Source organism: Emys orbicularis, chromosome 15 (genome assembly GCF_028017835.1).
Source record: "Emys orbicularis isolate rEmyOrb1 chromosome 15, rEmyOrb1.hap1, whole genome shotgun sequence".
In the NCBI taxonomy this organism is placed as follows: domain Eukaryota; kingdom Metazoa; phylum Chordata; order Testudines; family Emydidae; genus Emys; species Emys orbicularis.
In genome coordinates, this window is record NC_088697.1 from 9,862,385 (window position 1) to 9,934,473 (window position 72,089).

A 72,089-nucleotide genomic window follows, 5' to 3' on the forward strand; every position below is an offset into this window, starting at 1 on the left:
ATCACTGATAAAGTTTGCAGTTGCCACAAAGATTGGGGGTGGTGGAAACTAATGAAGTGTCAGTAGATTCAGGCTCCAGCACTGAGAGTCTGGGAAGTTTTCCCAATCCTGGCTGGGGGGTTATTTCCTGTTCCACAAAGAGGGGAAGTTCCATTCCCAGCTCTTGTGTCTTGAAATTAGGCCCTATCTGACACTACACCCCATATTCAGCATAGTGGTATGATTATAATAGGATTAGGTCATAATTATGATGGATTTTGTGCAAGATGCATCCTGTGTGGTGTCATTGGAAAAGTTATGATTTGCTGAACAGGATTATCCTATTTGTGTGCATGGATCATGTTTGTACCTGAAGTTATGGATATTGACTATGTATCTGTATTTCAAATGTGCTTACTCTGGGTAACACTGACAACTAGCCTTTCAGGTACAACAAAGAAGAAGCCAGACAGTGCTGATGGCTCATCAACAAAGACAATGGACCGTGGAAGAGCTTAGCCTTCCTGTGAATGTTTCAGACAGCCTATGAGTCATGGCTACTATGACACAGCAGGGCATGCTAGGGCATGTGACCAGAGCATATGACACTGAACTCCATTTTGGTACCTGTATTTTTCCACAAATTGAACTGGGAACTGAGTTTGGAACAAAGGGTTCCCACCATATGGAAAAGCTACATAAGGTGGGGTGTGATGTCATCTCTTGGCCTCATTCCCCACAGAACAGAACTCCTGGAAACACCTGAGGAACAAAGACTGAACTGGGGGGAGTGCTGATCCCAGGGTAAAGGAATTTCTAGCTTGTGTATGGAAACTTGGCGGACTGCTTGTACAGTAACTCCTCAATTAACATTGTAGTTATGTTCCTGAAAAATGCGACTTTAAGCAAAACAATGTTAAGCGAATCCATTTTCCCCGTAAGGATTAATGTAAATAGGGGGGGTTAGGTTCCAGGGAAATTTTTTTCACCAGTGTAGTGAGGCGGCCTGGTTCCCAGCTGCCCCAGAGAGGGACGAGCCCCTCCAGATGCCAAAGTGGGTGGAGCCACTGGAGCCTGCGCCCGCCCCCCAAAGGTCAAAGCGCAGGACAGGAAGTACAAAAGCCCCACCCCAGAGCTCAGAAGCTGCCTGGCCACCGGAGAAGCCAGATGCTGGGGGCCTCGCTCCCACTGGGGAGACTCCTGCAGCCTGTGATCGACCCGAGGACTGGCCGTACCAGTCAAGGCCTGATGATGACCAGACCCCAGAGAAGCTGTTAAGCTTACCGGAGAGAAGTGACCCAGAGGAGCTGCCAAGCCTACCACTCGCTGAGTACCCTGAGGAGCCCATGGTGCTTGATTCCATGGAGGACACCGACCAGACACAGGTACTGCTAGAGGGGGAGGTAGGAAGTAGTCCGGGGGCAGCCGACCCTAGTCTGGCTGTGGCACACCCAGAGCCAATGTCAGTGTGTTGTGGCCAGGATCCCCGCTGACACAGCAGCAGGCTGCCTGCCGCTGTCAGGGCCCCAGGCTGGGACGCAGTGGAGTGGCTGGGCGGGCCTGCGTCCCCCCTGCCGCCCCATTTAGGGGTGGCAGTCTCCCCCTTGCCCCAGATGCTCAGAACCAGGAATCTGGGTTTTTGTTCCTGAACTATTTGCTCAGCCCCTGCCTGAGGGTCTGAGCTCCTGTTTGTTTGCCTTCAATAAGAGTTAAAGTTTTAAACTGCAGTGTGTCCTTGTCCTTGTCCTTCCCTCCTCCCCCACCCCAGCCGGTGCTTCCCTCCTCCCCCACCCCTCCTGGGCTACCTTGGCAGTTATCCCCCAGTTGTGTGATGAATTAATAAAAAATGCATGTATGTGAAGTAACAATGACTTTATTGCCTCTGCAAGCAGTGCTCGAAGGGGGGACGGAAGGGTGGTTAGCTTACAGAGAAGTAGAGTGAACCGGGGGGCGGGGGACGGTTTATCAAGGAGAAACAAACAGAAGTTTCACACCGTAGCCTGGCCAGTCACAAAAGCTTTCGTTTTCAAAGCTTCTCTGATGCGCACCGCGCCCTGCTGTACTCTTCTAACCGCCCTGGTGTCTGGCTGCGCGTAATCAGCGGCCAGGCAATTTGCCTCAACCTCCCACCCCGCCATAAATGTCTCACCCTTACTCTCACAGATATTGTACAGTGCACAGCAAGCAGCAATAACAATTGGAATATTGGCTTCGCTGAGGTCTATCTGAGTCAGTAAACTGCACCAGCGCGCTTTTAAACGTCCAAATGCACATTCCACCACCATTCGGCACTTGCTCAGCCTATAGTTGAACAGGTCCTGACTACTGTCCAGGCTGCCTGTGTACGGCTTCATGAGCCATGGCATTAAGGGGTAGGCTGGGTCCCTAAGGATAACGATAGGCATTTCAACATCCCCAACGGTTATTTTCTGGTCCGGGAAGAAAGTCCCTTCCTCCAGCTTTCGAAACAGAACAGAGTTCCTGAAGACACGAGCATCATGTACCTTTCCCGGCCATCCCACGTTGATGTCAGTGAAACGTCCCTTGTGATCCACCAGGGCTTGCAGCAGCATTGAAAAGTACCCCTTGCCGTTTATTTACTCGGTGGCTTGGTGCTCCGGTGACAAGATAGGGATATGGCTTCCGTCTATCGCCCCACCAGAGTTTGGGAATCCCATTGCAGCAAAGCCATCCACTATGACCTGCACGTTTCCCAGAGTCACTACCCTTGATATCACCAGGTCTTTGATTGCCCTGGCAACTTGGATCACAGCAGCCCCCACAGTAGATTTGCCCACTCCAAATTGATTCCCGACTGACCGGTAGCTGTCTGGCGTTGCAAGCTTCCCAGGGCTATCGCCACTCGCTTCTCAACTGTGAGGGCTGCTCTCATCCTGGTATTCTGGTGCTTCAGGGCAGGGGAAAGCAAGTCACAAAGTTCCATGAAAGTGCCCTTACGCATGCGAAAGTTTCGCAGCCACTGGGAATCATCCCACACCTGCAATATGATGTGGTCCCACCAGTCTGTGCTTGTTTCCCGGGCCCAGAATCGGCGTTCCATGCCATGAACCTTCCCCAGTAACACCATGATTTGCACATTGCTGGGGCCTGTACTTTGTGAGAGGTCTATGTCCATGTCAATTTCCTCATCACTCTCGTCGCCGTGATGCAATCGCTTCAATTGCCTCCTCACCTGGTTTTGCTTTGGCATGTTCTGGCTCTGCATATACTCCAGAACAAAGTGCGTGGTGTTCATAGTGCTCATAATTGCCGCGGTGATCTGAGCGGGCTCCATGATCCCAGTGCTATGGCATCTGGGCTGAAAAAAGGCGCGAAACTATTGTCTGACGGAGGGAGGGAGGGGCGAGTGACGACATGGCTTACAGGTACAGGGAATTAAAATCAACAGAGGTGGCTGTGCATCAGGGAGAAACACAAACAACTGTCACACAGAATGGCCCCCCCAAAGATTGAACTCAAAACCCTGGGTCTACTGCCAAAAGGCAATTAGCTGCTGCTGTGTAGCAATGCAGTACCACGTTTGCCGGCACCCAGATGACATATGGTGACGGTGAGCTGAGCTGAGCGGGCTCCATGCTTGCTGTGGTATGTTGTCTGCACAGGTAACCCTGGTAACCCAGGTAAAAAGGTGTGAATCGATTATCTGCCGTTGCTCTGACGGAGGGGGAGGGGCCTGCTGACATGTACCCAGAACCCCCCACGACACTGTTTTTGCATCATCAGGCATTGGGAGCTCAACCCAGAATTCCAATGGGCGGCGGATAGCTACCCACAGTGCAATGCTCTGGAAGACAACGCTAGCCTCGGCACTGTGGACGCGGGCCGCCGACTTAATGCACTTAGAGCATTTTATGTGGGGACACACACAATCGACTGTATAAAACCGATTTCTGTAAAACCGACTTCTATAAATTCGACCTAATTTCGTAGTATAGATGTATCCTGAGAAGGGCCAGGCAAGCTTGAGGGTTAGAGGGCACAGTGGTTCCCAGAAGCCCCCCAGACTGCACCCCGGGGGTGACAACCCATCACACCCTACATTACACAAGTCTCAGCAGGTTGTCACATCCTGTCCCCTCCCTTTCTCCACCCTAGATGTTTCCTGCCTCCCACCACCTCGAGCAGCTACCGCCTTCCTATGCCTTTACTGCTCCTCTTCCTCCAAGCAGAATCCACCACCAGCTCCCTGATAATCCCTTACCTGAGCCAGCTCCATTGCAGCCATTTCCTTCCCCCTGGGAGAATGGGATGATCTGGAGCAAAACGTGGACATTATTCTGTAGCCTGATAGGACAAGACGGATAATGTGAGAGAATTCAGATGGGGCTTTCATCCATTCCATATGCCGATTTCCCCCCTTGATTTTTCCCTGCTAATGGACTTTCTAGGTTCTGCCACACTGTGAAGCACAGAGTGACCTTATTCCAGTACAGGCCTAGCCCCCTCCCATCAGGGTGTAACCCTCTGAGACATGGTGAAACCCTCCCAATAACAGAGTCTCTCTGTTACACTTATCAAGTGTGTGGACAATACCAAGCTAGGAAGGGTTGCAAGTGCTTTGGAGGATAGTATTAAAATTCAAAATGATCTGGAAAAACTGGAGAAATGGTCTGAAGTAAATAGGATGAAATTCAATAAGGACAAATGCAAAGTACTCCACTTAGGAAGGAACAATCAGTTGCACACATACAAAATGGGAAATGAATGCCTAGGAAGCAGTACTGCGGAAAGTTATCTGGGGGGGTCATAGTGGATCACAAGCAAAGTATGAGTCAACAGTGCAAAAAAAAAGCAAACATCCTTCTGGGATGTATTTGCAGGAGTATTGTAAGCAAGACACGAGAAGTAATTCTTCCACTCTATTCTGCGCTGATTAGGCCACAACTGGAGTACTGTGTCCAGTTGTGGGTGACACATTTCAGGAAAGATGTGGACAAATTGGAGAAAGTCCAGAGAAGAGCAACAAAAATGATTAAAGGTCTAGAAAACATTACCTATGAGGGAACATTGAAATAATTGGGTTTGTTTAGTGTGGAGAAGAGAAGACTGAGAGGGGACATGGTAATAGTTTTCAAGTACATAAGAGGTTGTTACAAGGATGAGGGAGAAAAATTGTTCTTCTTAACCTCTGAGGATAGGACAAGAAACAATGGGCTTAAATTGCAGCAAGGGTGGTTTAGGCTGGAGATTAGGAAAAAGAACTTCCTAACTATCAGAGTGGTTAAGCACTGGAATAAATTGCCTAGTGAGGTTGTGGAATCTCCATCATTGGGGATTTTTAAGAGCAGGCTGAACAAACACCTGTCAGGGATGGTCTATATAATACTGAGTCCTGCCTAGAGTGCCGGGGACTGGACTAGATGACCTCTCGACGTCCCTTCCAGTTCTATGATTCTATGAGCCAAAGGCCAGAGAAGAGCAGAATCAAAGGAGTCACTTTGGGGGATTCTCCCTGTCATTGTCCCCAAGGCAACTGTCTCAGGTTTACTAAGTTGTTTGATGCTTCAGCCTTGATACAATCTCTCCTGGGAGTGCCCCCTTTCAAGGGCTGGGCCTAGTTTTAGCTTTTGACAAGCGTGAACCCGGGGGCTCTGAGTCTGGGCCTTCTTGCCTCAGCACACCTGGTTTCTTTCTGTGGTTCCCCAGTGAGTCCAAATGAGTAGATACGCCTCATAGAGACTGTGCACATAAGAAGGGCCCACTGCGTCAGACCAATGGTCCATCTAGCTCAGTGTCCAATGCCAGGTGCTTCAGAGGGAACGAACAGAACAGGGAATCATCAAGTGATCCATCCCCTGTCACCCATTCCCAGCTTCTGGCACACAGAGGCTAGAGACACCATCTCTGCCCATCCTGCCTCTGACATTGGCAGATGAGGTGTTAGCTCTTGCAGAAGCCCCCATGTCTTAATTGAACATGGACAAATGCATAGTTGGAATCAGTCTGACTCACCTGTGTTAGTATTGTTAAAACAGTTATTAGGATTATAAGAATGTGTTTAGAATTCATTGAATGCTCGTGAGTTGCTGCCTAGGTTAATATCTGACTAGTTGCATTGTGAGCCTCTGTGGCTATGTAAATCACCAGACAGGAGAGAGACTTTACCTATGTGAAGTGCTGATTGGCAACAGAATGCATTACATCCTGCCTGGCAGGAAAGGTCCATCAACACCAGATAGACTATTATGGGATGTTAAAGAAGACAAAAGATGGTGGTGCTCTTGACTTCCCATTAGCTGAGTTTTCAGTTCACAGCACATGGCAGGAAGGTGATAAAAAAACCCATACAGAAGGAACTGATTATCTGTATGCTGCTTGGACTCTGGGGGGCAAAGTTTCTAGGCATAAGGAAGAGATCCCCAGCTGATTAGCCTGGGTTAGTCCTAAGGAAGATATAGAGCTTGCTTATTATAGAAGCTTCTATTACCTTTTAAAATTTAAGACGGTAACTTGTCTGCCTCTATATGATTACCTGCTTTAAGTTTGTAAACAACTCTCATTTCCTATTAAATAAGTCTTAAAACAGGTTATTACAGGACTGGCTACAAGCATTGTCTTTGTTGTGAGATCTAAGATTCAATTGACCTAAGTAAGTGACTGGTCTTTTGGGACAAGGTCAGGCTTGACAAAGCCCTGGCTGGGGTGACTTAATTGAGGATTGATCCTGCTTTGAGCAGGGGGTTGGACTAGATGACCTCTTGAGGTCCCTTCCAACCCTATTCTATTCTATTGATATTCTATGATTCTATGACTGGTAGTAACCTGAACATTGCTGTGATTTGTGTTGTGAAGTATTGGCTCTCAACCAGGGGTCTGGGGCCCACTGGAGGGCCACTATTAGGTTTCAGGGGGGCCGCCAAGCAAGGCCAGCATTAGACTCGCTGAGGCCCAGGGCAGAAAGCTGAAGTCCCAGCGCATGGGGCTGAATTCCAGGGCCCTGAGCCCCACCATCCGCGCTGAAGCCAAAGCCTAAGCAATGTAGAATTGTGGGGCTCCTGTGGCATGGTACCCCCAGAGAGGAAGAAAGTTCCCCAAGGCCTCAGCCAGAGGGTTGAGCCCTGACACACTACTGGCTTAGAGGTTCTCTGCCAGTCAGGAAGGGGTAGCAGTGAGGGAAGACTGGCAACTGATGGTTGGAGGGGTGAAGAGGTTTGGGGTATGGTGGGGGAAGAAGCGTCTGGGACTGAATAACCTGTGGCTGGGCAGTCTCCATAGGGGACACTTGCTCCTCCTGTGCCCTTTCCACACCCTCTTACGAGTACACAATGACCACCCTCTCCCCACCCCCAGAGGCAGCCTTGTCTGAGGACTCTTCCAAGTTGCACCCACTAACTCTCTTCCTATTTGGGGTATAGTTCGGGGCAACAATTTCCCACCAAGATCAACCCAGCTGGCTGTTGGCTGTTCTGGTGCCACAGGGTGGGTGAAAGACAGAACTGCAGCACTTCTCGGGCAGAATTTATTTTCTTCATGCAAAAAAAAAGAAATTCTGCACTGGACGTGAATTCTGTGCGTACGCAGTGGCACAGAATTCCCACATGAGTAACTCACACCTGGCACAAACATAACCTGCTCATTTCCATCTCTTGTCCCTATGTCTCAGAGTCCCAGAGCTGCTGCTGTCATTAATGCACACAGGCTTTAACTCCCATCAGTGCTGGCAAGACCCAATCCAGTGACAGGACTGAACCCTTATTTTCCCATCACATGGGACAGTCTCAGCTGAGGGAGTGTGAGAGTGGGAGGGGATGCAAAGGGAAAAGAGTTGTTGTAGCCATGTTGGTCCCAGGATATCAAAGAGGTATTTTTAATTGTTTCTAAAAGAAATCAACTCACCTACCTTGTCTCTCCAAGAGATCTGAAAGTGGCAGAAGGAGACAAACAGGAAGACAGAGCTCAGGACTCTAAATCAAACATTTTCAATCCCCTGGAAGAAACTACATTTCCCTTCTGCCCCTGTGTATGTTTGTGTCCTATATGAGGGACCACTCCATTTCCTCTCACAGCAGCAGAGGGAGACTGCAGCCAGCCCCAGATCGTCTTTCCCGATCCTGGGATGTGCGTTTGTGTGTGGTGAGTGCACGGGCTGGGTACAGCTAGACGGGTCTGCAGAGTGCAAAGTCAGGGCAACTCCAGCACAGCATGGGGGCTGTGGGCACGGGTAGTAGTTCTGGAGCTGGGCCTTTGTCCCCTCCAGGTCCCATGGCAGATGGCTCTGGAAGCATCAAGTGGGTCCATCACTGCAGGGGAAAGTTGGGATAGTGTCTGAGATCAGGGTGAGAATTGGAGGGGGGTTCATGCTCAAGAATGGGGGATGGAATTCACCTCCCCACCCCTCTGCAGAGCCCAGCAACTAGGGATTTATCCAGTGAAGTGAATTTCACTCTGGGTGACTTTGAGCCAGCCACTGAAAGATCCTTGTGCCTTAGGTTCCACACTGGCCACAGGAGTTTACTGGTACTCCCTCCCCAGACTCCCCAGGGCAGCCACGGATAATTAGTGGGTTATGGGAATTAGAAGATGAAAATTTCCTAAGAAAAATGATATTTGTGTGTTTATTATTAAATCCCCAGACACCCACCAATCCCCGTCCTTCTTCCAATGAGCTATAAATATCTAACGGACTCAGCTATTGATCCTGCAGTCAGTTCCTGCCCTTCCCCACTTTCTAAAGCAGCACTTTTAGGAACAGGCCAGGGAAACATGTAAATACTTTGAACCAAATTCCAGAAGCTGCTAAGCATGGAGAAGTTAAAATGAAACCAAGGTTCCATCTCTCCAAGGACCTGGCCCCAGTGCAAAATTATAGACACTCTCCAGAAATATGAAACGGCCACTTTATAACTGATAGAATGTTATTTATCTATTGACTTCTGGGAATTACCAATAAAAAAAACCCAACCTAGTGAAGGTGATATCCTGAGGAAAATATCTCATGTGTCCTTACAAATCGGTATGATCTAATCTGGACCTTCATACACTAAAATGGGTGGCTTAGCTGTGAATTTCCATCCCCTAGCATATTGTGATTGCTGTTAAGTGGGTTTGGCAAAATTCATTTTGTCTATACCTTTCTTTTAATTTCAATAGATATCGATATTTTAAACCCTTTTTTCAATGTTTATAATTTCAATGTTCAGAGCTGTGGGAAGTTATGGGGGTCATCAGACAGAAATTATTTAATAACAGTAAATATTGAGATTCCAAAAGCTAAGTCATATAACTGTTCAAAGAGAAATTGTCAATGTCACACGCAAAATATACAGTGTAAATATCCTTAAATCAAACTCGACTTTCTCCAGAAGCATTTCTGTATATTACCTATATAAATATTTTTTCATCTGTGTGTGTGTGTGTATGCGTAGTGAAATCAACATTTACTGCAATTTAGTCATAAAAATCCAATCCTTTCAAGCGTAATGTTAAGTAATGAAGTACTTGAATTATTTCACTTCCTGGACTGTAATGCTTCATTTCAGGATAATTACACCCTCCCTGTGATGTATTTTACTCTCAGTACCGTAACCCCATTGTGAAGTAGCTCCTGTCTGGGAGCTCTGCTGAGGCCAGTGGCATTATGATCAGAAGGTGACACACTGACACATGATCAGAGACACATGGGGGAGGGTGGAGGATGAGGTAACATGGAGACTACCAAAGTTGAACATGTCCCTACAGAATGTGGGGAGAAAACTCCCTCTCAGCTTCTCTCTCCCACCTCCCAGAGTCAGTAATTCTGAAAATCGTTCCCTGAAATGTAAATAGCCCCAGTATGAGAGACAGTGATTAATGCAGGTACCTTAGGGGCTGCAGCGTCAGCCCCCTGCCTTGACGAGGGGGGTTAAGAATTGCAGTAGAAATGGGTTAGGCTGGGAGAGGGCAAAGCTGATGTGGGACTGGGAGCCGAGTTGACCAACCAGCCAGAACTCATGAGGGGTTTGGGGGAAGAAGTCAACAGGACTGGGTACAGGCACTTCAGTGTATTTTCCCCATTAACCATTCTGCCATGTATTTAATTTAGAAACTTTTCATTCACATCTAAACACCTTGGAGCTAAGCTGGGTTGATGCATTTCCACTTACAGTGGTACAGTTTTAATTAGGTGCTTAATCAGATGCTTATGCAACACAAAGCAGTCAATAATTGGTGTGTTTCATTAATTAACTTGACTGTGCTGTGCATCGCTTTGAAAAAAAAAAGATGGTGTGAGCACGAGTAAAAATGTTAGGCATTAAGAAATGGTAATTAGGTGTCAGTTCATTTCTCATGCATTTACCTTGTAATTTTAATTTCAGTATTGAATCAGTATTAATACCATGTTGTTTTAATAGCATTAGGGTCTATTTGAATAATTGTTTGCAAGATTTCATTAGATATTGTGAACCAGCAGTCTTAACCTTTTATTTTGAGATTCCTAAATACAATGCAGCGCACCACTCCTGAAAGACTGCAAGCCCTGGCCGGTGACATGTTCCTTAGAGAGCAAACACCTGACGAGCCCTTTGGCCCTAAAAAGTGCATTTGGCTCTTTGACATTGCTTTATCCGCCCCACCAGAAAATGCTACAGGCAATCAGGTAATTACAGCATAACTTCACTAGGTAAACTCCACCAGAGAGGTCCTTTGGGGGCCATCTGCCTGTCCCAAGTCAGGATAAAGGAGGAGGGTTGGGCGTGGGGCTAGCAACTCCACCCCGTAAAAAATCAACTTGCTACAGAAACGCCAAAAATAGAGATAACAGAGACTTTTAGCCTGGAAAAAGAAGGGTCTTCAACTCGAAGACACATGACGCTGGGTGGTGAAAGTCGTGAGGAAGCCACTAAGCCGATTACCCTTCTTGCAACCAGGAGGATTACCATCGGTACATGGAATGTGAGGACCATGTATGAGTCAAGAAAGACGTCGCAGGTCACAGCAGAGATGAGGAGCAACAACCTGACCAAGAAACACCTGGCGACACGACCTTCAGGCTGATAGCATAAAAATGGGCTATACCTGGAACCAGCTAGAGCAAATGGCCCAGGATAAAGGACTCTGGAGATCTGTGGTTGGCGGCCCATACCCCGATTGGGGTGACGGGCATGAGTGAGTGAGAGAGTTCACTAGGTATAGATCTACCAGCTATGTGCCAAAACTCAAATGGTTCTGTTTGTTTTATCTTTCATTCAGCTTTGCAATTATTAGATCCTATTTAAAAACTGGAACTGAAATAACCAAAGCAAGTTAAGAAGACAGTGGCATCGGGCACAGGTGGGGATAAAACAATAAAGAGAAAGGACTATGCAAAAAGGAACATCCCAACTATCAGAGCCCCAGACCCCCCCCAACTGAACCCAAGCCAGCCAGGCATATCAAGCTGGGTCCCTGAAAAATCACCCAGCCCGTCCGGCTAGCAGTGTGGCTAGCATCGAATTTCTATTGGACACCACGGATCTATACAGTCCCAGTTCATGTTAATAACGTCACATTCTAACAATAACTTTGAAACAGGAGGAATGGTATTAATATGATGCTCCGTGGTTCCCGATAGGAAGGGGACACTCGAATTAGAGACCTATTTGTCCACCTCAAAACAGGGAGAACTGCAAAAGGCAAAAATGGGCCAATCAACTGGACAAACTGAGGGATAACGGTGCTGCAAACTGTCAAACAGCTTTAAAAGTTACTATGTGGGAATCAGGAAAAGTATTAAAGAAAAAAAATAATGGTAATCCTAGAGGTTTTTATGATGTTGATCTCCCTTGCAGATTCTCTGATCCCTAACGTGGTCTGAGTGCCAAGAGAAGGTATTCCCACACTCAGTGCATTCTCTGATGTTGAAAAAGACCTGATCTTTGAGTGAAGCTTTTTCCACACTCACTGTATTCATAGGCCCTCTACCCTCTGTGGATTCTCTGATGCCTAATAATGGATGATCTGTGAGTGACGTTTTCCCCCCACACACTGCATTCATAGGGTCTCACACCAGTGTGGATATTCTGATGTTCAGAAAGGACTGATTTGTGAGTGAAGTTTTTCCCACACTCACTGCATTAATAGGGCCTCTCCCCTGTGTGGATTCTCTGATGCCTAATAAGGTGTGAGCTGTGATTGAACTTTTTCCCACACTCACTGCATTCATAGGGCCTCTCCCCTGTGTGGATTCTCTGATGTTGAAAAAGACCTGATCTTTGAGTGAAGCTTTTTCCACACTCACTGCATTCATAGAGCCTCTCTCCTGTGTGAATTCTCTGATGCCTAATAAGGTGTGAGCGGTGATTGAAGTTTTTCCCACACTCACTGCATTCATAGGGCCTCTCCCCTGTGTGGATTCTCTGATGTTGAAAAAGACCTGATCTTTGAGTGAAGCTTTTTCCACACTCACTGCATTCATAGAGCCTCTCCCCTGTGTGAATTCTCTGATGCCTAATAAGGTGTGAGCTGTGATTGAAGTTTTCCCCACACTCACTGCATTCATAGGGCCAATCCCCTGTGTGGATTCTCTGATGCCTAATAAGGTGTGAGCTGTGATTGAACTTTTTCCCACACTCACTGCATTCATAGGGCCTCTCCCCTGTGTGGATTCTCTGATGTTGAAAAAGACCTGATCTTTGAGTGAAGCTTTTTCCACACACACTGCATTCATAGAGCCTCTCCCCTGTGTGAATTCTCTGATGCCTAATAAGGTGTGAGCGGTGATTAAAGTTTTTCCCACACTCACTGCATTCATAGGGCCTCTCCCCTGTGTGGATTCTCTGATGCCTAATAAGGTGTGAGCTGTGATTGAACTTTTCCCCACACTCACTGCATTCATAGGGCCTCTCCCCTGTGTGGATTCTCTGATGCCTAATAAAGTGTGAGCTGTGATTGAACTTTTCCCCACACTCACTGCATTCATAGGGCCTCTCCGCTGTGTGGATTCTCTGATGTTGAAAAAGACCTGATCTTTGAGTGAAGCTTTTTCCACACTCACTGCATTCATAGGGCCTCTCCCCTGTGTGGATTCTCTGATGCCTAATAAGGTGTGAGCTGTGATTGAACTTTTTCCCACACTCACTGCATTCATAGGGCCTCTCCCCTGTGTGGATTCTCTGATGTTGAAAAAGACCTGATCTTTGAGTGAAGCTTTTTCCACACTCACTGCATTCATAGAGCCTCTCCCCTGTGTGGATTCTCTGATGCCTAATAAGGTGTGAGATGTGATTGAACTTTTTCCCACACTCACTGCATTCATAGGGCCTCTCCCCTGTGTGGATTCTCTGATGTTGAAAAAGACCTGATCTTTGAGTGAAGCTTTTTCCACACTCACTGCATTCATAGAGCCTCTCCCCTGTGTGGATTCTCTGATGCCTAATAAGGTGTGAGATGTGATTGAACTTTTTCCCACACTCACTGCATTCATAGGGCCTCTCCCCTGTGTGGATTCTCTGATGCCTAATAAAGTGTGAGCTGTGATTGAACTTTTTCCCACACTCACTGCATTCATAGGGCCTCTCCCCTGTGTGGATTCTCTGATGTTGAAAAAGACCTGATCTTTGAGTGAACCTTTTTCCACACTCACTGCATTCATAGGGCCTCTCCCCTGTGTGGATTCTCTGATGCCTAATAAGGTGTGAGCTGTGATTGAAGTTTTCCCCACACTCACTGCATTCATAGGGCCTCTCCCCTGTGTGGATTCTCTGATGACTAATAAGGGCTGAATCGTCACGTAAGTTTTTCCCACACTCAGTGAATGTATTTTTTCTCTTTCCCCTGAGGATTTCTTGCTGTGTTGTGGTTTCCTTAAGGTCCTTCTGAGTTCCTGGACAGGAAATACATTTACCCACTTTCTCCCCTGGCTGGCTTCCTTGTTCTCGTTCTGGTCTGTGCTGAATCTCACAGGATTTTCCCAGCTCATGACTCCTGGACACATTCCTTTCCGATCTTTGCGATAATTCTCTGTGTTTATCCACTTGCTCAACATTTTCCTGATGAGAATTTTGCTCCTCAGTCTCACATATCATTGCATCACCTGCTGTGATAGAGATAGAAACTTCAACCAGGTATGAAAGGGGAAGAGCAAAATAAAACAAGTGCTGGAGAGAGGTCAAATAAAGATCAGAAACTGAACTCCCCCAAACCCTTCCCCCAAATAGGAGAGAGGAGGGGATCAACTCGGCCTTCACATCCCATCCAAATTCACAGGGGGAGAAGGGGAAGCTACTGCCTGGTGTCTGCTAGGATCTACAGGAAGTCATAAGCTATATTTACCCTGAGGATCCGACCCCTGCTAGGGACAATAATGAACTGAGAGATCTTCCAAGGGCTTTGTAGGGCATCCCAGATGTTTCCTTCAGGCACTTACAGATTCTGAGTTGGTTTAATGTTTCCTCACCTGTGCAGGGAACGCTCAGGATCTCTCTTTCCTCTGAACGCTGGAGGTCTGGGACCCATGACTCTTCCCTTTGTTCCAGCTGGGAGATCATATCAGGTTTTAAAACTGGAAATGCTGCTCAGATGAAAGAAAATAAAGGAGTTCAGTTGATTTAATAAGACTTTATCAAAAACATTCTATTAATTTAACTTCAGTGCTTAGTGTGACCTGGTGTGCCTGGGCCAGTCCATACTGAAAATGCCAAGGTCAGGTTAGGCTGAAAAAAGAGAGAGCTGATGATCTCAAAACTGGTGGTTAACACTAAAGTTAAACTCACCTACCAGTCACAAACTGTACTTCTGATCCCCCACACTACTATTGAGAAGCTGAAAAAAGAAATCACACAGCCCCCTTTATTGCATTCCACTTCTGAATCCCAATCAGCACCTAGGTACAATACAGTGAGAGGTTATTTAAAAACTCTTCTCACAAACAGTGTTCTTCTGACCCTAAAGGGTCAGCCACATTACTGGGTCACTATAGGTTTGGACCTTACCCAAAATACCTTGCTGCCAGCTAATCCTTTTGTGATGTTCTTGACAGAATCTGTAACCGTGTAAATCACTGTTGCAACCACTGTTATAGATTTGCAACAAAAATTGTACAAAGGCTGGCATTTGAGGTGTGTAGGACAAGGTTATGGTTTGCTGGTTATGATTATGCTATCTGTATGTGTGTATCGTTTTTGTAGTTAAAGTTATGAATATTGGCTCTATACTGTCTGTATTGCAAAATTATGCTGTGCTTCTGGGTGACATCCCACACGAGTTGGTATCAGCTCTGCCTAGCCTGCTTGATGAACCAAGAACTTTGCCATTACTGTATGGAATTTATTCAATTTAAACAATTCTAGCTCTTTTTCCTTTAATGAATAAACCTTTAGGTTTCACATTCTAAAGGATTGGCAACAGCGTGATTTGTGGGTAAGATCTGATTTGTATATTGACCTTTGTCTGGGGCTTGGTCCTTTGGGATCGGAAGAACCTTTTTCTTTTACTGGGGTATTGGTTTTCATAACCATTTGTCCCCATAGCGAGTGGCACTGGTGGTGATACTGGGAAACTGGAGTGTCTAAGGGAATTGCTTACATGACTTGTAGTTAGCCAGTGTGGTAAAATCGAAGTCCTCTGTGTTTGGCTGGTTTGGTTTGCCTTAGAGGTGGAAAACCCCCAGCCTTGGGCTGTAACCGCCCCGCTTGAAGCAATTTGTCCTGAATTGGCACTCTCAGTTGGGTCCCACCAGAATCAGCATTGTTACACCTTTAGCATCAAAACTAAAGGTTTATTATAAAGGAAAGATAGAAAGAAAAAGGGAGTTGTTAAATTGGAAAGCAGTCATATACATTCCAAAATCTATATATCGGGTTCCTAGCGGTATTGGTGAGTTGCTGGCTTGAAAGTCCATCTGGAACCCATCCAGAGTTTGGATGGGTCATCCAGTCCTTTGTTCAAGGCTTCAGTTGGTAGAGAAGTTGCTCCAGAGGTAGGAAGAGGGATTGAAGACAAAATGGAGATGATGCAGCTGCCCTGTATATTCCTTTTGCCATGTGGCTTGTACTTCCTGTGTCCCAAACACAAGCTTCACAGCACAGGGCATGGAAAAGCCTTGGAGTTCTCAGTACACAGGCATACCCCTGCATGTCTTCCTGACTCAATAGGCGTATCCCCTTGATCACGGGAGGGCAAACTACAGCCGCAGGCCACATCCGGCCCACAGGACGGTCCTGCCCGGCCCCTGAGCTCCCGGTCGGGGAGGCTAGCTCCCCCTCTTGCTGTTCTCCCTTCCCTGCAGCCATGCCACTGTGCAGGTAGTGCTCTGGGGGGCGCTGCGCGCTCCTGTGGGGCAGCATGTCTGGCTCCACGCAGGCCACACGGCTGCCAGACATGCTGCTCTGAGCAGCATGGTAAGAGGCCGGGGGGTTAGATAAGGGGCAGGGAGTCCCAGGGGGCAGTCAGGGTACAGGGCGGTTGGCTAGGCGTGGGAGTCCCGAGGGGTCTGTCAGGGGCTGGGTGGGTGGATAGGGGTCTGGGCATTCAGGGGACAGGGAGCATGGGGGGCTGGGTAGGGGGTGGGGTCCTGGGAGGGCAGTTAGGGTGGTTGGTCTCGGGAGGGGGCGGTCAGGGGACCAGGAGAAGGGGGGGTGGGAATTCGGAGGGGGCGGGGCAAAGCTGTTTTGGAAGCCTTCCCTACCTGGCCCTCCATACAATTTTGTAACCCCAATGTGGCCCTTGCGCTAAAAAGTTAGCCCACCCCTGCCCTTGATCCTTTCCATGGGCTCATTGTACAGCTGATGACCCTGAATGGGCCACTAAACAGCCTAGGCAGTGCTGACGCCAATATATCTGGGGGTGTCACCCAGAAACACTGCACAAGTCTAGAAATATAGATATACTCTAAATATCTATAACTCACAATAGAAAGGTGATACAAACATAGAAACAAAATTATCATACTTGGAAAATCATAACATTTTACATGGCATATCTAGCACGATTCATTGTAATTTTATCTCATCGGTATTAATAATAAAATAATAATAATATAAAGTGCCTCAATTCCATACGGTGTCACACTTCGTAAACCAGTGAATTCCCAGGACCAGCTCCCCAGGTCCTTGAAGATGCAAAACGCTCTGCTTATGAGGGACTGAAATACCCCCATATCTGCTGGGAACACACACAGTGTGTCAGTCTGTACCCCATGTTGACCCTTCAAGAAAATTATGACACATTTTGTACATAGTCTAGCTTGTGAGGTATCATTTGAAAACACAATCTACTGAATATTATCCTCCTGCTAAAATATGTGTAGCAACACTGTATGTAAAGTGATGAGATTTTACTGTATGATATTACTGTAAAAGTTACAATTCTGGGGAACACCCACAGACCAGTTCCTCAGAGACAGCAAGGCAAACAGCTGGTCAAATAGCCATTCTCTGGAGGGGGAAGGTGTGAAGAAGACATTTACATTCCTTCATAGGGACCACTGGAAGCTCCTATCTACAACAGACAGCCTGTCACCATGACTCAGCTGAGAACTGAAGTTGTTTCTAGTACAAAGGACTGAGTTATAAAAAGAGGTGAGGAAAATGCTTGAGACTCTCTCTCCCCCCCTTCCCTCTGCTCATGACAACTCCTGAAGAACTGAACTTGGGTAGCAGGGGCGGGTTAGGAGGAGTCCTGGCTGAAAGGAAAGCCAGCCTGTCTCCGCACATGGTGAGAGAAACATTAGCTTGTTAAGTTAAACATTAGTTTGTGTTTTATCTTGCATTACTTTTGTAAACAATTCTGACTTGAATGCCTCATTACTTAACTACCAAAAAAAAAGATTTTAACAATCTTGTTTTATTGTTCTATCTAACCAGTGTGTTTGGATGAAAGTGTGTTGGAAACTCCATTTGGGATAACAAGGCTGGTGCATGGCATTTTCCACTCATTAAATGACAGACTTCATATGAGCTTGCGTTGTTCAGTAGTGTGCTGGATGGTGCAAGATGAACATTTCTGGGGGAAGTCTGGGACCAGAGAATTTTCTGGGGTTCTCCTGTGGTGTACTGTAATTCGTGAGTGGCTGACTAACAGCACACAGGACTGTGTAGCTGGGAGCGAGTTACATGCTGGAGACTGTGTGTTAACTGCCCTGGAGTGGCTGTTCTCACAGTAAAGCTGTGTAAAAGGCACTCCAGCCTGGGGAACTGAAGGGACACAGCTGTTCAACAGTCCAGATTGTACTGTGGTTAATGTCACAGACACTCAGTTTCAAAGAGGTTCCTAAAACACCGAGAAACTAAATCCGTGTCCCGGAAATCGAAGTCTCCAGACAGAGGGCAAGTCTCCCTGGCACTGCTTCTTTCTCATTGTCTCTGGACCTCTGTAAGCGAGTCTTGGAGAAGCTGGGAACAGTAAGCATGGGCTGGTGGGGTTCAGTGGAGAAAGGGAACAGGAAGGGCAGGGATATTACTGAATGCGGGATCTCAGCAGTACTAGATGTCAGGATAATACATAGTGCAGCCCATTGGAAAACATAATCCCAACTATACATATAAAATGACGGGGTCTAAATTAGCTGGTTCCACTCAAGAGAGGGATCTTGGACTCACTGTGGATAGTTCTCTGAAAACATCCACTCAATGTGTAGCGGCAGTCAAAAAGCGAACAGAATGTTGGGAATCATTAAGAAAGGGATAGATAAGAAGACAGAAAATACCATATTGCCTTTATATAAATCCATGGTATGCCCATATCTCAAATACTGAATGCAGATGTGGTCGCCCCATCTCAAAGAAGATATCATGGAATTGAAAAAGGTTTAGAAAAGGGCAAAAAAATGATTAGGTGTATGGAACAGCTTCTGTATGAGGAGAGATTAAAAAGACTGGGACTTTTCAGCTTCGAAAAGAGACAAAGTGGGGAGAGGAGAGAGGTCTATAAAATCATGACTGGCATGGAGAAAGTAAATAAGGAATTTATTTACTCCTTCTCATAACACAAGGACTAGGAATCACCAAAAAAAAAAAAAAAAGTATAGGCAGCACGTATAAAACAAACAAAAGGAAGTGTTTCTTCACACAACGCACAGTCAACCTATGGAACTCTTTGCCAGAGGAGGTTGTGAAGGCCAAGACTATGACAGGGTTCTAAAAACGAACATGATGAATTCATGGAGGATAGGTCTATCAATGGCCATTAGCCAGGATGGGCAGGGAAGATATCTGTAGCCTCTTCTTGGTAGAAGCTGGCAAAGCATGACAGGTGATGGATCATCTGATGATTACCTGTTGTGTTCATTTCCTCTGGAGCACCTGGCATTGGCCACGGTCTGAAGACAGTATAAAGGGCTGGATGGACCTTTGGACAGACCCAGTGTGCCTGTTTTTATGTACTAGGGAATCGAGTGAGTCCAGTGTAATGGGAGGGAGTAGGAAAATCCCTGGGTGTGGAGAACACTGGGAAATTAGAAGCTATAATTCAGGAGCAACAGATTCTAATTAGCCTGGAAAAGCAGAATGTGAAAAATAAGAATCGGGGTCTTGTGACTTCAGGAATGAGGGACTCAAAAATCCAAGGAGCCTGCAGTGAAGAGAGATTGTGGCTATTTCACATGGTGATGGGGGAGCAAGACTCTCCATGTCTCAAGAAGTTTCATTACCAACCTAAGCCATTTTCACATGCTGGGGTGCAATCCAGATCAGTGAGGAGTTGTATCGTCTGTAATCCTGGGTGAGATTCAATGTTCTGCTGCTGGAGCTCCCTTGTCTGGATACTCCCAGCCAGCATTCAAGGACACACTGAGTGTCTGTGTAATAAGTAACCCTGGACCAGCAGCTCTAACTCTAGCAACCTGTTTGCTACCCCCCAAGCACATTCTGGTCTGGGTGGAGTAGGTTCAGTGTTTGAGAGAAGGTCCGGGGTAGGAAGCTTCTGTTCGTTAGGCTGGACCTAACCCCCCAGTTTTACTTGAGCAAACAGGAGATATTTGACTCTGTGCAATACTGCTCCTGTGCTCTGTTCCCAAAGTGTTCTGCAGCAGGGGAGGGGCTCTGGCAGTGTGTGTGTCACTGGCATATTGGGGTGATGCTGAAAGGACAGAGTAGAGGTGGTATTGTGGAGGTGGCATGAACCTTAACTCTTCATTTCCCCTTCCAAGAACTGAGGGGACGGGAATCCTTACCCAGCGAGGTCACATTCTCATAGTTCTCCTGCATGACGTCCCTGTAGAGAGCTCTCTGAGCGGGGTCCAGCAGAGCCCACTCTTCCCTGGTGAAATACACAGACACCTCCTCAAAGGTCACCGGCCCCTGAAAGAGCAAGAGTCCCACACTCAGTACCTGCTGTCCCATTCACACTCCAAACCAAATGGAAGCTCTGGTAGAACGCAGTCAACAGAGTCCCACCCCCAGCCCGCTCAGAGCATCCTGGAAACACCAGGTTAAGGGGATGAAGAGAGAGCCCCTTGTCTCTCCCAGCAGATCCATCACACCCCTACTAGCCACAGACTGATACAGGAGATGGAGCCCCTAGCAGGGTGCAGGGAGAGTTCCGTGGAAGGAAGCTCAACACGCTCCTCATTGTGAGAAGCTGCATTATTTTAGCCCCATGAAGGTGGGTTATTTTCTGTTGAACAAATTAGAGCATTTCCACCTCCTAACCTCATGGGTCTGTTCCTAGAATCTAGGCCACTTATTAAACAACGCCCAGCAGGTTTGCCACACCCTGTCCTCTTCCCTTTCCCACCCTGTGAATTTCCTGCCCAGCTCCAACCTCAAACCAGACTGTGCAAATCTTCCCATCTCTGGTATATTTGGTGTCCCTCTCCCTCCAGTAAGAACCCACCAGCAACCCCCCAATAATCCCTACCTGAACTTGCTCCACTGCAGCCATTTTTATCCCCTGTCCCATGGGAGGATGGGATGAGCTGGAGCTAAACAGGGACGTCATTCTGCAGCCTGGGAGGGTGAGAAGGGTAATTGTGGGGGTTTCAGAACAGACTTTAGTTCATTTCACATGATCCTCCCAGGCCCTTTCCCTGCAGACAGACATCCTAGAGTCTGCCATGCTGGGAAAATGCTTGATCTCTTTATTACAGTGTAGACCTGGCCCCTACTGCCAGGCTAAGCCAACAGAGAGATTTTTAACCTCCCTTCTCCCTCCCCCCATCCCATAACAAAGTCTTTGAACACAATGCTAGAAAAGAGCAGAACCAAAGGAGTCACTGTGGGGGATTCTCTTGGACACTGACCCCACAGCAGCAGAAATATGGAGTGAGAAACTGGCTTTTCCTCTGTCTGATCCTTATTTTGTTCACTGGAAAGTGATTGTGCCCAGGGATCATAGATGCATAGAATATCAGGGTTGGAGGGACCTCAGGAGGTCTCCTAGTCCAACCCCCTGCTCAAAACAGGGCCAATCCCCAATTTTTCCCCTAATTGACCCCCTGAAGGATTGAACCCACAATCCTGGATTTAGGAGGCCCATGCTCAAAGCACTGAGCTATCCCTCCCCCCCATGCTACAATACATGTGTCTGGGTGGATTACAGAGCTGGAAATCTCTCTCCCTCCACTGATTTCTATCACTGCCCCTTTCAGTCTCTCCTTCCCCTGTCCTCTCTCCCTGCCTCTCTGGCTGCGAAAGTCCCATTCCTTGGTTATTTGCTCTCCCATGGCTGAATTGTCTCCTGGCAATTGCTAATGAGAGGAGAAATGAGGGGGGCTGTTTGTTCAGTCACTTTCATGCCAGTCCCCAGCACTTTCCCTGATAAGAGGGAATTTTATATTGCTAGTTGGAAAAGGGGACTGTTTGACTGGATTTTATACCACTGTCCAATACATAAACAGAAAGTGATAGTTCCCTCCCCCCACCACCATGCACATGGGCAGCAGGGAGCCCTTTGAGGAGCTGCTTGAAGAGGGTAAGGGAGAGGGAGGGGGAGCTGGAAGGGTCCCTGGCTGAGGGAAGGGGCAGCAGTCGGGGATGGGCAGGTGATTGCTGGGGGCAACTGTGTTGGTAATTAGGGGGCAACAAGTGGGATTAGGAAACCGGGGTCTGGGCAGTCTCCATGGGGGACAGGTGCTCCTCCCTTCCCTGCCCTGGCAGAGAACGGGAATCTCATCCCATCCCCACTCCAGGGGCAGCCATGTTTTGGGGAATGACTCAGGGCAGCAATTTCCCACCTAAACAAGGACAAATCGCTGCAGATAAAATGGGTGGGAAAATCCCCCACATCAGAGAGATTTTAAATTGACATTTGAGACTCATGGAGAGAACAGGGGGAAATCAGGAGACATGAGAGAGCTGATCATTTGAGGGGAAAGGGGGAAATCTCCCCAGATTTTATTGTCAGGTGTGAGATACCGAGAGAGAAAAGGGGAAGAACTGGAGAGAATTTGTATCAGGGCGTGAGAGGCAAGAGGCACAAACCGGGAAAGGATCCAATTAACTCACATCCGTCCCTTCCCCTGCCCCCCACTTCTCCCCGGGGAATTTCCTGGCTGCACAGAGACAGTTCAACCCTCCCCCCCGGGGTCTCTCACTCACCAGGGGGTTTATCTCTGTCTGAGGGGTTGGAGCAAATGCGGTTGTATTTTAGAGCTTGGCTGTAGACAATGGATCGAATGGTGTGTCCTGGATGAAAGCTGGAGGCATGTAGGTAAGTATAGCGGTCAGTAGGTTTTCGGTATAGGGTGGCGTTTATGTGACCATCGTTTATGAGCCCAGTAGTGTCCAGGAAGTGGATCTCTTGTGTGGACTGGTCCAGGCTGAGGTTGATGGTGGGATGGAAATTGTTGAAATTATGGTGGAATTCCTCAAGGGCTTCTTTTCCATGGGTCCAGATGATGAAGATGTCATCAATGTAGCATAAGCAGAGTAGGGGCGTAAGGGGACGAGAGCTAAGGAAGCGTTGTTCTAAGTCAGCCATGAAAATGTTGGCATACTGTGGGGCCATGCGGGTGCCCATAGCAGTGCCGCTGACTTGAACGTATATATTGTCTCCAAATGTGAAATAGTTGTGGGTGAGGACATGCCTCCAGCTTCCATCGAGGACACACCACTCGATCCATTGTCTACAGCCAAGCTCTAAAATACAACCGCATTTGCTCCAATCCCTCAGACAGAGACAAACACCTACAAGATCTCTATCAAGCATTCTTAAAACTACAATATCCACCTGCTAAAGTGAAAACACAGATTGACAGAGCCAGAAGAGTACCCAGAAGTCACCTACTACAGGACAGGCCCAACCAAGAAAATAACAGGATGCCACTAGCCGTCAGTTTCAGCCCCCAACTAAAACCTCTCCAGCGCATCATCAAAGATTTACAACCTATCCTGAAAGACAATCCCTCACTCTCACAGATCTTGGGAGACAGACCAGTCCTCGCTTACAGACAGCCCCCTAACCTGAAGCAAATACTCACCAGCAACCACACACCACACAACAAAAACACTAATCCAGGAACCTATCCTTGCAACAAAGCCCGATGCCAACTCTGTCCACATATCTATTCAAGTGACACCATCACTGGACCTAATCACATCAGCCACGCCATCAGGGGCTCTTTCACCTGCACATCTACCAATGTGATATATGCCATCATGTGCCAGCAATGCCCCTCTGCCATGTACATTGGCCAAACCGGACAGTCTCTACGCAAAAGAATAAACGGACACAAATCTGACATCAGGAATCATAACACTCAAAAAACAGTAGGGGAACACTTCAACCTCTCTGGCCACTCAGTAACAGACCTGAAGGTTGCAATTTTGCAACAGAAAGACTTCAAAAACAGACTCCAACGAGAAACTGCTGAGCTGGAATTGATCTGCAAATTAGATACAATTAACTCTGGCTTGAATAGCGACTGGGAATGGCTGAGTCATTACACTACTTGAATCTATTTCCTGATGATAACTATCCTTAATCTCTTGTCAACTGTCTGTAATTGACCATCTTGATTATCACCACAAACGTTTTTTTTCCTGCTGATAATAGGTCATCGTAATTAATTAGCCCCTTAGAGCTGGTATGGCATCTTCTTTGTGTATGTGTATATATATATATACACACACACACACACACATACACACACACACACACACTCTTATTACATGTTCCATTCTATGCATCCAATGAAGTGGGCTGTAGCCCACAAAAGCTTATGCCCAAATAAATTTATTAGTCTCTAAGGTGCCACAAGTACCCCTGTTCTTTTTACGGATACAGACTAACATGGCTGCTACTCTGAAACCTGTCTCTATAATCCCAACTATGCATATAAAATGATGGGGTCTAAATTAGCTGGTTCCACTCAAGAGAGGGATCTTGGACTCACTGTGGATAGTTCTTAGAAAACATCCACTCAATGTGTAGAGGCAGTCAAAAAGCGAACAGAATGTTGGGAATCATTAAGAAAGGGATAGATAAGAAGACAGAAAATATCATATTGCCTCTATATGAATCCATTGTATGCCCATATCTCAAATACTGCATGCAGATGTGGTCACCCCATCTCAAAGAAGATATAATGGAATTGAAAAGGGTTTAGAAAAGGGCAAAAAAAATGAGTACGGATATGGAACAGCTTCTGTATGAGGAGAGATTAAAAAAACTGGGGGTATGTCTACACTACAAGAGTAGTTCGATTTCACTTAAATCGAATATGTGGAATCGATATTACAAAGTCGAACGTGTGTGTCCACACTAAGGACAGTAATTCGACTTTGTGAGTCCACACTAACGGGGCAAGCGTCAACATTGGAAGCGGTGCACTGTGGGCAGCTATCCCACAGTTCCCGCAGTCCCCGCTGCCCATTGGAATTCTGGGTCGAGCCCCAAATGCCTTCTGGGTAAAAAAATGTGTCGAGGGTGCTTTTGGGTACCTGTCGTCATCCGTCCGTCACTCCCGCCCTCCCTCCCTCCCTCCCTCCCTGAAAGCGCCGGCGGGAAATCAGTTTGCGCACTTTTCTGATCAGTGACAGCGCGGACGCCACAGCAGTGCGAGCATGGATCCCGCTGCGACCATCGCTGCAGTTGTGGCCGTTCTCAACGCCTCGCAGCTTCTCATCCACCTTTACCAGAGGCAGATGCAGAGAAATCAGGAGAGGAGGCTACGGCACCACCGTGAGGGCCTGAAGTCGGAGGGTAGCTCAGAGCTCTCAGAAACCACGAGACCCTGCGCCCAGGACATCACGGTGGCAATGGGTCTTGTGGATATTGTGGAACGGCGATTCTGGGCCCTGGAAACAAGCACGGACTGGTGGGACCGCATAGTGCTTCAGGTCTGGGATGAATCCCAGTGGCTGCGAAACTTTCGCATGCGGAAGGGGACTTTCCTCGAACTTTGTGAGTTGCTGTCCCCTGCCCTGAAGCGCAAGGACACCCGGATGCGAGCAGCCCTGACTGTCCAGAAGCGAGTGGCCATAGCCCTCTGGAAGCTTGCAACGCCAGACAGCTACCGGTCAGTCGCGAACCACTTTGGTGTGGGCAAGTCTACCGTGGGGGTTGTTGTCATGCAAGTAGCCAAGGCAATCGTGAAGGTACTGCTGTCAAAGGTAGTGACCCTGGGAAACGTGGAGCTCATCATAGATGGCTTTGCCGCGATGGGATTCCCAAACTGCGGTGGGGCTATAGATGGGACTCACATCCCTATCCTGGGACCGGACCACCAGGCCAGCCAGTACATTAACAGAAAGGGCTACTTTTCAATGGTGCTGCAAGCACTGGTGGACCACAGGGGACGTTTTACAAACATCAACGTCGGATGGCCGGGCAAGGTTCATGACGCTCGCGTGTTCAGGAACTCTGGTCTGTTTAGACGGCTGCAGGAAGGTCTTTACTTCCCGGAGCACAAAATAAGTCTTGGGGATGTGGAGATGCCTACAGTGATCCTCGGGGACCCTGCATACCCGCTAATGCCCTGGCTCATGAAGCCCTATACTGGCGCCCTGGACTCAGAAAAAGAACTTTTCAACTACCGTTTGAGCAAGTGCAGAATGGTGGTGGAGTGTGCCTTTGGCCGTCTCAAGGGGAGATGGAGAAGCTTACTGACTCGCTGTGATCTCAGCGAAACCAATATCCCCATCGTGATAGCTGCTTGCTGTGTGCTCCACAATCTGTGTGAGAGCAAGGGGGAGACCTTTATTGCAGGGTGGGAGGTTGAGGCAAATAGCCTGGCTGCTGATTACGCCCAGCCAGACAGCCGGGCGATTAGAAGATCCCAGCGGGACGCGCTGTGCATCAGGGAGGCTTTGAAAGCTAGGTTCCTGACTGAGCAGGGTATCCAGTGACTGTTTAGTTTGTGGACACAGATGCTGAACCTGCCCCCGTTTCTTTACCCAGTTAATATTGACTATCCTTCCAAGTTACATACCCCCTTCACCACCTTCCCAACAAATAAAATCTGTTCCGTTTTGTTAATGAACAACGTTGTCTTTATTACTGTTTTCGCGGGAATGTTTTAAACCGGGGACGCAGACTGTGGCGGGGGGCGGGTTTAGTGTTCTGATGCAAATGATGCTTCTAAACTCCGGGAATGACAGGCTCCGCAGTGGTGGATTGGTTGTTTCAACGGAGCCTGCCAGCAGTCCTGGCCGGGACTGCGTGTATGTGTCGGCCAAGTGACTTTCTGGCAGGAGGCGGAGGGTTACAGACCCCCTGCTGCGTGGCTCTGTGATCCAGGATAAGGACCGCGGCATAAGATCTCTAACTGCCCTCCCCCGCCACAAAGTCACAGATGAACCCCCCCGCCCCCCAGAACATGAAAACCACCTCCCAGACTGACCAGGGTAACTGGTGACTGCACTGTGTATGTGTCCTGATGCTGGACCTGCCCCCGCCTCTGTAGCCTGCTAAAGGTGACTGTCCTGTCCAATTACCAAACCCCTTCCCCCCCTTCAGACAGAATCTCCTCTAAAAGAAAATCTTGGAAACAGTACTTAACAGAAACAAATATTTTATTATGAACCGCACATGAAAAGGGGGGGGGAAAACTTGGACGGGGGCTTGTGTGAGATGGGTAGGAAAGGACTTTTCAAACTTTGGGGAACGAGAGCCTTCTAGTGCTACAGCAGTCTGCAGGGGTTGACTGAAAGTATTAATGGCCCTTGCCGCCCCTCCTTCTTTGGACTTTGGGTGAGGGGGGTGTGGGACTTTGTGGCGGGGGAGGGCGGTTAGAGATAGACTGCAGCGGGGCTCTGTCCTCCTGCCTCCGGTCTTGCAGAACATCCACAAGGCGCCGGAGCGTGTCCGTTTGCTCCCTCATTAGTCCAAGCAGGGTTTGAGTAGCCTGCTGGTCTTCCTGACACCACCTCTTCTCCCGTTCCATGACTGCTCGGTGCATTTCTGACAAGTTCTCCCTCCACTGTGTCTGCTGGGCTGCCTGGGCTCGTGAGCAGTCCATTAGTTCATAGAACATGTCCTCACGCGTCTTCTTCTTCCTCCTCCTAATCTGCGCTAGCCTCTGGGAGTGTGATGCCAGGCTGGGTTGGGAGACAGTCGCAGATGTGTCTGTGGGAATGGGAAAAAGGGAGTGAATTCCTGAGACAGATAAATGAAGTTGTTAACAAAGAACATAGTCTTTCTCTGTGAACAACACCATGCACTGCACCTTTCACATGTGCACTCAGGACAAGGTCGAATTTTCGGCCCTCGCCTTCAGTGCCTGGGGTCTTGCACTTGCGATCCGAGAAGCGTGGCAGGACACCTCAACTTTTGTAGCAGGAAAACATGGTAAGCCGTAGACTTGTGGCAGCTTAAAACTTTAATAGTAGCACTGGGCTCCTTTCGCATTGAAAGCAATGCCACTCTCTGCTGGCAGCAATCAGGGAAGCATGAGCTCTGCCCCTGTCCCACCACCTCGCGGCTGTCCCAGGGAAAGATCCCTGTATGCTGCCCCTCTGCCGCCTCCACCGCGTGGCTGTAAAGCAGTCCCAATACTAACATTCCCCTCCCTAATTCAAAGCAGGGCGTCATGTGCGACATCACGCTGATGAGGATCTCGGAGAGCGACAGGGGACGGATGCTTCGGGAGAGCATGCAGAAACCAGGGCCGTATGCCGCCATGCTCTGCCGTGCTATGATCCCAGACTACTTGATAGAGTCATGGCGTGGGAACGTGTCGTACCATGGTGGACCTAACAAGATCGCCCTGCCAAGGAACCTGATGCACAGGCTTGAGCAGTACCTCCAGGAGAGCTATGCTGAGCTCTCCCATGAGGACTTTGTGTCAATTCCCGGACATATAGACCGTATTTTGGTGTAGCTGTACTGGAAGGGACTACAGAGTGGAGCATCCTGTGGTTGCCTAATCATGAAAATCCGGACATTATTTGATTTTTTTTACATAGTTGGGACTAAATAGTTGCCTAAGGCCAAGAAATCATGAACACCCAATTGTTGATATTATTAATATTCCTGTTGTGTTATAAATAAAAGTTTATATGTTTAAGTGAATGAATGAAAACCCCATTGTTAACAATATAAATATTACAGTTATGTTAAAAATAAATGTTTAGATGTTGAAAGCACTTACTGCTTGATCCTTCCCCTGATTCGGTGTCCGGGGTAACGGATGGGGACGGTTGGTAGGGGATCTCGGTAAGGGTGATGAAGAGCTCCTGGTTGTCGGGGAAATCAGCGGTGCCAGCGCTGTCGACTGCCTCGTCCTCCTCATCTCCTTCCTCATCTTCCCCGTCCGCTAACATTTCCGACGAGGAACCGGCCGTGGACAATATCCCATCCTCAGAGTCCACGGTCAGTGGTGGGGTAGTGGTGGCGGCCGCACCTAGGATGGAATGCAGTGCCTCGTAGAAACGGGATGTGTGGGGCTGGGATCCGGAGCGTCCGTTTGCCTCTTTGGTTTTTTGGTAGCCTTGTCTCAGCTCCTTGATTTTCACGCGGCACTGCGTTGCATCCCGGCTGTATCCTCTCTCTGCCATGGCTTTAGAGATCTTCTCGTAGATCTTTGCATTCCTTCTTTTGGAGCGCAGCTCGGAAAGCACGGACTCATCGCCCCACACAGCGATGAGATCCAAGACTTCCCGATCAGTCCATGCTGGGGCCCTCTTTCTATTAGATTGCACGGCCATCTCTGCTGGAGAGCTCTGCATCGTTGCCAGTGCTGCTGAGCTCGCCACGCTGTCCAAACAGGAAATGAGATTCAAACTGCCCAGACAGGAAAAGGAATTCAAATTTTCCCGGGGCTTTTCCTGTGTGGCTGGTCAGAGCATCCGAGCTCGAACTGCTGTCCAGAGCGTCAACAGAGTGGTGCACTGTGGGATAGCTCCCGGAGCTATTACCGTCGATTTCCATCCACACCTAGCCTAATTCGATATTGCCATTTCGAATTTAGCGCTACTCCTCTCGTTGGGGAGGAGTACAGAAGTCGAATTTAAGAGAGCTCTATGTCGAACTAAATAGCTTCGTGGTGTGGACGGGTGCAGGGTTAATTCAATGTAACGGCGCTAAATTCGACATAAACTCCTAGTGTAGACCAGGCCTGGGACTTTTCAGCTTGGAAAAGAGATGAAGGGGGGGAGAGGAGAGAGGTCTATAAAATCATGACTGACGTGGAGAAAGTAAATAAGGAAGTTATTTACTTCTTCTCATAACACAAGGACTAGGAATCACCAAAAAAAAAAAAAAATAATAATGTATAGGCAGCACGTATAAAACAAACAAAAGGAAGTGTTTCTTCACACAACGCACAGTCAACCTGTGGAACTCTTTGCCAGAGGAGGTTGTGAAGGCCAAGACTATAACAGGGTTCTAAAAAAGAACATGATGAATTCATGGAGGATAGGTCCATCAACGGCCATTAGCCAGGAAGGGCAGGGAAGATGTCTGTAGCCTCTTCTTGCTAGAAGCTGGCAAAGCATGACAGGTGATGGATCATTTGATGATTACCTGTTGTGTTCATTCCCTCTGGAGCACCTGGCATTGGCCACGGTCTGAAGACCGTATACAGGGCTGGATGGACCTTTGGACAGACCCAGTGTGCCTGTTTTTATGTACTAGGGAATCGAGTGAGTCCAGTGTAATGGGAGGGAGTAGGAAAATCCCTGGGTGTGGAGAACACTGGGAAATTAGAAGCTATAATTCAGGGGCAACAGACTCTAATTAATCTGGAAAAGCAGAATGTGAAAAATAAGAATCGGGGTCTTGTGACTTCGGGAATGAGGGACTCAAAAATCCAAGGAGCCTGCAGAGAAGAGAGATTGTGGCTATTTCACATGGTGATGGGGGAGCAAGACTCTCCATGTCTCAAGAAGTTTCATTACCAACCTAAACCATTTTCACATGCTGGTGTGAAATGCAGAGCAGTGAGGAGTTGTGTCGTCTGTAATCCTGGGTGAGATTCAATGTTCTGCTGCTGGAGCTCCCTTGTCTGGATACTCCCAGCAAGCATTCAAGGACACACTGAGTGTCTGTGTGATGATTAACCCTGGACCAGCAGCTCTGACTCTAGCAACTTGTTTGCTACACCCCAAGCACATTCTGGTTTGGGTGGAGTAGGCTCAGGGTTTGAGAGAAGGGCAGGGGTAGGAAGCTTCTGTTCGTTATGCTGGACCTAACCCCCCGTTTGACTTGAGCAAAGAGATATTTGACACTGTGTGATACTGCTTCTGTGCTCTGTTCCCAAAGTGCTCTGCAGCAGGGGAGGGTCTCTGGCAGTGTGTGTGTCACTGGCATATTGGGGTGATGCTGAAAGAGGACAGAGTAGAGGTGGTATTGTGGAGGTGGCATGAACCTTAACTCTTCATTTCCCCTTCCAAGAACTGAGGGGACAGGAGTCCTTACCCAGCGAGGTCACATTCTCATAGTTCTCTTGCATGACGTCCCTGTAGAGAGCTCTCTGAGCGGGGTCCAGCAGAGCCCACTCTTCCCCAGTGAAATACACAGACACCTCCTCAAAGGTCACCAGCCCCTGAAATAGCAAGAGTCCAACACTCAGTACCTGCTGCCCCACTCACACTCCAAACCAAATGGAAGCTCTGGTAGATCGCAGTCAACAGAGTCCCACCCCCAGCCTGCTCAGAGCATCCTGGAAACACCAGGTTAAGGGGATGAAGAGAGAGCCCCTTGTCTCTCCCAGCAGATCCATCACACAGCTACTAGCCACAGACTGATACAGGGGATGGAGCCCGTAGCAGGGTCCAGTGAGAGTTCGGTGGAAGGAAGCCCAACACCCTCCTCATTGTGAGAAGCTGCATTATTTTAGCCCCATGAAGGTGGGTTATTTTCTGTTGAACAAATCAGAGCATTTCCACCTCCTAACCTCATGGGTCTGTTCCTAGAATCTAGGCCACTTATTAAACAACTCCCAGCAGGTTTGCCACACCCTGTCCTCCTCCCTCTCCCACCCTGTGAATTTCCTGCCCCGCTCCAACCTCCAAACCAGACTGTGCAAACCTTCCCATCTCTGGTGTATTTGGTGTCCCTCTCCCTCCAGTAGGAACCCACCAGCAACCCCCCAATAATCCCTACCTGAACTTGCTCCACTGCAGCCATTTTTATCCCCTGTCCCATGGGAGGATGGGATGAGCTGGAGCGAAGCAGGGATGTCATTCTGCAGCCTGGGAGGTGAGAAGGGTAATTGTGGGGGTTTCAGAACAGACTTTAGTTCATTTCACATCACGATCCTCCCAGGCCCTTTCCCTGCAGACAGACATCCTAGAGTCTGCCATGCTGGGAAAATGCTTGATCTCTTTATTACAGTGTAGACCTGGCCCCTACTGCCAGGCTAAGCCAACAGAGAGATTTTTAATCTCCCTTCTCCCTCCCCCCATCCCATAACAAAGTCTCTGAACACAATGCTAGAAAAGAGCAGAACCAAAGGAGTCACTGTGGGGGATTCTCTTGGACACTGACCCCACAGCAGCAGAAATATGGAGTGAGAAACTGGCTTTTCCTCTGTCTGATCCTTATTTTGTTCACTGGAAAGTGATTGTGCCCAGGGATCATAGATGCATAGAATATCAGGGTTGGAGGGACCTCAGGAGGTCTCCTAGTCCAACCCCCTGCTCAAAACAGGGCCAATCCCCAATTTTCCCCCTAATTGGCCCCCTGAAGGATTGAACCCACAATCCTGGATTTAGGAGGCCCATGCTCAAAGCACTGAGCTATCCCTCCCCCCCATGCTACAATACATGTGTCTGGGTGGATTACAGAGCTGGAAATCTCTCTCCCTCCACTGATTTCTATCACTGCCCCTTTCAGTCTCTCCTTCCCCTGTCCTCTCTCCCTGCCTCTCTGGCTGCGAAAGTCCCATTCCTTGGTTATTTGCTCTCCCATGGCTGAATTGTCTCCTGGCAATTGCTAATGAGAGGAGAAATGAGGGGGGCTGTTTGTTCAGTCACTTTCATGCCAGTCCCCAGCACTTTCCCTGATAAGAGGGAATTTTATATTGCTAGTTGGAAAAGGGGACTGTTTGACTGGATTTTATACCACTGTCCAATACATAAACAGAAAGTGACAGTTCCCCGCCTCCCCCCCACCCCCTGCCACCATGCACATGGGCAGCAGGGAGCCCTTTGAGGAGCTGCTTTAAGAGGGTAAGGGAGAGGGAGGGGGAGCTGGAAGGGTCCCTGGGTGAGGGAAGGGGCAGCAGTCGGGGATGGGCAGGTGATTGCTGGGGGCAAGTGTGTTGGTAATTAGGGGGCAACAAGTGGGATTAGGAAACCAGGGTCTGGGCAGTCTCCATGGGGGACAGGTGCTCCTCCCTTCCCCGCCCTGGCAGAGAACGGGAATCTCATCCCATCCCCACTCCAGGGGCAGCCATGTTTTGGGGAATGACTCAGGGCAGCAATTTCCCACCTAGACAAGGACAAATCACTGCAGATAAAATGGGTGGGAAAATCCCCCTCATTAGAAAAGATTTTAAATTGACATTTGAGAATTATGGAGAGACCGGGGGGAAGTCAGGGGAGACCAGAGAGCTGATCATTTGAGGGGAAAGGGGGGAATCTCCCCGGATTTTATAGCCACGTGTGAGATACTGAGAGAGGAAAGGGGAAGAACTGGAGAGAAGCTGTATGTGGGGGAGGAGGCAAGTGGCACAAACAGGGACAGGATCCAATTAACCCCCCCCCCCCCCCCTTCCCCAGTCCGCCTCTTCTCCCTCAGGGATTTTCTGGCTGCACAGAGACAGTTCAACCCCCCCCCCCCCCGACCTTCCCCCCCCGCAACTCCGGCTTCTCCCCTCCCTGCCCGACACCCCCTCCCCCCACCAGGGACCCCCCGCCGGGGCCCAGTCTCTGCCCCCCCGAATCCGAGCGGGGCCGGGGGCAGATCCTGCTGCAGCTCCACTGGGGCTGAGGCAGCTCCGAGGCTTCTCCCAGGTTCCCCGGGGCGGAGAGTCACTTTCCTGCCCCTCCCCCGGGCACGGAGGAGTTAATGCTCAGCCCAGCCCCCCGGGTCACACAGAGGCAGTAACAGCGCTGTTCTCCCGCCCCGACGGGGACTCGTATGGAGCATGCGCAATTTCAGCTTACCTGAGCTGGAGAGAGCGGCAGCACTCCCCGGTGCAGTCTGGGAGATGTAGTTCCTGCCTCTCCGGGGAGCGGAAGTGACGTTGAGCGGGTGGAGGACAAGCCGGGCTCCGAACGCGCGCTTGGCTCGTGCGGGGCCGTTGGAGCCTCTCCCGGGCCGGAGAAGAGTTTTGTGTCTCCCGGCTCTGGGCATGCGCAGATGGGGGGGGGGAGGGAGAGTCCCGCATGCGCAGAGGCAGCGCTCACCCGCTGTTGCTCCCTGGCGCTGCAGGTAGGGAAAGAAGGACTGCTTGGATGGGGGCGGGGGGAGAAAGTTACCAGAGGGAGTCAGAAGAAGTTGGGCAGCAGAGGCTCAGGGAAATTGAGGGGAATCCCTGGGTGTCCCAGTGTTGGCCAGGGTTTGTACAGCACCTAGCGCAATATGGGTCCGATCTCAGTCATGGACATAGCCGGGGGTCCTGGGGGGAGGGGACCAGCCCCCACTGGGGTCCCTGCGTGGGGCCCGGCGGGGGCTGCCGGGCGGGGGGGGGGGACCTGGGAAAGGGGCGGATGGAAAATGTCTGTGCAGCCCGGACATGGCCGGGGGGGGGGGGGGGAGAGCAGGTGACCCCCGAGGAGCGGGGAGAGAAAGGGGGGGGCTGAGATCCCCTCGGATTTACCGCTGCCCCCTCCCGTGGGGACCCCCCCATCCTCTCCAGTCCTGCCCCCTTTCTCTCTAGAGAGCCACATCCAGGGTGACCCCCCCCCTTCCCTCAAATCCCTGAGAAGTTCCCTGTTCTCCTTCCCCGATTGTGCCCCATTTTCTCTCCATTTCACCAGTGGCCAGTTCCAATCTCAGGTTTCGGGTGTTTCCCCCCATTTTTACCTGCAGTGATTTGTCCTTGTTCAGGTGGGAAATTGTTCCCCTGAGGGATTTCTGAACTGGGAAGAGGGTGAATGGGCAGAGGCTGGGAGAGCCCTGAGACAGGGCTGGGCTGGGGGGGTCATTTTCTGCTGGCAACAGGGTATGGAAAGGCCCAGGAAGGGAAGGGAGGAGCAAGCGTCCCCATGGAGACAGCCCAGCCCCAGGTTTCCCAGTCCCAGCTACTTCCCCCTCCCCCACCCTACTCAACCCAGCCCCCTGCCTGCTAGTCTCATTCCCAGACCCCACAGCCAGCCCCTCCCCACAGCCAGTGACCTTTTGGCTCCAGCCCCACTCCTTTCCCCTGTGAGAGCAGCATCACCCAGGGCTCCCTCCTGGCCCTGTGAATGTGAGACAAGAAGAATCCGTCCCATTCTGTTGTTGATTGAATATCGCTGTATAATCCCCTCAAATCTCTCCTCTTTTCTCTTGAACTGTTGAATGGTGACAGAAAATCTCCCCAGGTGTTGCTGCTTCTCTCTTACATTGGCAAATATTTAGTGTGTGCCCCATTTTCTCCTCAGTTCTGAAATACCGATAGCAAATTCATGAAAATCTTCCCGCTTTTCTCTCCAGGTGTCTGACTGAGATCAGGGCTCTTATCGTACTGAGCGTGGCCCAGGCCTTGCCTGAGATCAGGTGCCCCAGTGTGCCGGGCACTGCACAAACCTGACCCAGTTTGGGGCATTCGTTGTGCCAGGAACTGCACAGACCCCTACAGAGAGCAGGGACCTTGTTGTGCCGGGTGCTACAGTGACCCTGACTGAGCTCCGGGCCCCTGTTGTGCCAGGCCCTGCATCAACACAAAGTGAAATCAGGTTCCCATTGTGCCAGGTGCTGCAGAGACGGCAAACAAAATCAGGGACCTTGTTGTTCCTGGAGCTGCAGAGACCCCAACTGAGATCTGGGTCCTGTTCTGCCAGGCGCTGCAGAGACCCCAACAGAGGTCAGACCCCACTGTTGTGACAGGTGCTGTGGAGACCCCAACTGAGATCTGTGCCCCTGTTGTGCTGGGCACTGTAGAGACCCCATCTGACATCAGGCCCCCGATTGTGCCAGATAAAACTGAGACCTGGATGGACCAAGATCACGCCCCCCCCCCCCCCCCCCTTGTGCCAGGCAGCGCACGACTGCAGCGCAAGACTGCAGCCCAGATTGCTGCCTCCATTGTGCTGGGCACTTCAGAGACCCCGACTGAGATCTGTGTCCCCATTGGGCCTGGCACTGCACTGATCCCAACCCAGATCACACCCCACCACTGTACTGGGCACAGCACAGACTCTGACACAGATCCTGCCCCCACATTTTGCCAGATGCTGCAGGGACCCCAAACAAAATCAGGGATCCTGTAATACCAGGAGTTGCAGAACCCCCGACTGAGATCAGGCCCCCTGTTGTGCAGGGCTCTGCACAGACACTGACCAAGATCAGGGTCCCCATTGTGACAGGTGCTGAACAGACGCCAAGGGTATCTCTACCCTGCCATTAAAAACCCACAGCTGGCCCATGCCAGCTGACTCAGGCTCACGGGGCTCAGGTGAAGGGGCTGTTTAATTGCAATGTAGATGTCTGGGCTCGGGCTAGAGCCAGGCTGTAGGATCCTGCCAGGTGGGAGGGTGCCAGGCCTTGGGCTGCAGCCCAAGCCGGAACATCGACACCACAATTAAACAGCCCTGCAGCCTGAGCCGTGTGAGCCCAAGTCAGCGGGCACGTGCCAGCTGCCGGTGTCTAACTGCAGTGTAGACATGCCCACAGTGACAGTCCTTGCCACAAAAAGCTCAAAGGCTAAATAGGCAAATGGTGGGAGGCGACTCTCCATTTTACAGATGGGGAAACTGAAGCTCAAAGAGCTGATGTAATTTACTCAAGTTTGCATGGAGAATTTGGGGCAAAACTGGGAACTGAACCCAGATTGTTTGAATTCTTGCCTCTCCCCTTAACCCCAAGCCCAGCTTGTGTATGTGCAGCGTTGTTTTGGTCAGAGTGTTTGCATTGCATTGGCTTCCAAGGGAGGTTGTGGAATTTCCTTCATTGGAGGTTTTTAAGACCAGGTTAGAGATACATCAGTCTGGGAATGTCTAGGGAAACTTGGTCCTGCCTCATCACAGGAGGCTTGAGTAGACGACCTCTCAAGATCCCTTCCAGGCCTACATTGAAATAATTCTCTTTTGTGCTGTGTCCTGTTCTACGCTGAGCTTTTTGCATTGTGCCATTTGGAACTCTGATACACCATGTTGTGTTGCAGTTTTATGGTGCATTGTTTTGCCTCAGCTTGTTTGGTGCCTGTGTTGTGTTGGTTTGAGTTGAGCTGTTTTCCATTGTGTACTTTTGTCCTAGGATGTCATAGTTTGCATTGTGTTGCTTTCTTTTCCTTTGTATTGTCATTTTATGCTGTGGAGTGTAGGTTGAGTGTGTGTGTGTTTTTTTTGTTTTTTTTCTGAATTGCCTGACATTATGTTGTGTTTTTATACGTATATATTGCATAGCATCATAGACATGTAGGGCTGGAAAAGACCTCAAGATGTTATCAAGTCCAGCTCTCTCTGCTGAGGCAGGACCAAGTATATGTAGATTATCTCTGACAGAGATTTGTCCTACCCGTTCTTAAAAACTTCCAGGGAAAGAGACTCCACAGCCACCCTTGTAAGACTATTCCAGAGTGTTCTTCGACTGGGTTTTGAATGTTATAATTCTTGAAGTCTGATTTGTGTCCAATTATTCTTTTGCATATAGACTGTCCGGTTTGGCCAATGTACATGGCAGAGGGGCATTGCTGGCACATAATAGTATATATCACATTCGTTTTAGGCACTGTTGCAAAACCTTAGTATAGACAGAATTTACACTAGTGCACTCTGATTGGCACTGGTGTGCCCTGTCCCTGTTCGAAGGCTTGTGGGTGGGACAGTCACCTCACTGAGGCCTGGGGCTGGCTGAACAGTGCAGCTGGTAACGGAGGGGCAGCAGTGAGTGCTGGAGGTATGAGCCAGGAGCACAGCCCCACAGGACTGGACACTGACTTCTCCTGACCCAGGGGACAACCCCCCAGCTGTGTGGAGGGACTGCAGCTGAGCTGCCCTGCCAAGACAGCCTGTGCCTCCATTGGCAAACCACCTCTTCCTGCAGCCTAATACAATGGGGTCTGGGGACCTTTCCAAACTGTGGGTGATGAGGCTCTGGTGTTACCGGGGTCTGTTCCTGGCTCTGTCACTGACCACTGCTTGGTGACCTTGGGGAAGTCGCAGCCCCGCTCTGTTTTCCTCCTACCCACTGTCTACTTGGATTGGGATCTCTTTGGGGCAAGGACTGTCCCTCTCTGTCTGTGCAGTGCCCAGCACAATGGGGGTGCTGATCTCAGTCAGGTTCTCTGCCATGCGCAGCACGATGGGGCCCTGATCTCCACCAGTGTCTGTGCAACACAAGGCACAGTTCATAGACTCACAGACGTTAAGGCCAGAAGGGACCATCATGATCATCTAGTCTGATCTCCTGCCCATCGCAGGCAAGAGAACCTCACTCACCCACTCCTGTAATAGACCCCTAACCTCTGTCTGGGTTAATGAAGTCCTCAAATCATTATTTAAAGACTTCAAGTTACAAAAAAATCCACCATTTACACTGGTTTAAACCTGCAAATGACCCATGCCATGACCCATGCTGCAGAGGAAGGCAAAAAAACCCCAATGCCCCTGGATCTTTGCCAATCTGAGTCTGGGCTAAATTCCTTCCCATCCCCAAATATGGCCATCAATTAGACCCTGAGCATGTGGGCAAGAGCAAGCAGCCAGACACCTGGGAAAGAATTCTCTGTAGTAACTCAGAGCCCTCCCCATGTAGTGTCCCATCACTGGCCTTTGGAGATATTTGCTGCTAGCAGTTGCAGATCGACTACATGCCATTGTAGGCAGTCCCATCATACCATCCCCTCCATAAAGGTATCAAGCTCAGTCTTGAAGTCAGTTAGGTTTTTTGCCCCCACTCCTTCCCTTGGGAGGCTGTTCCAAAATGTCACTCTGATGGTTAGAAACCTTCGCCTAATTTCAAGCCAAAACTTATTGATGACCAATATTCACTTGCTCTAGTGCCAACATTGATGCTTAACCTAAATAACTCCTCTCCTTCCCTGGTATATATAGAGAGCAATCATATCTCCCCTCAGCCTTCTTTTGGTTAGGCTAAACAAGCCAAGCTCTTTGAGTCTCCTCTCATAAGGCAGATTTTCCATTCCTCAGATCATCTTAGTAGCCCTTCTCTGTACCTGTTCCGCTTTGATTTTATCCTTCTTAAACATGGGAGACCAGAATTGCCCACAGTATTTCAGATGAGGTCTCATCAGTGCCTTGTATAACAGTACTAACTCTTCTCCATGTCTACTGGAAATACCTCGCCTGATGCATCCTAGGACTGCATTAACCTATTTCATGGCCGCATCACATTGGCAGCTCATAATTATCCTGTGATCAAGCAATACACCCAGGTTTTTCTCCTCCTCCGTCACTTCCAACTTATTGCAAAACTTCTTGTTGTTAGTCCCTAAGTGCATAACTTTGCACTATTAATTTTCATCCCATTTCTATTACTCCAGCTTTCAAGGTCATGTAGATCTTGGATGATATTCCTGTCCTCCTCCATATTGGCAATCCCTCCCAGCTTTGTGTCACACTCCCACTTTTTGTGCGAAGGTCACTAATAAAACTGTTGCATAAGATCGGTCCCAAGGCTGATCTCTGAGGAACTCCACTAATAACCTCCCTCCAGCCTGACAACTCACCGTTCAGTATGACCCCTTGTAATCTCCCCTGTAACCAATTCCTTATCGACCATTCAGTTCTCCTATTAATCCCCATCTTCTCCAATGTAACAAATAGTTTCCCATGTGGAACTGTATCAAATGCCTTACTGACATCCAGATAGATGAGAGCTACTGCATTTCCTTTGTCCAAAAAATTAGTTACCTTCTCATGGAAGGAGATCAGATTTCTCTGGCACAATCTACCTTTTGTAATACCATGTTTTATTTATTTATAGTGCTGAAGGCTGGAAGGAACTGTTAGCAATAGGCTGAGAATGGCCATGTGGAGGTGGGGGAGGGGATGGCAGACAGTGTGGAGGTGGGGGAGGGGATGGGATGTTGGAGGGATATCTGGGATTGTGTTTTGTAGGAGTCCATGTCTCTGCTCCCTGTGGCCCTGGTGCATTCCGTACCGAAGCAGCATGTCAGCAGAGCAGACAGACACACCGTAGCTCCATCTGGAACACGCAGCATTCACTGCCAGACGGGATGGGCGATTTTTCAGGGACCCAGCTTGATATGCCTGGCTGGGGTGGGTTCAGTTGGACGAGGGTTTGGGGCTCTGATAGTTTGCGATGTTCCATTTTGCATAGTCAGTTCTTTCCCTTTATTGTTTTACCCCCACCTATGCCCGAGGCCACTCTCTTCTTAACTTGCTTTGGTTATTTCAGTTCCAGTGTTTAAATGAGATCTAATAATTGCAAAGCTGAATGAAAGATAAAACAAACAGAACCATTTCAATTTTGGCACATAGCTGGTAGAACTGTACCTAGTGAAGGTCTGCTGTAATTATCTGGTTACCTATAGCATTTTCTGGTGGGGTGGATAAAGCAATGTCAAAGAGCCAAAAGCACTTTTTAGGGCAAAAGGGCTCATCAGGTGTTTGCTCTCTAGGGAGCATGTCACCGGCCAGGGCTTGCAGTCTTTCAGGAGTGGTGCGCTGGATTATATTTAGGAATCTCAAAATAAAAGGTTAAGACTGCTGGTTCACAATATCTAATGAAATCTTGCAAACAATTATTCAAATAGCCCCTCATGCTATTAAAACAACATGGTATTAATACTGATTCAATACTGAAATTAAAATTACAAGGTAAATGCATGAGAAATGAACTGACACCTAATTACCATTTCTTAATGCCTAACATTTTTACTCTTGCTCACACCATCTTTTTTTTTCAAAGCGATGCACAGCACAGTCAAGTTAATTAATGAAACACACCAATTATTGACTGCTTTGCGTTGCATAAGCATCTGATTAAGCACCTAATTAAAACTGTACCACTGTAAGTGGAAATGCATCAACCCAGCTTAGCTCCAAGGTGTTTAGATGTGAATGAAAAGTTTCTAAATTAAATACATGGCAGAATGGTTAATGGGGAAAATACACTGAAGTGCCTGTACCCAGTCCTGTTGACTTCTCCCAAACCCCCCATGAATTCTGGCTTGTTGGTCAACTCGGCTCCCAGTCCCACATCAGCTGTGCCCTCTCCCAGCCTAACCCATTTCTACTGCTATTCTTCAACCGCCGTCGTCAAGGCAGGGGCCTGGCGCTGCAGCCCCTAAGGTACCTGTGTTAATCACGGTCTTTCATACTGGCGCTATTTACATTTAAGGGAACGATTTTCAGAATTACTGACTCTGGGAGGTGGGAGAGAGGAGAGGCTGAGAGGGAGTTTGCTCCCCACACTCTTTAGGGCCATGTTCAACTCTGGTAGCCTCCATGTTACCTCATCCTCCACCCTCCCCCATGTGTCTCTGATCATGTGTCAGAGTTTTGTCTTCTGATCATAATGCCACTGGCCTCAGCAGAGCTTCCAGCCAGGAGCTACATCACGATGGGGTCAACATACTGAGAGTTAAATACATGACAGGGTTGGTGTAATTATCCTGAAATGAAGCATTACAGTCCAGGAAGTGAAAGAATTCAAGTGCTTCATTATTTAAAATTACGCTTGAAAGGATTGGATTTTTATGAATAAATTGCAGTAAATGTTGATTTCACTGTAGACACACACAAAAATGAAAAAATATTTATATAGGTAATATACAGAAATGCTTCTGGAGAAAGTTGAGTTTGATTTAATGATATTTACACTGTATATTTTGCGTGTGACATTGACCATTTCTCTTTGAACAGTTATATGATTTGGCTTTTGGAATCTCAACATTTACTGTTATTAAATAATTGTTGTCTGACGACCCCCACAACTTCCCACAGCTCTGAACATTGAAATTTTAAACATTGAAAAAAGGGCTTAAAAATAAATATCGATATCATCTATTGAAATTAAAAGAAAGAAATAGACAAAATGAATTTTGTCAAACCCACTTAACAGCAATCACAATATGCTAGGGGATGGAAATTCACAGCTAAGGCACCAACCTTAACTCTGCCCTGTATTGACACCAGGCAATTGCCATAGGGCTACGAATTAGGCATTCTAATGTATAAAGTTCCAGATTAGATCATACCGATTTGTAAAGACACATGAGATCTTTCCCTCAGGATATCACCTTCACTAGTTTTTTTTTTTTTATTGGTAATTCCCAGAAGTCAATAGATAAATAACGTTCTATCTGTTATGAAGTGGCCATTTCAGATTTCTGGGGAGTGTCTGTAATTTTGCACTAGGGGCCAGGTCCTTGGAGAGATGGAACCTTGGTTTCATTTTAACTTGTGCATGCTCAGCAGCTTCTGGAATTTGGTTCAAAGTATTTACATGTTTCCCTGGCCTGTTCTTAAAAGTGCTGCTTTAGAAAGTGGGGAGGGGCAGGAACTGACTGCAGGATCAATAGCTGTGTCCCTTAGATATTTATAGCTCATTGGAAGAAGGACGGGGATTGATGGGTGTCTGGGGATTTAATAATAAACACACAAATATCATTGTTCTTAGTGAATTTTCATCTTCTAATTCCCATAACCCACTAATTATCCGTGGCTGCCCCCGGGAGTCTGGGGAGGGAGTACTAGTAAACTCCTGTGGCCAGTGTGGAACCTAAGGCACAAGGATCTTTCAGTGGCTGGCTCAGTCACCCAGCGTGAAATTCACTTCACTGGATAAATCCCTAGTTGCTGAGCTCTGCAGAGGGGTGGGGAGGTGAATTCCATTCCCCATTCTTGAGCATGGACCCCCCCCGCAATCCTCACCCCGATCTCAGACACTACCCCAACCTTCCCCTGCAGTGATGGACCCACTTGATGCTTCCAGAGCCATCTGCCATGGGACCTAGAGGGGGCAGAGGCCCAGCTCCAGAATTGCTACCCCTGCCCAGAGCCCCCATGCTGTGCTGGAGTTGCCCTAGCTCTCCACTCTGCAGATCGGTCTAGCTGTACCCAGCCCGTGCACACTCCACACACACAGTTTGTCACAACACACATCCCAGGATCGGGAAAGACCATCTGGGGCTGGCTGCAGTCTCCCCTTGCTGCTGTGAGAGGAATGGGGTGGTCCCTCATCTAGGATACAAACATACCCAGGGGCAGAAGGGAAATGTAGTTTCTTTCAGGGGATTGAAAATGTTTGATTTAGAGTCCTGAGCTCTGTCTTCCTGTATGTCTCCTGCCACTTTCAGATCTCTTGGAGAGACAAGGTAGGTGAGTTAATTTCTTTTAGAACCAATTAAAAATACCTCTCTCTAATATCTTGGGACCAACATGGCTACAACAACTCTTTTCCCTTTGTACCCCCTCCCACTCTCCCTCAGCTGAGACTGTCCCATGTGATGGGAAAACAAGGGGTCAATCCTGTCACTGGATTAGGTCTTGCCAGCACTGATGGGAGTGAAAGCCTGTGTGCGTTAATGACAGCAGCAACTCTGGGACTCTGAGACATAGGGAGAAGAGATGGGAGTGAGCAGGTTATGTTTGTGCTGGGTGTGAGTTACTCATGTGGGAATTCTGTGCCACTGCGTACGCACAGAATTCACATCCAGCACATAATTTTTTTTTTTTTTTTTGCATGAAGAAAATTAATTCTGCCCGAGAAGTGCTACAGTTCTGCCTTTCACCCACCCTGTCGCACCAGAACAGCCAGCTGGATTGACCTTGGTGGGAAATTGTTGCCCCGAGCTATACCCCAACTAGGAAGAGAGTTAGTGGGTGCAATTTGGAAGAGTCCTCAGACAAGGCTGCCTCTGGGGGTGGGGAGAGGTCATTGTCTACTCGCAAGAGGGTGTGGAAAGGGCACAGGAGGAGCAAGTGTCTCCTATGGAGACTGCCCAGCCCCAGGGTACCCAGTCCCAGACGCTTCTTCCCCCACCATACCCCAAACCTCTTCACCCCTCCAACCATCAGTTGCCAGTCTTCCCTCACTGCTACCTCTTCCTGACTGGCAGAGAACCTCTAAGCCAGTAGTGTGTCAGGACTCAACCCTCTGGCTGAGGCCTCGAGGCACTTTCTTCCTCTCTGAGGGTACCATGCCACAGGGGCCCCACAAATCTACATTGCTTAGGCTTTGGCTTCAGCCCAGGTGGTGGGGCTCAGGGCCCTGGACTTCAGCCCCATGCGCTGGGGACTTCAGCTTTCTGCCCTGGGCCTCAGTGAGTCTAATGCTGGCCTTGCTTGACGGCCCCCCTGAAACCTACTAGTGGCACCCCAGTGGGCTCCAGACCCCTGGTTGAGAACCACTGCCTTACACCACGAATCACAGCAATGTTCAGGTTACTGCCAGTCATAGAATATCAGGGTTGGAAGGGACCTCAGGAGGTCATCTAGTCCAACCCCCTGCAACTAGTCAGATATTAACCCAGGCAGCAACTCACAAGCATTCAATAAAGTCTAAACACATTCTTACAATTCTAATACCTGTTTTAACAATACTAACACAGGTTAGTCAGATTGATTCCAGCTATGTGTTTGTCCATATTCAATTAAGACATGGGGGCTTTTGCAAGAGCTAACACCTCATCTGCCAGTGTCGCAGGCAGGATGGGCAGGGATGGTGTGTCTAGCCTCTCTTTGCCAGAAGCTGGGAATGGGTGATAGGGGATGGATCACTTGATGATTACCTGTTCTGTTCATTCCCTCTGAAGCACCTGGCATTGGCCACTGAGCTAGATGGACCATTGGTCTGATGCAGTGGGCCCTTATGTTCACAGTCTCTGAGGCATATCTACTCATTTGGACTCACTGGGGAACCACAGAAAAAAACTAGGTATGCTGAGGCAAAAAGGGCCAGTATCAGCACCCCCGGGGTCACGCTTGTCAAAAGCTAAAACTAGGCCCAGCCCTTGAAAGGTGGCAGTCCCAGGAGAGACTGTATAAAGGCTTGAGCATCAAACAACTTTGTAAACCTGAGACAGCTGCCTTGGGGACAATGACAGGGAGAATCCCCCAAAGTGACTCCTTTGATTCTGCTCTTCTCTGGCCTTTGGTTCATAGAATCATAGAACTGGAAGGGACCTCGAGAGGTCATCTAGTCCAGTCCCCTGCACTCAAGGCAGGACTAAGTATTATCTAGACCATCCCTGACAGGTGTTTGTTCAGCCTGCTCTTAAAAATCCCCAATGACGGAGACTCACAACCTCCCTAGGCAATTTATTCCAGTGCTTAACCACTCTGACAGTTAGGAAGTTTTTTCCCTAATCTCCATCCTAAACTGCCCTTGCTGCAATTTAAAGCCATTGCTTCTTATCCTATTCTCAGAGGTTAAGAAGAACAATTTTTCTCCCCCATCTTTGTAACAACCTTTTATGTACTTTAAAACTATTACCATGTCCCCTCTCAGTCATCTCTTCTCCAGAATAAACAAACCCAATTTTTTCAATCTTCCCTCATAGGTCATGTTTTCTAGACCTTTAATCATTTTTGTTGCTGTTCTCTGGACTTTCTCCAATTTGTCCACATCTTTCCTGAAATGTGGCACCCACAACTGGACACAGTACTCCAGTTGTGGCCTAATTAGTGTGAAGTAGAGCAGAAGAATTGCTTCTCGTGTCTTGCTTACAGTACTCCTGCTAATATATCCCAGAATGATGTTTTCTTTTTTTTGCAACAGCGTTACACTGTTGACTCATATTTAGCTTGTGATCCACTATGACCCCGAGATCCCTTTCCGCAGTACTCCTTCCTGGGCAGTCATTTCCCATTTTGTATGTGTGCAACTGATTATTCCTTCCTAAGCGGTGTACTTTGCATTTGTCCTTATTGAATTTCATCCTATTTACTTCAGATCTTTTCTCCCGTTTGTCCAGATCATTTTGAATTTTAATCCTATCCTCCAAAGCACTTGCAACCCCTCCCAGCTTGGTATCATCTGTAAACTTGATAAGTGTAACAGAGACTGTTACTGGGAGGGTGTCACCATGTCTCAGAGGGTTATACCCTGGTGGGAGGGAGCTAGGCCTCTACTGGAATAAGGTCACTTTCTGCTTCACAGTGTGGCAGAAATCCTGGGGGGAATCAGCATGTGGAATGGACAAAAACCCCATCTGAATTCTCTCTCAGATTGCCCTTCTCGTCCTGTCATGCTACAGAATAACGTCCACGTTTGCTCCAGATCCTTCCATCCTCCCTGGGGAAGGAAATGGCTGCAATGGAGCTGGCTCAGGTAAGAGATTATCACGGAGCTGGTGGTGGGCTCTGCTTGGAGGGAGAGGCGCAGTAAAGGCATAGGAAGGTGGTATCTGCTACACGTGGTGGGAGGCAGGAAATAACAGGATGTGAGAAACCCGCTGAGACTTGATTAATCTAGGATGTGATGGGTTGTCACCCCCAGGGTGCAGTCTCGGGGGCTTCTGGGAACCGCTGTGCCCTCTAACCCTGAAGCTGGGCTGGCCCTTCTCACACTGCTTTGCTGGAGATTCAGTCAGCCTCTCCAGGCCCTGTTATCACCCAATACAACAGCAGGTGGTGCCATACACCCAACTAAGCTACCTGAGTGCTTTACCTAAGCCACTCAAGGACAAATAGAAGACAACAACAGATTTCCCAGCTCCCCAACCTTGCACACTTGCTGTAGTATAAATTCAGAATTATACCATCTTATAGACAGTGATATCTATAATGTAATCTCATTAATATAATTTGCCTTTCCCTCGATATGGGAAAGATATGCACAACAAGCTTGTGCTAACCAAACTCAGATTTTCCCCAGACACTTCACTCAAAATACTTAACACTGGTTAGGATAAAGCATAAAACAAGTTTATTAACAGCAGAAAGATAGATTTTAAGTGATTATTGTTAGAAGAATAAAGGAGCAGGTTGACCCGGAGGCAGATATGAGTACAGGCTTCTTTATTGCGATACATGTTCCCCTCGACCCAATTGTTGAGTAAGCACTGGATAAGTTACATCACACTCCTTTTATCTCAGTTAGTATGTACACGCCTACATCCATTACAACACCCCCAAAACCCTTATTAAGTAATAGAAACACCCATACTGTTACTATACCCACCCCTATCTATTATTCACAGGATTACGCATGTCATACAGACATTTTTACCTTGAAAATACAGTTCTTTGCATTAATGTGTTGCTACAAATTTCCTTAATCAGCAGTTCTCAGGGGACGGAGGAAGGAATCATAAGCCAGGGCTTGTTTATGTAGCTAGGAAAGGAAGGGAGGGGGAGATAACATTTCTTTTACTTTCTTTCACACAAAGGCCATTCATTCCGACAACTAGATTTCTCCTGCAGCTGCATCCTTATCAATTCTTACAAGCAACAGGGAAAGGAAAAATATGGCAACTTATTTATTAAGCAAAGAATGACTGCCTGCTTATGCCTTTGTCCCCTAATGCCATGTCAGCACATTAGCAGTTCCCAGCTCTTTTACTTAACCCTAACATATCCCAACAATTATAAGTGATAGCAAACAGATCAAAGGAGATTACTTAGCAAATAACCAAACACTGAGACTAAGCCTAACATATTAGATGGATAGAATTTGAATTAGCAATTTGTCACCCTGACTGATGATACAAGCAGTCCACCAAGTTTCCATACACAAGCTAGAAATCCCTTTACCCTGGGACCAGCACTTCCCCCAGTTCAGTCTTTGTTCCTTATGTGTTTCCAGGAGTTCACTTGTGTGGGGAATGAGGCCAAGAGATGATGTCACACCCCACCTTATGTAGCTTTTCCACATGGCAGGAACCCTTTGTTCCAAACTCAGTTCCCAGTTCAATTTGTGGAAAAATAGAGGTACCAAAATGGAGTTCAGTGTCATGTGGTCTGGTCACATGCCCTAGCATGCCCTGCTGTGTCATAGTAGCCATGACTCATAGGCTGGCTGAAACATTCACAGGAAGGCTAAGCTCTTCTACGGTCCATTGTCTTTGTTGATGAGCCATCAACGCTGTCTGGCTTCTTTATTGTTGTACCTGAAAGGCTAGTTGTGGGTGTTACCCAGAGTAAACACATTTGAAATACAGATACATAAGTCAATATTCATAACTTCAGATACAAACATGATCCATGCACACACATAGGATAATCCTATTCAGCAAATCATAACTTTTCCAATGACACCACACAGGATGCATCTTGCACATAATGCATCATAATTATGACCTAATCCTATTATAATCATACCACTATACTGAATATGAGGTGTAGTGTCAGATAGGGCCTAATTTCAAGGCACAGGAGTTGGGAATGGAACTTCCCCTCTTTGTGGAACAGGAAATAGCCCTCCAACAAGGGCTGGGAAAACTTCCCAGACTCCCAGTGCTGGAGCCTAAATCTATTGACACTTCATTAGTTACCACCACCCCCAATCTTTGTGGAAACTGCAAACTTTATCAGTGATGATTTTATATTCTCTTCTAGGTCATCGATAAGAATGTTAAATAGCAAAGGGCCAAGATCCAATCCTTGCGGGAACCTGCTAGAAAGAAATCCACTCGACCATAGTTCCCCATTTACAATCACCGTTTTTAATCTATTTAATGTATGCCGTGTTTATTTTGTAACATTCTAGTTTTTTAGTCAAAATATTGTGCCGAACCAAGTCATATGCCTTACAGAAGTCTAGGTATATTACATCAATAATATTAGCTGCAACCAAACTTTTGATCTCATCCAATAAGGATATCCAGTTAATTTGATAGGCTCTATTTTCTCTAAACATTTGTTCATGGGTACTAATTATATTACCCTCCTTTAATTCTTTATTAATAAATCCAGTATTGGCTGCTCTATTATCTTGTCCAGTATCGGTCAGACTGACACTCTTGTAATTAGCTGGGTCATCTCTTTTACACTTTTAAAATATTGGGACTGCATTAGCTTTATTCCAGTCTTCTGGAATTTTCCCAGTGTTCCGAGTTCTAATTAAAATCAACATTAACAGTCCACCACACTCCTCCACCAGACCTTTTAAAACTCTTGGATACAAGTTATCTGGACCTGCTGATTTAAACATGTCTAACTTTAATAGCTGCTGTTTAATGTCCTCGTGAATTCTTGTTGGAATGAAAAGAATGTCGTCATCAACATCTTATGATATGAGTACATCATCTGTTTTTCTCCAAATCCAGGAGAGAAATATTTATTGAACACTTTTACCTCTTCTGCATTATTTTTGATAATTCTGCCATTTCCGTCGAGTAATTTACCACTACCATTGTTAGGATTAATTTTGTACTTAATATACTTTTAGAAACTTCCTTCTTATTGTCATTGATTGGTCATTGATTTCTTATAGCCAGTCTTCTACAATTCTGACCTTCTCACTTATATTCTTTACTATTGACTTCCCCTTCCTTCCATATATTTTATTTGGAGAGTGTTGGGATTCCTACCAGGAAGCCACCAGCAGGGTCCAGAGACAGCCCCATCTCCTGTATCAAGCTCTGGCTAGTAGATATGTGAAGACCCTGCCTCCGTCTGTCTGCTAGGAGACACAAATGTTCTCTCTTTCTACCCTCTGATGCCTCCTGGCTGCTCTAAGCAAGGTGGGGTGGGACTCTGGTAACATGTGCCTCGCGGAGCTTCCGTTTACCTGGTGCTGCTGTTCCGTGAATAGTGGGGTTGTGAGTGGGGCAGCAGGTACTGAGTGTTGGACTCTTGCTCTTTCAGGGGCCAGTGACCTTCGAGGCGGTGGCTGTGTATTTCACCAGGGAAGAGTGGGCTCTGCTGGACCCCACTCAGAGAGCCCTCTACAGGGATGTCATGCAGGAGAACTATGAGACGGTGGTCTTTCTGGGTAAGGAGTCCTGTCCCCTCGGTTATTAGAAGCTGTGAGGTCTCTAAAGAACCTGAGTAGTAATAACTTTATTCGTCATACAAGTGTTGACAAGTTTCCTTGCCCCCCTTTTTTTCCCTTATCTCCCACCCACTAGAATAATTTTTGGACGTGTGCCTTTTCGGTGCCGTCAGTTATTTTAAAATTGCATTTAATGTATCCTTATTGGATACATTAATAACTATAGGGTTTCATGCCTTTTCCTCATTTGAAGAGGAAAATATGCCACCCATAGAATTCTAAATTGAGTAAATAGGTCGATGACTGATGCACGGCTTGTGTGACTGTCAGATGAGCTCATCTTTTGATAGGAGAGCACATAATGTTGCCATTCAGGATCCCACAGGTGAAGGGAGAACAGAGCCATGCAAAGCGGGGGAGAAGGGGGGAAGTTGATAATTCTGGGGTGCGAGGAAATGGCGATGGTGTGTGCAGGATTAGATCTAAGAAGCAGCAGGGATGGAGGGGGTAGTGAGAGACGAGGACGGGAACACAAGAAGCTCCCAAGGTACCGGGAGGTGGTGCCGGCTGAGAGTAATGGGAAGAAGAGGAGGGGAGTGTGGAGGAAGGGCACCCAGGAAGTGGTCTGGGTGGGTCAGTGGGAAGGAGGAGAAGTTTTGGGATCTACAGCTGTGGGGGATCCCAGACCTTTAACTCCAAATCCCTACCCAAGTCTTGTTATTTTAGAGCCTACGCTCCAGTTTTAGTTCTGTTGATTCACTTCTTTTTACATTTCCCCCCCAAATATTATTATTTTAACTCTTGACCTCCCTCTCTCACTCATTACCCCCCTCCCCATATAACCTCCCCATCTCTATGCACAGCGACCCTGGCTACCGTTCGAGTCCTTGCTGCATTCCTCCCTCCCATAGCAGGGCCACTACCCAGGCACAAATGGGCACTTTTTACACCTCTAAGATTACAGATTGGGGTACAACTTGCCCTTGTACATGGCTACTCAAAGTTAATTGAGAAGATGGAATTTGGTAAAACACACAGAAACTTGATTTAATACAGACAGTTATAATTGAAATCATAGGCAAGGATCAATACACATAATGATTAGACTGAGGTAAGTATAGTAAAGTGGGTCTTGCCTTATGCATACTTACAAGTTATGGACACCATTGGAAACAAAGATCGAGGGGCAAGTGAGACCATCAGAATGGAGGCCCTGCTTCACTTTACTCGGGAACCTGACGAAATGAAAAAGTGGTAACTAGGAGAGGTATTTTATCCGCTTCCTTATGGTAATAGGATGGCTATATATCATATCTGCTCCTTTACTCTGATTACATGAATGTCAATAGCTGCCCCAACCCATACGTGGCTTCTGGAAAGTCCATAATTAAGCATCAAGCATTAATACTCATGATTTACATCACTTATTTATTAATTCCAATCTATGAATGTGGTGCAACTGCTGAGATACTGCATAGCAACCCAATTGCTAAAGCCCACCCCAAACTTCCTTCTTTCAGAACCCTGTGGCGTATTGCACCTGTTTGTGGTTCCTCATTAGTCTCTCAAAATCAGGGTGCAAAATATCTGACCTGGGATTCTCTCCTTAGGCCTATTCAGGTAAATCCTAGACTTCAGCATAACTTCTCCCACAAAGCCTCCACCTAATATAAGGCCCTTAACTGTAGCAAGCTTAATAACCCATTTATTTATGTTCACCTCCTTGCCCCTCCATGCATGTTCCAAGCTAATAAGCAATACTCTGATGATGACATTTTACCTCTAGCGAGTATAAAATTGACCACAAGACATGTGACTAGGCCATAGATCATAAAATCAGGTCAGCTTCAATGGAAGTGAGAGTTTGGAGAGAGTCTTGTCCCCCCTCTCCCCATCTGCAGAAGCCACAAGGTGTCTTCCCTCCAGGCTCCTTGGATCTTTGAGCCTGTCCCTCCTGAGGTTGCGTGGCCGAGTTCTTGTTTCTTACATTCTCCTTTTCCGGAAGGACTAGAGGCTGTTGCTCCTGAATTTTAATTCCCCAGCCTTCTCCACACACTGGGGGAGTTTAATTCTCCCTCCCATTACACCTGAGTCACTAGATTTCCTAATTCCCCAAAATGTGCTTTTGTGATGTCACAGTTCTGGGGTAGCTAAGCCTTTGACCTGCCTCCATGGTCTGCTCAAGGAATGCCCTCTCAGGTATCGGGCATCTACCAAGCCCCTCTGTATGGGTAGGGAACCATATGCCTCTCCTTTTTGACCAGGGTTTGAGGATTGCAGATTGTCCTGCACTGTGTTCACTTGATTAACGTCCAGTTCCTGTGCTTTGCTTTCTCTCCAAGGGCTGTGAGCAGTGTCTGTGTGTGATAGAGGTGGGAATTTTGGTGATACTTGTTTGATGCCATACACACCTCAGTTTCCCTCTGTGATTGGTATTGCTATGATTATAAAGAGCAGGAGACATGAGGTGTTTTGTCACGTAGCTGTCATGGGGTGATATGAATGGGTCATTAAGGACGGGCTGGGACCAACCTACATCAATGGAATACCCAACAGAGACAAAGGAATAATTGTCACCTGTTCATGGGAGGATCTCCGCTTGGCTGAGTGAAGCATATATGGACTCGTTATGTTTTTGGGAGCAGGAAGAATTGGGCTCGCAGACGCAGGGAGCTCTACCGGAGTGAAGACAAATGGACAGGCACAGTGAAAGGAAACAAAACTGTTTTCTACAGCAGCATGGCTCAAGGGTATTGGACTATATTGTCGTCTTTGCTTCTCTGTGCTAATCTAAGGACATTCCAATGCTGTGTTTCAGTTGACTAATAGACCCTGCTATGTTTTAAAAGTCTGCCCAATGTCACAACAAAAACTTGCTCTGTGCATTGACTGAGGAACAGTCTCTGAACAGGAGTGTCATTCAGCTGGACCTGCTGGCAGAGCTCACAGGTTGAAATAGGAGTGTTGAAGCCAGACGCTCAGTCTCAGATGTTGAAGCTACATGGACTATCCTTGTGGAAGAGTGGGACCCCTTGGGGGTCTAGTGCACTCAAGGGGCACCTCCCAAGGACTGTTTAAAAGCCAGGGCATTGCACAGATCCTATGGATCCATGACAGTGTCAGTGTGCCTTATGGGGAAAAGATATAAAACAAGAAAAGCACCTAAATTCGTATTTACCATCGTCCCCTCATCAGTCCTCGTGGGAATCTGTGACGAACTGGGACTGTTCTTAAAGTGGTCTGTGAATGCTGACAGGGGAGTGTGGCTAGGATGGTCTGCATTGGGGGATGGGAGAATGACTGAAGGGAAATACCTGAGCCTGTAACATGAGAACCCAGGAGGGGGCTGGGGCGAGGTGACACCTTTGCCCGGGAAACTGAACAAAGGCGGTGGGAGGGGTCGCTGAAGGCAGAGTCTGGGAAGCTGGCTGGTGAGGTGGCTGGCAGGCAGGGAGGGCTCTGACCTCTGGAGGGGGGTTGGGGTGCCCAAGGACCCCAATATGGACCTAACTGAGGGGTATCCTGTTGTCTGTGCCTGCAAGACCTGTCTCGGACTGTATTCCCGTCGTCTAAATAAACCTTCTGCTTTACTGGCTGGCTGAGAGTCATGGTAAATCGCAGGGAGCTGGGGGTGCAGGGCCCTGAGTCCCCCCTTACTTCGTGACAACTGGTGGCAGCGGCGGGATCTACTGCACCCCGTGGACGGCGCTTCCTGCAGTAAGTGACTGGGGAGAAGTAAAACGAAGGGGGATTGACGGGGACCAGGCGTGCTGAGGAGTCAGAGAGAGACGGTTATCACCCCTGGGAGTGTGTGACCAGCGAGAAGGACTTTTGCAGTAACAGGGTCCCCCGGGGGATCGCAGCAAGTGGTCCCGGGGCGGAGGAGTCTGCAGCTCGACCCTGGCAGAGAGGTGGTGACCTCGAGAAGGGCTGGCACACTAGGGGTCTCCCTGGAGACTGTGGGGAGCGGTGAACACACAGGCCTGTGAGTGGCCAGCAGGAAGATGTATGCCAAGCGGCTTAAGAGCGACCTGGTGGAGCTGTGCAAGCAGAGGGGGGTGCGCATTGGGAAGCTCACCAAAGAACAGCTCATTGCCCAGCTGGAGAAGGGAGATCGCGCGAATGAACTGATCCCTGTCTCTGAGGGAAGCAGCCTGGCAGATGCAGCGCAGGCCCCAGTGTCTGTCCCAGCTGGGAGTGGTCAGCCGGCTGCTGAGGGCTTCCCGAGACCCCTCCTTCCTATGCCTAGGGGAAGGGTGGGGAGAAGCCCAGCAAATACCGAGGGCGCAGTGACCCCCCCGGCCAGCAGGGGATCCTCCCGGCCACGCGCAGCATCCGTGGAGCGGAATGGGCTGGAATGGGAGATAAAGCTAAAACTGAGAGAGCTGGAGGATCGTGAACACCAGAGAAAGCATGAACGGGAGGAGAAAGAGAAACTGAGGCAGCATGAACGGGAGGAGAAAGAGAAACTGAGGCAGCATGAACGGGAGGAGAAAGAGAAACTGAGGCAGCATGAACGGGAGGAAAATGAGAGACAGAGGCAGCATGAAGAGAGAGAGAGGCTGAGGCATCATGAACTGGAACTGGCGAGGCTGAAGGGCCGCGAGCCCCCGGCTGCGGTGAGTGAGGGGGGACCCAAGACTGCACGGAACTTTGATAAGTGCATCCTGGCCCCACGCAAGGAGGGGGAGGACATGGATGACTTCCTGGATGCCTTTGAGACGGCCTGCGAGCTGCACCAGGTTCATCCTGCAGACAGACTCCGGGTTCTCACCCCCTTACTGGACCCCAAAGCCGTGGCCTTGTACCGCCAACTGGAAGAGGTGGAAAAAGGGGACTATGAACTATTCAAAAAGGCCCTGCTACGTGAGTTTGGGCTGACTTCTGAGATGTACCGGGAAAGGTTCCGGAGTCAGGATAAAACCCCGGAGATCTCATATCTGCAACTAGCCGTCCGCATGGAAGGATACGCCAGCAAGTGGGCTGCTGGGGCCCAGACAAAGGAGGACCTGGTTAAACTGCTGGTACTGGAGCAACTGTATGAGCGGTGCCCATCCGACCTGAGGCTGTGGTTGAGGGACAAAAAACCAGAGAACCCGCGACATGCAGGCCGGCTGGCCGATGAGTTTGTGAAGAGCCGGTCAGGGGCTGGCAGGGAGGAGTCCCAAAGGAACAGTCCCACCACAACGCAGAGCGAGAGTCACCATGGGCCATCCCAGCGGGAAAATACGGAGAAACCCCACCAAAGGGGAAGATCCAGCGTCAGGTCCATCCAACCCACTCGAGGGGACCCCTGGGACATGGTCTGCTATCACTGTGACCAAAGAGGTCACATTCGGGCCCAGTGCCCCAGGCTCAGGGACAGACTGAGCAGACCAAACCCACAGAGGGTTGACTGGGTAGAGACCCAGCCGGGCGAGAGGCAGCACTCCCAGGGAAGGGGGGCTGGCAGAGTACCACCTGCTAAGGAGGGAGGAGAGCTCCAGGCCTGCTCCTCTGCGGGGCGGGATGCTGCAGACTCAGGGTTTTTGGTTTATACGGTGGGCGCAGGGCGGTCCCTCCGGAAAGAGTACCTCGTTACCCTGGAGGTGGATGGGAGGAAGGTCGATGGATACTGGGATACGGGCGCAGAGGTGACGCTGGCCCGGCCCGAGGTGGTGGCCGCAGATCAGGTGGTGCCCAACACCTACCTGACCCTGACGGGGGTGGGCGGGACACCAGTCAAAGTGCCCGTGGCGAGGGTACACCTGAAGTGGGGGGCCAAGGAGGGCCCCAAGGATGTGGGGGTACACCCGTATTTGCCCACTGAGGTGTTGATGGGGGGGGACCTGGAGGACTGGTCAAGCAACCCACCAAGTGCACTGGTTGTGACCCGCAGTCAGAGCCGGCGAGGGGCACTGCGCCCTGGCCTTGGGGAGGGTGCCTTGCCCAAGGCGCAGGACCCTAACCTGGTGGGGAGGGAACACCCAGGGACACGGCTCAGGGAGGCTGCGGCTTCAGACCCAGCCGGCAAGAGAGAGCAGGTGGCCATCCCTGTCCCAGCTGCTGAGTTCCAGGCCGAGGTGCAAAAAGATCCCTCCTTGCGGAAGATAAGGGACCTGGCCGACCTCGGTGCGGTACAGACCATGGGGAGAGGTGGCCGGAAAAGGTTCCTGTGGGAGAAGGGGTTCCTGTACCGAGAATGGGCTCCCCCAGGGAAAATGGAGTCAGGGGGGATCAGGAGGCAGCTGGTGGTACCCCAGAAGTATCGCCGCCAGCTGCTGTACCGGGCCCATGACACCCCCCTCTCAGGGCACCAGGGAACCTGGCGTACCCAGCAGAGGCTGCTACGGAGCTTTTACTGGCCTGGGGTCTTTGTTACTGTCCGGCAGTACTGCCGATCCTGTGACCCCTGTCAGAGGGGGAGGAAGGCCCGGGACAAGGAGAAAACGGCTTTAGGACCCTTGCCCAGCATAGAGGAGCCTTTCCAGAGGGTGGCCAAGGTTAAAAGGGGGGCTCTGAACCAAGAGAGCCCGAAGCACAGACCTCCAGACTGGAGTGCTGGGAGAAGACCGCAGCCCAGTTGGAACCCCAGGGGTATCGGGGTGGGAAAAGGGCACAGGCCGCATAACCCTTCCCACATGTGAACTGCGAATGCCCTCGAGCACCCCCGACCTAAGGGGGGGCGTGAAACTGGAGGGGCCTGGTGTAATTCTCACCAAGGAATGGGAGGGATGCGGGGGCATCCATGGGAACGGGGGTAGGTTCGAACTTCCCCGGGTCACTGGCTAAAGTGACCCCGCTCAGTTCGGTCTCGAAGGGGGGAGATGTGACGAACTGGGACTGTTCTTAAAGTGGTCTGTGAATGCTGACAGGGGAGTGTGGCTAGGATGGTCTGCATTGGGGGATGGGAGAATGACTGAAGGGAAATACCTGAGCCTGTAACATGAGAACCCAGGAGGGGGCTGGGGCGAGGTGACACCTTTGCCCGGAAAACTGAACAAAGGCGGTGGGAGGGGTCGCTGAAGGCAGGGTCTGGGAAGCTGGCTGGTGAGGTGGCTGGCAGGCAGGGAGGGCTCTGACCTCTGGAGGGGGGTTGGGGTGCCCAAGGACCCCAATATGGACCTAACTGAGGGGTATCCTGTTGTCTGTGCCTGCAAGACCTGTCTCGGACTGTATTCCCGTCGTCTAAATAAACCTTCTGCTTTACTGGCTGGCTGAGAGTCATGGTAAATCGCAGGGAGCCGGGGGTGCAGGGCCCTGAGTCCCCCCTTACTCCGTGACAGAATCCCTGATCCGTTCCAAAGTGCATTAAAAGCTTACCTCTTGGTTATCAGGTCATGTCAGTTTGTAGCCCAAAAAACCCCCCTCAGTCAGCTCAAACTCATTTGTTTCTCCCCAGAAAGTCTCTGTCTGTCTTCTTCAGTCTCCTGAAAGAGGTAAAATAAGTCACTGCCCCCTTTCTGTATGGGGCAAAGCTTCAAAAGATGGAGATCTGCAGAACCAGCCTTGAGATCTGTTGTTCATCACCCCTTAATGACACCAGATTGCAGAGGAAACCCATCCCTCAGCCCTTCCCGGTATCATCTGGCCCATCTCAGCATCATAGTCTGTGAAGTATTCATGCTTTCAAGGGCTGGCTCAAATATACAGATAACAGTCATAACTAGGGCCAGTGTTTGCTGGCAATGAAAACAGAGTAATTGACAAACATGAGCAATATATAATCCATTACAGCCTGATAGTGCATTGGGGGGAGGGGACAGGAGCCAGCTGTGTGGGGGAGGTGGGGCCCAGACATTGGGCATTGAGAGCCTAGAGTGTGCTGGGGAGACGGGGCATGAACCAGCTGTGTGCAGGGGAGATGAGCAGGGGAGAGGTGCTGTGGATGCAGCCGAGAACCAGTGCGAGCGCCGTCCGCTCTACAGCATGATGAGGGAGCCCGACATCCCACTGCCAATTGCCCCACCTGCCCAGGGGAAGCTCCACAGTGGTTTTGCTGAGTCCAGACTTGTATGAAGAGGGAAGAAATTGGCAGCAAGTCTCAACAGCAGCCAGCCCCCAGCCTCTGCCCTGTGTCCTGGGGAGGAGTCAGATGTCTCCAGGCAGAAATCTGGGGCATGGGGGGGGTTGTCCCCTGTGTGCCCTGCCCACACATCACCTCTGCCCCGCACCCTGGGGATGAGTCAGGTGTCTCTGGGAAGAAATCTGGGGGGTTGTGACCCTGCATGCCCCACCCACCCTCTGTTCAGGAATTCCGGATATGAAGGGTGATTCAAGAAATGAAGAGTAATTTCGGAAAAAATGCAGTAATAACGTCAATTTCCAGAAAACATTGGCCCTAGTCATAACATTAAATACAATAGTCTAAAGATATATGCCTGTGTTCATCAGATCTGTCACTCTGCCTTCACATAGTTCACTCTGTTGTTAGGTTCTAGCCCTTCCCCCATTCTGTGTCTGTCTTGTCTATTTAGATTGTAAATTCTTCAGGGCATGAGCCATCTACTATTTTGGGTTTGTACTGTGCCTAGCACAACGGGGACCCACTGTTAGTTGGCACTAAGGTAATGAATATGATTTATAATAATAATACCTCTCCTGCCACTTTGAGCCAAGGAAGCTGGCCTTGGGATGTTACTACTTAAAAATCAGCTGGGGTTAAAACCATGGAATATTCCTTGTGACAAGTATCCCACAAATTCCACAGACCTTTCTTGTTTTCTTTGCCTTGAGCAGGGTTTCCAGTTTCCAAACCTGATGTGATCTCGCAGCTGGAACGAGGGGAAGAGCCGTGGGTCCTGCACTTTCACGGCTCTGAGAAAGAAGTGCTCCCGAGAGCTGCCTGCACAGGTGAGGAATTGGTTAAATCAGCTCAAAAACTGTCCGTGAATACAAGAAATATTTGGGATGCCCTACAAAGACCTTGTGAGCTCTCCAAGTTTAGGATTGTTCCTTGCAGATGTGGAATCATTAGGGAGATGTCACTCGTGGCTTCCCACCTACCCTGACTGACAACTGGCAGCAGGTCCCTCCCCAATCTAACTTTCCCCTGAGAGTTCTGGTGAGATGCGGACCCAGAACTGATCACTTCCTCACTGGGGAAAGGTTTAGGGATAATCAGCTCCTGATAGGTTTGATCTCTCCTGTACATATTTTGGTTTGTTCATCCCTTTTTGTATTCCTCTCTCTGAGATTTCCTTTCTCTCTGGTGCAGGGAGTGACCTATATCTGGATTCTCTCTGTCTCCCATCAGGTGTTGGGATGGTGAGTGAGAACAAGGAGAAACCCCAGCAGGAAGATGCTGAGCAAGTAGAATCCCGTGGGATGTTATCAGGAAGATCCAAAGGGAATGATTCCAGGAGTTGTGCACTCCCACAAAAAGCAAAAACCTGTGAGAGTCAGCACAGGTCAGAGGGAAACTTCAGTAGCCATTCAGACCTTATTACACGTGAGAGAATCAACTTGAAAAAGACACGCTACACATGCCATGAGTGTGGGAAAAGCTTCAATGGGAGCTATGACTTTCTCACACATCAGAGAATCCACACAGGAGAGAGGCCCTACACATGCTCTGAGTGCGGGAAAAGCTTCAATCGGAGCTCCCACCTTATCTCACATCGTAGAATCCACACAGGAGAGAGACCCTACACGTGTTCTGAGTGTGGGAAAAGCTTCAATCAGAGCTCTGCCCTTATTACACATAAGAGAATCCACACGGGTGAGAAACCATATGGATGCTCTGAATGTGGGAAATGCTTCAATCGGAGCTCACACCTTATCATGCATAGGAGAATCCACACGGGTGAGAAACCTTATGGATGCTCTGTGTGTGGGAAATGCTTCATTGGTAGGTCAGTCCTCATCTCACATCAGCGAATCCACACGGGAGAGACTCCCTACACATGCTCTGAGTGTGGGAAACGCTTCAATCGGAGCGCTAACCTTATCACACATCAGAGAATCCACACGGGAGAGACGCCCTACACATGCTTTGTGTGTGGGAAAAGCTTCAAACACAGCTCACACCTTATCAGACATCAGAGAATCCACACTGATGAGAAACATTATGAATGCTCTGAGTGTGGGAAACGCTTCAAAGACATCTATGTCCTGAGTAGACATCAGAGAATCCACGCAGGACAGACGCCCTACACTTGCTCTGACTGTGGGAAAAGCTTTAATCAGAGCTCTGCCCTGATCACACATCAGAGAATCCACACTGATGAGAAACCTTATGGATGCTCTGAGTGTGGGAAACGCTTCAAACACAGCTCTACCCTGAGCAGACATCAGCGAATCCACACAGGAGAGACCCCCTACACATGCCCTGAGTGTGGAAAATGCTTCAATCAGAGATCACACCTTATTAAACACCAGAAAATCCACATGAGAGAGAACTGGAACAAATGCCTTGTCTAGGGCTGGCCAAAGATTTTTTTTTTTTAAATCACATTTGCTAATTCCCACATAGTGATCTTTGCACCATCTTCACTGTGGTCTCTGAGCTCCCCCAGATCAGTTGCCTGCTTCTGCCTTTTGCTGCTTACCTTCTTTGGGGTCAGTCCTGTGATCTTTTCTATCAACTCCTTTCCTTTTGAATCGTAGGAGTGTGTGTCCCTCCAACCAGGAATGTTCATCTGCTCCAGGTTGGAGAGAGAGGTTTGATCCCAACAAGCTGCACTGAGGCAAAAACTACCTGTGCCTTACGTCCACTAGGACTGTATATAGCGTTGGCTGCTCAAGCTAGTGATCTTGGTGTAAAAAGACAATTATAGTTGTAGTGCAGAGGCAGCCCAGGTGCAGTGGTTGGCATTAGCTTTCCCCTTGACCTGACCTAAACTCCATCACTTTTCCTAGTCTAAACAAACCCTGAGCATCACAGTTATACTGTTCCCCCATTTCAAAGCAATTGTTAGTCATCAAGTTCCCCCTTTGGGAACAAATTGTTTCATTCCCAGTTGCTCTGATGTTGCTTCAAGTTGTGCTGGAGAGCAGATATTTTCACTTCCATTTTCCTCACTTAAAATATATTGAACTATAACAAAGAACAGGGCACGGATAGGGAAAAATATAATTTCACCCGCTATAACAACAGAAGAAGATAGGGTAAGTCAGAGGGATTCCCTTATTCCCCATCATCATCCCAATCCCCCTGTTGTTCAGTTGGTTAGGTCACTATTTTTTCTAAAGGGCTCAGAAGAGTATTCCCTAGTAAATGATTTGTAACTAAGCAAAATACCCATGCAGTTTGTCTCCCAAAGCAGTTGTGGCTCAGGCCCTGCAGGAAGTCACTCCTGAAGATATCTCCTTCCTAATCAGGTGCATGTTGCCTATTATTTGGGAAATGCAATCCCTATCTAGGTAGAGATGGGAAAAAGGGAAGTGACATTTCTCTTCAGCTCACCCCTGGGAGATGCTGCAAATGTGTAGAAAATGAAATCCATGTTGAATGTGATATAGCTACAGAAATATACCTATTTTTAATAGATACCTGACTTTTGTTGTCTTACAGGGATTCTAAGCCATACCTGAATTTAGTCCCTAATTTAAATCTGTGCCACCAGATTAAGGCAATTAAAGGGTATATTTGGGGGAATTATATCTCACTATCGCTACTCATATGTTGTGTGGTTGGTGAAGAATTCTACACCAGAGAAGTGTAAAATTACTCCAAGTAAGGTCAAAGATTTGACAAGAACTCAAGTAGAAATTGCAGGTCTGAGTGGTCAATTTTCACCCCAGAGATGGAAGTTATGGTGACCTGTGGCCCAGGTAAACTATTTTTAGAACACTGCTCCCTAGTTAAGTGGCACTGGTCACACTCCTAAAGGTTGCCATTATTAAATTGGGAACAACTGTCTTTTACCATTTGGATCCAAAGTTTCATGAAGCACAGAGAAAAACAGCTAATTCCTTCAGAGCCATTCCATGCCTATGGGTCCCAATTTGGCTGCCTTGTTGGACAAGAAGCACTTCCATTTTGGGCAAATGATGGTAGCCAATGAGGGAATGTATCAGATTCCAAGTTCAGACTGCAGGATACATGACTGCTGAGTCCAGAGTCTGTGGTTTGGTCTCTTAGTTTTGCTCTTGAGTCTAATGCATTTGTCTCCTCCTGCTACTTTGAAAGATTAGAAAGTGTGAAAATAGAGCACAGGTGTTTTTTCTCATGATGCAGCCTTCCCACGTAGTGTGAGACCCCTTCCACCACAGTTATGGGAGAAATGAACTCACAGAAATGGAAGGCTCCTAGGTTATTGTAGAATGTGACTTCACATAAAGCTCACTGGGTGGAAATGGGAATTAAGAGAAAACTTCCCTATAGGTTTATATTTTGTAATCTTTGAATAAATTGTTACCAGTGACAATGAAATTAAACATGAAGTTAATTAGTGTAAAGTAAGAGGCTGATTATATGATAACTTTCAGTGTTACAATATAGTTCATGTTTTCTTCTAGTTCTCTCCCTGCCCCCTCCTACTATATAGGAAATGGTGGCTAATCCTGAAAAGCAAAACCTCACTCCAAAGGAATTAGAGTGGGGGAACATGTGAGAGAAATAGCATGTACGAGAATAGAGACCCAGTATAGACAGTCATTATTTCTATTTCATATGGAATTTATTTTGATAAACTTTAAAATAAATTTTCTGTTAACAGGAAAATTGCTTGAGACAAGATGTGTAACGTTTTACTCAGTTAGAAGGTAACAGCCACAGAATTCCCCAATTCAATTGTTTGCTAAACAAAGACACATCGGGCAGGAGATGTCAGAATTTAAAATGGTGATGGATGCATGATGATTTATTTTTTCAACCACTTATTTTTATGGGTGCTGCGGCCCCTTTTCTTTTTGAGGAGGCCAGGTGTTAGAGCACAGCTATTTAACCGTCAGGCCTGGCCATGGAAACCTCCCTATAACTGGCCTTATGTTTCTTTCATGTTTGATACCTTTGTGGTTCGCAGGTCCACACTACATGCGGTTTACAACAGCAGATACTTTGAGAAAACTGCTGGGTTAAGCAGGGCTTTTTCAAACTGACATTGGCCCAAACTCTGCCTCACTTCAACTGGAGTGGGACACATCTGTATTGAAGGATTAGTTCACACCTGATTTGCCCAGAGACCTCGGGGGAGGTGTGGTAAGGTGGGGTAAGCTGGAATCTACAACAATAAAGTTAAAGGTAAGGGTGGAAATCCTTCAGCTTTCAGATCAACAAGCCTATTCTGTTCATTCCCTCTGAAGCATCTGGCACTGGTCACTCTCAGGCGGCATACTAGGCTAGATGGACCATTGGTTTGACCTAGTATGACCAGTCTTGTGTTCTTATGTAAGTCATCTAAGAGAGACTGACTACCAGGATCCCAGGACTGATCCCCTCTGGGGAATGAAGCACAACGTCGACAGGCTATGCAGCCTTCACTAGTCTCCCTGTACCTGAAAAGCCTACAACCCAAAGTGCTGGACCATCTATGCCATTACCTGGTTCCTCAATTGCAGCTACAGTTCCTACCCCATGTGAATCCAAAGACAAAGAGCTGCAGAGATCCAACCCCTTGTAAACTTTGAAATTTATTTTTCTATTTTTGTCTATTGTTTTTTTATGGATCTGGAGCCTTCCAGCCTTTCTATTAGATTGGGGTGTAACAGTGCGGCTCAGTTGGTGTGAGTGTGTGAACGCCTCTGAAATCTACACAAGAAGATGCTAAGAAGAATAGTTCCCCAAATCTTAATAGCCTTAACACTCTGCCCTATGAAATGACTGCAGGCATGCTCCTTTACCTATGGAAGGATTCCAAGGAATTGAGCTGTCAGATATACATTGTTCAGCGAGAGCTGTTTGAACTTCTTTTACTAATGTCTCTATAAGGTCTGTATCTGTGTTTTGGGGCGAGGAGAAGTATTAGCGATGCAATAGTGAAATCTAAGGAGAAAACTAATTAGCTTTGAGGTTGTGGGCTAAATGTAAGCAATAATTTGGTTTCGGTATTGAAATATTCAGCTGGCTAAATCTGGAATGCACTGCCTGGGTGAAAATCCGATTGGGGTTTCAGCATCACTAAATATGCACCTGCCTTCTTTGGTTGCTGTTTTAGGATTTATAAGGGTTGATTTTCTGCTGTATTAAACTGATGGTTTGACTAAATTAATGACTTGATTCCAACCCAATATCCTTGTTAACTCATTGATTTACTGATTTGACCTGAACTTTATCACTGTATTGTTTATCCCTTAGTTAGCTTAGTAGTATTTATAGTCATTTAGCCTTACTGATGTGTGTTCTTGGTTTTATTTGTTCATGTTAATAAAATGTGTAACTGGGATATTGAGTCATTTCCTTTAATAAGCAACAGGGGCTGGAACTGTGGAGAATCTGAGCGGAGATCAGCCACTCCCAATCTGAGCCTTATCAGATTCCTCTAAATTAACACTTTGTTTCCCAAAGGGGAGCAATGGAGGGGGATCTATCTTAGCTCCAGCTGTGTCCGGGTGGGGAGGGTGAGCTCAGACCATCACAAGAGAAAATAAGCTCCCCTACCCAGGCTTTCAGGAATTTGGGGAGGGGGAGCAGCGTGTCCGAGTGAGGAGAGATCAGTGAGGTGGGGCTGATCTGAGTAGGGGTCAGGGGTCTTGCTCTGCAGTCACTGTCATGGCCATGCCCAATCCTTACCCCAGTCTGGTTTGCCCAGGGGTTGGGCCTCGCCAGGCCAAGACGGGGGTTGGAGCTCTGGTTGGAAGGGCTGTAAAAGGCAGTGAACAGCTTGTAGATTTCAGCCAGCAGGGTGTTGGCAGAGTAAATGTGTGTGTGTTAATGGGACATTGCTGAAAGAGGACAGGATGAAGGTGATGCAGGCAACTGGAACTGCATCTCCTGCTTTTCAGAAGTCTGAGTTTTGCAGATGTAGAGATTCTGCAAGGGGCTGATATTGCACCAGCAAACCTTAACTCTACATTAAGGGAGTGTTTTACCCTTTCATTAATACTGCCCTCTCAGTATTAACTGGGCTGTGAGGCTAACTCCAGAGCTAAATGCTTAGAAAGAAAACAGTGAAACTATCCTTTGACTCATTTAAAACAAATCATGTCCCTCCTGTCTGCACTGGCAATGCTTTACCCTGTAAATAGCTCTCATTTCGTTTCTGAGTTAATAATTTTTTAGCTAGTTTCCTATCAAATTGACTTTGGAGTGAGATCTGAGTCCTAGTCTACACTAGCGCTACAAATCGATGTAAATTACACTAGTTAAGCTATGTAAACTAGGTAACTCAAATTGAGGTAACTTACATTGACTTAATGCGGTGTCTACACTGCACTATATCAATGGAAGATGTTTTCCCATTAACGTACCTTCTGCCTTTTGTTGAGGTGGATTGATTAAGATAACAGGAGAGCGCTGTCCTGTCAACTCATCACGTCTTCGCCAGACCACTGCATCGACCTCAGTGGTGCCGATTTAGCCGCGTAGTGTAGACAAGGCCTAAGGTGCAAGTGAGCTGAAGTACGTGATTGGTCCCTCGAGACTGGAAGTAACCTAAATATCTTCTGATGTTTGGAGTAAAACATCACACCCTTAAGCGTGCTTGTGTGGTAAGATAGATTGGAGCGCCCAAGGGGACTGGGGCTGCACTGTGAGTCTGTCATAGTGCTTCAGGAGTTCACTGTTGGGCTGCTGAAATCTAATCATGGAACACAAACCCAGTTTGGGGCATCTGCCCTGTTCTTTGACAGTCCATTGTGAGGTTGGCACTCCCGGTTATGAGCCATGCCAGGCAGCGTGACACTTCCGTCCCTGAGCTGTTGCTAAGGCTTGGTCTACACCGTGAAATTAGGTTGGTATACCTGTGTTGTTCGGGGGTGTAAAAAATCCACACCCCTTAGTGATGCAGTGAGACTGAACTAATCCCCACTGTACACAGCTGTGTCAGTGGGAGTGCTTCTCTCTGACACCAGCCCCAAATCCCCTTCATGCCCCCATCAATGCCCCCAACCCCACACAACCTCCCATCACCACCCCACAGCCCAACTCTGCACACACACCATCACCTCTAAACCATCCCAAATCCCCTTGATACCTCCACAGTCTCCATGACACCACCCTCCCGAAATTGCCATCACTCACCTCATCAACCCCAACCCTACACATACCCATTTTCCCTTCCAGCTGTCCCCAAACCTCCTAAAATCGTGAACCCTCCAATCTCACATACCCCTCTCTCACTCATCGTCGCCCACGCTGCACACAACCCCATGCTGCAAACCACCCCAAATCCTCCTTACATCCTCCATCAAGCTTTTCCCTGCACATACCTTTATCCACCCCTAACCATATGCACACACCCAGCACCACCACAAATTCCCTTCACACCCTCCATCACCTCCAGCTATGCACAGGACCCCCATCATATCCAACCAGCATGACCTTACTGATACAGCCAAGACATCCAGGGAAGGGTTCCCTCAAAACTAATGAAAGGTGTCTACAGGTGTGCGTTATAATAAACAAGACTGGGTAACTGATATGGGGTGCTGATGATTCAATTATGTTCTGGAATTGCTAAGAATTCCTTGTTATTTCAGATGGGTTCTGTGAGGGGTGAAAAAATCACCTCTTGAAAGATGTTAACTCATTAAGAACTGTCAATTGTCACAGCTTTTACTAATAATGACCAGGTTAGAAATGTCATTTTACTCATCAATCATAAGAATGGCCATACTGGGTCAGACCAAATATCCATCTAGTCCAATATCTTGTTTTCCAACAGTGGCCAATGCCAGGTGCTTCAGAGGGAATGAACAGAATAGGTAATCATCAAGTGATCCATCCCATGTCACCCATTCCCAGCTTCTAGCAAACAGCCCATCCTGGCTAATAGCCCTTGATGGACCTATTCTCCATGAACTTATCTAGTTCTTTTTTGAACCCTGTTATAGTCTTGGCCTTCACAACATCCTCTGGCAAAGAGTTCCACAGGTTTACTGCGCATTGTGTGAAGAAATACTTCCTTTTGTTTGTTTTAAACCTGCTGCCTATTAATTTCATTTGGTGACCCCTAGTTCTTATGTTAGGAGGTGTAAATAACATTTCCTTATTTACTTTCTCCACACCAGTCATATCCCCCCTTAGTTGCTTCTTTTCCAAACTGAAAATTCCCAATCTTATTAATCGCTCCTCATCTGGAAGCCGTTCCATACCCCTAATCATTTTGTTGCCCTTTTCTGAACCTTTTCCAATTCCAATATATCTTTTTTGAGATGAGGTGACCAGATGTGCATGCAATATTCAAGATGTGAGCATACTATGGATTTATATAGAGGCACTCTGATATTTTTTTGTCTTATCTGTCCCTTTCCTAAGGATTCCTAACATTCTGTTCACTTTTTTGATTGCTGCTGCACATTGAGTTGATGTTTTCTGAGAACTATCCACAGTGACTCCAAGATCTCTTTCTTGAGTGGTAACTGCTAATTTAGACCCCATCATTTTATGTGTGTAGGTAAACTGATGGCCATCAATGAAATTCCATCAGTAGTTGGAAAAACAGAACACGCAATAAAATTTATCATGGGAAAATATTTTTCCTTGTCAAAAGAAGTTTCTTTGTCTCATACCCTATAAAAGGAGTGGATTGGAAAGTTAGCTTTGTGAATGAACACCATCAGCACTATACCAGGCACAGATGCAAAGACCAACTAACTTCTCTTCACCCTCTATAAAGGGTGGTAATGTACATCTTTTTTCTGTATAGTGCAGCATTAGGCTTTCGTCAAATAACTTCATTTGACCCCGCATGCTGATCTCGAATCTTTATTCTATTCAAACCCGCCACAGGCTCTTTTGTAAATCAATGATGAAAATAGTCAGCAACGCTGGGAAGTCCAAAGTGAGCTCCATTGGCTGAAAAGCAGGTTGATGCCGTAGTAATGGGTGGGGGCCACTGTGGTGCAGGACAGTCGCTAGGACTGTGGGGGGGATATCTCTGAGGGGCAGAGGGTATGGGTGAGATCCCAGTATTAATGGCTGGCCTCTCCAGGAGATGCTTTTGTTTCATTTAGCATCATCAAGATGGTGTGTGGGGGGGTCATCTTGGGATAATGGACGCCACAGACCACTACTGCCCCCAGCAATGGGCATGGAGACCCTCACGGCGCACCCCCACCAATGCCCCCCAGCTGAGGTGAGGTATCTCTGTATTCAGGGCACAAACTGCCCCCCGCCACAAACTCTGCTGACTAGGATCCAGCCCTGCTGCAAAAGCAACCGCTATAAGCCCGCCCCTCAATAAGCCAGAAACCCTCCAGCAAAGAATGATGGGACGCTCAGGGTGGGGGAGGAGAATATGCTTTCCATGTGGCTTTGAGAACATGAGAACAGCCACACTGGGTCAGACCAAACGTCCATCTAGCCCAGTATCTTGTCTTCCACAGTGACCAATGCCAGGTGCCCAAGAAAAATGAACAGAACAGGTGATCATCAAGTGAACCATCCCCTGTCGCCCATTCCCAGCTTCTGGCAAACAGAAGCTAGGAACACCATCCCTGGCCATCCTGGCTAATAGCGATTGATGGACCTATCCTCCATGAATTTATCTAGTTCTTTTAAAACCCTGTTATAGTCTTGGCCTTCACAACATCCTCTGGTAATGAGTTCCACAGGTTGACTGCGTGTTCTGTGAAGAAATACTTCCTTTGGTTTGTTTTAAACCTTCCGCCTATTCATTTCATTTGGTGACCCCTAGTTCTTGTGTCATGAGGAGTAAATAACACTTCCTTATCTACTTTCTCCACATCAGTCACGCTTTTATAGACTTCTATCATATCCCCCCCCAGTCATGTCTTCTCCAAACTGAAAAGTCCCAGTCCTATTAATTTCTCCTCACATGGAAGCTTTTCCATACCCCTCATCATTTGTGTTGCCCTTTTCTGTATCTTTTCCAATTCAAATATATCTTTTTTTAAGATGGGGCAACCACATCTGTTCGCAGTATTCAAGATGTGGGTATACCATGGATTTATATAGAGGCACTCTAGCTTGTCCTAGATAGAGAGAAAAGACAAACACGGATCCAGCTCCCTACAGTGATCCCATGGACAAGAACCTGGTTGGGAGTGGGGTGAAGGTTTCCTCTGGACAAAGGGGAGCTGAAATCCCTCAGTGTCCTGGAACTTAAGTAAGGAAAGTTTCAAACCCTGTGGGGCTGGGGGCCAAGGTGCATCAGCAGCAGGTTCGAATGGAGGAACATTGAGAGTACATCAGTCCTAAGCTACATATCTGCTTGTTTATTTTATGGTAGGTTAAATTGATGCAGCCTCTGCTCTGGTCTCTCCCAACTTAAGGGCCTAACGTTGCTTTGCACAATGATAAACCTTGGAACAGGATTGAAATGAAATGGAGGCAGCATAGGGTGGCAACCTAAGGAATGAAAAGCCTCTGGATTCTTCTGTGTGCATTGACTCCGAATGGGAACTGTAATTTGACTCGCTTTGTGGCTGCGGCAGGTAAAATATCAGGACAAAGTCATTCCAGTGATTGTGACACTGGTTTGAGGAGACTTTGATCTTATTAAAATGTAATTAGCATGTTACACTTTTGTTTTTAAAGGTGGCTTCCCCAAGCAATCCCAAGTTGTTCTTCCCACAGCTGGGTGATTGTGGGCAGCAGGGGATCTCTCCAATCTGTGGGGGAATCTCTCTGGGACCCACTGTTAGTTCTCCTTCCTTTCTCCCTCCCCCCATACCCACCCATTATCAGTGTTACTTAAGAACATAAAAACGGCCATATTGGGTTACACCAAAGGTCCATCAAGCCAATCAAGGTGCCCCAGAGGGAATGAACAGAACAGATAATCATCAAGTGAGCCATCCCCTGTCGCCCATTCCCAGCTTCTGGCAAACAGAGGCTAGGGACACCATTCCTGCCCATCCTGGCTAATAGCCATTGATGGACCTGTCCTCCATGCACTTCTCTAGTTCTTTTTGGAACCCTGTTATAGTCTTGGCCTTCACAACATTCTCTGTCAATAGAGCTCCACAGGTTGACTGTTTTATTGTGACCCTTCCCCTCCTCCTCTATGTACGGTGATTAGACAGCAAGTGTGAAAAATTGGGATGGGGTGGGGGGTAGTAGGAGCCTATATAAGAAAAAGACCAAAAAATCGGGACTGTCCCAATAAAATTGGGACATTTGGTTATCCTACCTCTATGGCAGTGGTTTTCAAACTTTTTTTCTGGTGACCCAGTTGAAGAAAATTGTTGATGCTCATGACCCAACGGAGCTGGGGTGAGGGGTTTGCAGTGTGATAGGGGGTTATGGACTTGGGCAGGGGGTCAGGGTTTGGGAGCAGTCAGGGCTCTGGGCTGGGGCCAGGGATGAGGAGTTTGGGGTACAGGAAGGGGTCTGGGTTTGGGGGGGCTGAGGGCTGGGGCAGGGGATTGGGGCATGGGGTTGGGGCATGGGGTTGCCCCAGGTGGCTCCCAGTCAGTGGTGCAGCGGGGGTGCAAGGGTAGGCTTCCTGCTTGCCCTGGCACTGTGGTCCATGCTGCACCCCGGAAGTGGCCAGCAGCAGTCCGGTTCCTAGGCGGAGGCACGCAAGTAACTCCACGCAGCTCTCACCCACAGGCAAAGTCCACCCCAGCTCCCATTGGCTGGGAACTGGCCAATGGGAGTGCAGAGCCGGTGCTTGTGGTGGGGGCAGTGCACGGAGCCCCGTGGCCTCTCTGCCTAGGAGCCAGACTGCTGCTGGCCACTTCTGGGACACAGAACGATGTCAGAACAGATAGGGACTAGCCTGCCTTAGCCGGGCAGCACCACTGATGGGAGTTTTAACAGCCCGGTCAATGGTGCTGACCATAGCCACCGTGAACCAGTGCCTTACATTCCACAAAGCAGTACTGGGTCTCAACCCACAGTTTTAAAATCACTGCCTTAGGGCATTGTGCCACCATGTGGGAGTTTCATTTCCCTCCCCAGTTTCACACAGAGACATAATTTTCTTTGCACAGATCCATGAACAGCTAAACCTTTCTATGGCTATGTCTACACTACAAAATTAGGTCAATTTTATAGAAGTCGATTTTTTGGAAGAGATTTTATACAGTCAATTGTGTGTGTCCCCACTAAGCGCACTCAGTCGGCAGAGTATATCCACAGTACTGTGGCTAGCGTCGACTTTCACAGTGGTGCACTGTGGGTATCTATCCCACAGTTCCCACAGTCTCCACTGCCCATTGAAATTCTGGGTTGAGCTCCCAATGCCTGATGGGGAAAAAACTTTGTCGCGGGTGGTTTTGGGTACATGTTGTCGTCACCCCTTCTTTCCTTCCTCCCTCCCTCCGTGAAAGCAACAGCAGACAATCATTTCGCGTCCTTTTTCCTGGATTGCCCACGCAGATGCCATAGCACTGCAAGCATGGAGCCCACTCAGGTCCGCTGCAGTTGTGAGCATTGTAAACACCTTGCACATTATCCTGCAGTATGTGCAGAACCTGCAAAAGCAGGCAAGGAGGCAACGACAGCGCGATGATGAGAGTGTTGAGGACATGGACACAGAGGTCTCTCAAAGCATGGGCCCTGGCAATTTGGACATCATGGTGGCAATGGGACAGGTTCATGCCATGGAATGCCGATTCTGGGCCCGGGAAACAAGCACAGACTGGTGGGACCGCATAGTGTTGCAGGTCTGGGATGATTCCCAGTGGCTGCGAAACTTTCGCATGCGTAAGGGCACTTTCATGGAACTTTGTGACTTGCTTTCCCCTGCCCTGAAATGCAAGAATACCAAGATGAGAGCAGACCTCAGTGTTGAGAAGCGAGTGGCGATAGCCCTCTGGAAGCTTGCAATGCCTGACAGCTACCGGTCAGTCAGGAATCAATTTGGAGTGGGCAAATCTACTGTGGGGGCTGCTGTGATCCAAGTAGCCAACGCAATCACTGAGCTGTTGCTATCAAGGGTAGTGACTCTGGGAAATGTGCAGGTCATAGTGGATGGCTTTGCTGCAATGGGATTCCCTAACTGTGGTGGGGCGATAGACAGAACGCATATCCCTATCTTGGGACTGGACCACCTTGGCAGCCAGTACGTAAACCGCAAGGGGTACTTTTCAATGGTGCTGCAAGCACTGGTGGATCCCAAGGGACATTTCACTGACATCAGTGTGGGATGGCTGGGAAAGGTGCATGACACTTGCATCTTCAGGAACTATGGTCTGTTTGAACAGCTGCAGGAAGGGACTTTCTTCCCAGACCAGAAAATTACTGTTGGAGATGTTGAAATGCCTATAGTTATCCTTGGGGATCCAGCCTACCCCTTAATGCCATGGCTCAGGAAGCCATACACAGGCAGCCTGGACAGTAGTCAAGAGCAGTTCAACTATAGCTGAGCAAGTGCAGAATGGTGGTAGAATGTGCATTTGGATGTTTAAAAGCTCGCTGGCACAGTTTGCTGACTAGGTTAGACCTCAGCAAAACCAATATTCCAATTGTTATTACTGCTTGCTGTGTGCTCCACAATATCTGTGAGAGTAAGGGAGAGATGTTCATGGCAGGGCGGGAGGTTGAGGCAAATTGCCTGGCGGTCGATTACATGCAGCCAGACACCAGGGCGATTAGAAGACCACAGCTGGGCGTGCCGCGCATCAGAGAAGCTTTGAAAACCAGTTTCATGACTGGCCAGGCTACGGTATGACAGTTCTGTTTGTTTCTCCTTGATGAAAACCCGCCCCCTTGATTGACTCTACTTCCCTGTAAGCCAACCGCCCTCCCCCCTTCGATCACCGCTTGCAGAGGCAATAAAGTCATTATTGTTTCAAAATCATGCATTCTTTATTAATTCATCACACAGATAGGGGGATAACTCTCAAGGTAACCCGGGAGGGAAGCA

At 48.3% G+C, this 72,089-nt stretch overlaps 1 protein-coding gene and 1 pseudogene across 1 annotated transcript; one reads left to right on the forward strand and one right to left on the reverse strand.

Annotated features, from left to right (window-relative positions):
• Positions 1-11,788: 11,788 nt before the first annotated feature.
• LOC135889365 (zinc finger protein 420-like) lies at positions 11,789-31,428 on the reverse strand (annotated as a pseudogene).
• Positions 31,429-45,609: 14,181 nt separating this feature from the next.
• On the forward strand, positions 45,610-59,783 carry LOC135889549 (zinc finger protein OZF-like). Its single transcript, XM_065417410.1, has 5 exons — positions 45,610-45,624; positions 49,104-49,230; positions 57,949-58,062; positions 58,466-59,198; positions 59,367-59,783. The coding sequence occupies exons 1-5, from the start codon at positions 45,610-45,612 to the stop codon at positions 59,629-59,631; spliced, it is 1,254 nt and encodes a 417-aa protein (XP_065273482.1). The 3' UTR covers positions 59,632-59,783.
• Positions 59,784-72,089: the final 12,306 nt, after the last annotated feature.

Coding starts and splice junctions, on each gene's coding strand:
- LOC135889549 (XM_065417410.1), top strand. Junction 58,063..58,465: donor CCCGAGAGCTGCCTGCACAG/GTGAGGAATTGG, acceptor GTCTCCCATCAG/GTGTTGGGATGGTGAGTGAG. Junction 59,199..59,366: donor ACGGGAGAGACGCCCTACAC/ATGCTTTGTGTG, acceptor GACGCCCTACAC/TTGCTCTGACTGTGGGAAAA.